This window comes from Dermacentor silvarum, chromosome 1 (assembly GCF_013339745.2).
Source record: "Dermacentor silvarum isolate Dsil-2018 chromosome 1, BIME_Dsil_1.4, whole genome shotgun sequence".
Classification (NCBI taxonomy): domain Eukaryota; kingdom Metazoa; phylum Arthropoda; class Arachnida; order Ixodida; family Ixodidae; genus Dermacentor; species Dermacentor silvarum.
In genome coordinates, this window is record NC_051154.1 from 194,914,210 (window position 1) to 194,986,298 (window position 72,089).

The window sequence follows — 72,089 nt, forward strand, 5'->3', positions numbered from 1 at the left end:
TAAATAAATAAATAAATAAATAAATAAATAAATAAATAATATCACATTCCTCATTGTATGATATGTGGACTGTAGAAAACCATCTTCTAGTGTTCAGAGACACTTCAGATATAATCACTTAAAACAAAAGAGTAAAGAAAAAAAAAAGAGTTTTCGTATAGGTTTGCGAAAAACATGACACATCAGCAAAGTCAAATCCATTCGTAAACACAAAACCACAGTTTAATAACCTGCAAAGGAAAGACAACTAGAATATGAGGAAATAAAAACAGACACGCACATTCATACACAAGATACAAAGAAGGCTAAAGTTCACTGTATATCAATAATTCGGACTATATGACTATCTCTTGGGAAAGCTACTGAAGCCCTTCAGAGTAGTTCGTTGCGCTGATGCATTATTCTAAGGTCCAAGAAACTTTTGCTGTTCTCAAAACTCGTCGATGTGACTCGAATCCAGGACGACAACTTATTAGGAGGTGTTCTACATTTTACCACGAGTGTCCACATTCGTGACAAAGCAAAGGTGCACGATCGATAAAAAAAAAAAGGAAAAACACTACTTGTGTATGCTATGTCTGACCCTGAGTGATGGATTTACAGAGTTCATGTCGCAGCTATCATAGAAATGCTCTGGGAAACGTAAGTGTGGATTATCTCTGTATAAAAGGGCCATGAAAACAGGACACTTGGCTCATAAGACTTGCAGAATTGCTTTGTCCTTGTCTTTGCGTCCACCTTGGTAAATAGCGTGAGATTAACAAGGACATACTCATAAATGATCATCAGTAGTTTGTCTGCCTCAGTGTTTCCAGGGACGCCAGCATCTTCGTATTTGTGTTATTCGTGGTGACGGACGGTTCGAACTCGTCCGGACTGCGAATACATAAATGTCGGTTTGATAAACTCGACGTGCGTTGGTCGAGTTATAGAAACCTGGCTGACGCTAACCGACCCACCGCGTTTAAGTGCATTTGTCGAGTGGGTCGAGCGAGGCAACCCACCGCTCGCAATCGGGCTGACACAACCCACCCCCGATGCTTCCTCGACCAGGCCCTCTAGCGTTCACGTGAACTCGACGACAAAGTTGCGGCCCGAGAAACCAATTGAAGTTGTTCGGTTCGCATAAATGTAGCTATATATACAATAGGTTCGCACACCTTGCCCGTGTAATGGAACGATTGTTTTCGCCTGACTCTCCACTCCTGTCCGCAAAACATTCTTACATTCGTTAGAATGCCCTCGTTTTAAAAAAACGAGTGCCCTCGTTTTAACCCGCAGAGAGCAGCTCTCTCAGCCACGATAGGTCAACTGGACAAACGCTTAATAACGCAAATCAACATCCTTGTAAACTGGCCTACACGAAAAACAGCGCGAGCCACCTTGAAGGCACTGCTGCGTTATTTAACAGACACCGAACTCAGTGACAAATTGTGACTGTACACTGTGTGACGTAGGATGGGACGTTGACACTATTCAACACTAGAACGCCTTCGCAGACTGACAATGCCCACAGAAACAGTTCAGTTGTGTGTGTGTGTGTGTGATTTTTTTTCTTTCCTTTTCTTTCCCCTTTTTTGTACATATTTTTTCTCTCTCTTTCCTGTCGAATCCCTTTACCCCTCCCCCGGTACAGGGTAGCCAACCGGAGATAATGTCTGGTTAACCTCCCTGTCTTTCCTTCACCTTTTTTTCTCTCTCTACATTCGTTAGAGGAGATGCTATAGCCATGGACATATGATGAGTTAAGACGACCGATCGATGAAGAAGAACGCTTACGAACGAGAAACGTTGTGAATTCGGCTCATATTTATCACTCATCGCTTCGGGGTAGCCGATTCGAACGAACGCTCGTGCGGTGGGCATCCAGCGATTCGCTCAGTGGGAAAAATAATATACTGAGTTCGAATGTAGTTGTGTTGTTCCGGTCACATGGAGTAGAAGGTTACTTAATGACCGCGCAAAAAGGGGGAAACTCGCAATTGCAGTGATCCCTAAAGAATTTGGCAAACTTGATGAAAGAAACGTTATGAAGAGAGTGATAAAAGGATCGAAGGCGTACAGCTATACTCAGTATGGTATTTATAGTATCCTTATGTTTTTTACTTCCTGAACCTTCCGTTCTATCTTTTGCCAGACAAACTCATGTCGCAGGCCGTCGCAGTGCGTTTTCAGTTGTGCGAGAAACGTAAACAGCCGCAACATCATGTTTCATGACACATATTCGGTAAGAAATGTTGGCGGACAGTCCAGGTTAAATGTATAAGTACTGTCAGCTGCTCGAAGCGACAGCTACTTAAAAAATTTCAGGCAGGTGGATCATATCGCATTCTGCGGTTTTGTACGCTACACGTAGAACCGTCTGGCAAATGATGCCGAGAGAAGAAGACGTAACAGACTACCAGCACGCTCATGGAATCACGCCACGCAGTCAACGTAAAATTTTTCTATAAGGTGCGGAGTGTCATTGTTTCTAGGTCGTTCCCGCTATGCACGTCTTCTATATCCACGACCTCTCTTCGATGCCTTGTTCTGCCTTCTTTTTTTTTTTTTATTAGGAACTGCTCCAGCTGGTTCAGTCATTCAGTATCCGCGTGCATACACGAGTAGATGCTTGTAGAGTAACATCTATTCGTGTATAAGGAAGCGAAGGAGTTAAAAAAAAGTTAAAGTACGCAGCGCCTTACGACTGACTTCCCTAAAATATGCGACGTCGAATAGCCGCGAAGCAAAGTGAGCAGGTGGTTCTCGGACCTTCTTTTGCAGCTACAAACTGTGACCACCACGAACGGCGCGGCTTGCTCTAGGTGCTTGGCGGGTGGATGCCGCTGCGGTATACGCAGTCTCGCCCTGGGAGTCACGTATGCGAACACGTAGCCCGTCCACCCATGTCTTCCGACTGTATGGCGCGCCGGAGCCGCCATCGCCCACGCAGCTTGTTTAATTCCTGGAGATCCGCGCCGCTTCGTTAACGCGGATGCGGCCGCCGCAACGAGGGCCAGAGGTGGGCCCCGGATATGGGCCATTCGCGTATAGCTCACCGGCACTGGCGAAGCGCCCGCGCACAAGTTTCGCCAGACACAATAAAAGCGGCGCCCGCCCTCCGGGGCCTTAGTTGTTTATTTTCTGAGGCGTTGCTCGGCTCTCTCTGCTATTCCTTTTTCTTCATAATAGGCGCCCTCGCTGGACCTGTTGTTCTCATTAAAAAACATGGCAATTATTGGGCGCACCACAGACGGCTAAATCTAGCAGAATGAGCTGTGGCAGATGCGAGAACGCCCTCCACGTTGTTGCTTTGATACGCTGTAATTATGCAGCGCTGCTGAACGAATGAGGTGAGCAGTGCTTAGCACGTGTGTTCCTCGGAGTCGGAAAGCGTCAGCTTGTTTGCTTGCTTGCTTGCTTAAATGTTCAGATTTCTCAGTGACGTGCAAGGGTTGTTATTTGTTTCTTTTTTACGTAGCGCGAGAGAAGAAAAAAAGAGACTGCAACTTGTTTTAATAAGCACTGCTGTACTTTCAAGGCAAAGAAAACGATCGGTAGATCTCATGTTCGAGGCTATGATAGGTATAGTATGCCTATTTTATCTATATATAAGCACAAGAGTGTCGCTCATTCCAATGAGGAACGAGTATGAGCCTTCGCTAATACCACACCAAGCCAGAGGCAGCAAAGCGATGTCGTATCAAAATATGAAGTTAGTGATGGGTGCCTGCAGCTTAAACCGTGGTACAGTGTACAAAGACGAAACTTCGAGAGTTGGAATGGCTGACACGCCCATGTGAAGCTCCTACGAGTGTGAGGAGACAGTTGAACACCTCATGTACCTTTGCTCCCGTTACGATGTCCCGCGCCATCATTTGCGGACAACTAATGAACCGAAGCCCGTTTTCAGAGTCCAATATCCTTGGACTATGGCTGTGTGCGTCGCTGGCGCAGAAAGCAATGAGAACATTATTGCAGCTCCTCATGTCGATAAGATGTTGCGACTGTCTATAAAGCTGCTGGGAACCTTCAAGTGTAACCGTAGCTAGTGTCGCTTATTTCTCTGTTTTGATCACTTTATCTCCTTGACCCAGCGCAGGGCAGCAAACCGGACGTGTTTCTGGCTACCCCTCTCTCTCTCTCTCTCTCTTTCTCTCAATATTATAGCGTTCTTCGAAGCACCGAGAGAGAAAGCAACTTTTCTGCTTATCTGTAAAAGGGCCTATGTGTTAGTAGTAAAAGTGCCTATAAGTGGCGTAAACTGGTACAAAACAGTTAGTATCCAGCGCATGCCACAGACATCCGCATGAAGCACGATGGTTACAGCATTTAGGATAAGTTACGCCGGCTTGTCTCCAGAAAACTGGTGACGGCCAAGGGCATGATGTCGATGAGCGCAGCGCATGGTGCGCTGGCCTTGCAGGGGGAGGGGTAACATTGGCGATGCCTAAATGCCTCGCCACATGGTTATGGCGATGGCAGATGGCAGCATGAAGTCGGGGTCGTCATCATCATCATTAAACTGACTATCCCGTGGAACAAAGGGCGCTCCCAAACATATCGAACTGCAAGCCTTGCGTCGCGTGCACACTCCTGTGCCCGCGGGTTTTCTAATCCCACGACACCACTTCTCCTTACTGCATCGATCCATCCACGTTTCACGTCAAATCAATTCCGAACAAAACTTTTTTTTTCTCTCTTAATATTGCACCTGTACTTTACCTCTTCATTGCTTACTGCATAGTCCCTAGCCTCCTTCAAAGGGGTACTAGAGGGATACTCACGGCTTTTTTGTGATTACAGGCCTAGAAGTGTAATTCATCCATCCAGCTTAACTCGATGCAGTTCAATATTATCCCTTTAATACTGCTTTGGTAGCAGCTGCAAGATCAGGAAACGAATGTTTAGTATATCAGCTCTATAGGAGCAGCCGCAAAAACAAATAGAGAGAAAAATGCGCATAGTGTAACCATGTCTGTGTTTCGATGCTCTCGCCTGAAAACACCTGGCTTCTTTGTCTGCTGAAATGAGGGTAAATACTCAATACGTGGAATAAACTAGAGGTATAGAATTGTGTATACTGGTGTGTTTTAATATGTTTAATACTGTGGCGAGGAATTGTTCTTGAGCAGCTCTGGCGCGTACGCAGAGGCCGTATAAATAATTTTGAGCAGTCTGATGTCATGCGGGCGTGTGAGCGCCGAACTCTTTTAAGATATTATGCCACTTTTGACGTTGTCGTAGATAGACTGCTCAGCATGAAACGAAAATAACGCTACTGGAACATCGAATTAATTCAGTCGGCATAACATTGTTATATGTGCTAAATTTTGACTTCTAGACAGTTATACATGCATGTGAATCAGCTCATTCGTGGACAGAAATCACCAGCTATAAAACGGTCATATTTTTTTAGTCATGTGGATGTTAACATTTATAATGACAAGACACTGCGGCGTTTGCGCTAAAAAAATATGTAATCTCTGGCGAACTCACATGATAGCAGATCCCCCCCCCCCCCCCCCCCCCCCCGTTACCCGCCACACCCCCCGCAATATATATATGAAGAAAAGGCCGAGAAAGAGTACAAGCTGCCATAAACTTTTCTGATCAGGCTTTGGCAGACCTTCGTGAAACCACATATTTGCTCGCTGCTCCGACCCTTTCGACCGGTACCTAACCGAGAACGTGAACCAGTACAAAGAGGGAAAAGAGTGGGAAGGACTATCTGCCGTACACAAAGTAAGCTCCATAGGCCAGGGAGTTTTAGCCAAGGAGTTGATTCCTTGCGGCAGTTAAAGCGTGTTCGCATATTGTAGCTGCGTAAATAGAAAACAACACACGGTGAACTGCAATGAACTCGCATCACCAGTCCTCATTTATATCACGGCAAGGCGATCGTGAATTGAAAATTCAAATGCAAGTAAAAGCATTCGCGCGAGACCTTGCTCATTCGCTGAAATAAGAGAATAAGAAACTGTGGTGTCGCATCGCCGCTTGTATCACTGCCAGCAGGGATGATTGGTAGTATAAATTTTCCAGGAAGAAGCAGCCTCATTGTCACCACTGCCGCGTACTCTGACTCCGGGAGACTGGACAGGCAGGCAAAGAAAGAAAGAAATAGAGAAAGTGTACGAGAGAAATAACGTTACCTAGAAAATGAGCGACGTATATTTGAGGACGTGCAGAGGTCGAGGTATGTGAGGGACACGTAACCTGATTCGCGCGCGAAATGGGTTCAGCTGGAATGAAGCGCCGGCCTTGGGGGCTGCGGAGAACATCGACGCCGCGCGCGCAGCGAGCTGCAGGGACGGTGGGCCGTGCACCGCGCGATGGACCACACGGCCGCCGCGCCGAGCCATTGCGACCACACCCGTCCCCTTGCCCATCTGTATGGAAGTTGGCAGAGAGCGAGCGAGAGGAGATCAAAACAGATGAGAAAGCAGCGAGGATGGCTATGAGGGATTAGGTGGCACGATGTCCCGAAAGCACGCCACGCGCGCCTATGGTACCTTGTTCTTCAGTGGCCACTCTTCCATCTTTTGCCTCTTTCTAGTCTCTCTTTTTTTTCTCTCTCTCTGTTTCGTTTGTTTCTGGGTTGCTGTGTAGCACGAGCATGTGCACCAGACCATAGTGAAGTACGTTGAACGTTTGGAGCATTTAACGCTATATTGTGAATCTAAAACTCGCCAGCAGCATTCTTCGTTCGTGACGATGTACTGAACCAAAACGAGCAGATGGATGGGGTAGCGGGAGAAAGCAAAAAAAGAGGAGCATGAGTAGTATGATGCACCGAAGCAACTGCGCACGGTCCGTGTGACGCGCACAGCTCTGCAAGCCTCGGGACGAATTTAGGTCACGAAACGTGCGCCTAAAGCTCAGCCTATACGCGCACTGTAAGTGAGTGCTAAAGGTATGTGTTATAGAGCTACATAAACACCCCTACGCCCCTTGAAAAAAGAAAAAGAAAAGAAGAAAAAAAGAAGGAAGAAAATGCGCGGACTCACAAAGAGGTGACCACTTCGCTGTCTTTGTGAGCTATGTTATCTTGTGTGCGCCTTTGTCGCGATGAAGCTGCTACAGTTGAGAATGGCGCTCCGTTTTTCACAGCGGCTACTGCTAGTGCTGGATGTAAATGTCCTATAAAGTATTGGTTTTTCCTGGTTGTAACACTGGCGGCATTTAAATTATTTTCACCGCGTGAATGACTGCGTCAGCAATTCATGCCAATGGAATGCAATGCCACGCTAATTAAACCACGTGAAAAATATTAAACTGTCATGTCAGCTGCAATAGCTGTCATTATGTCCCTTTTATAAAGCTGATCAAGCTAATCCTCACGCAACAAAATACACACGCACGCACGCACGCATCCCCCCCCCCCCCCCTTCTTTTCAGCAAATCCACACACGCACGCGCGCGCTCCCACTCGCGTCTGTAGGTAAATATCGCTTCGTACATGCGTGCTCTCACGTCCCGAGGTGGTCCAGATAGAAAGAGATACAAATATCAAACGGAAAACAGGACTTAGCGCGTGAAGTTGGCAAGGGTAACACGATATCAGGGTTCTGCTAAGTGCTAACACAGTCGCACTATAGTACTAGTTATTTCCAAAATAAGCGGATGCTATCAAATAAACGTGAGGATTACAGTATGCGCTATTTTGTCGCAGTACTGGGCAATGACGATAAATAGAATGTATATAGGAGGGGCTCCTTTTTTTAAGGGGTATGCAAGGGTCACTCCCAAATTAAATAGTTATCATGCCGCGGAAGAACGCAGTCGTTCGTGATCGAAGTCTTCAACGCGCCGAAAGGAGATATTCGGGGAACCCATAGACAAACACGTATCCCGAGAAGAATCGCCAGAAGTTTTCTCGAAGTCGTTATCCGAAGAGAGAGATAGACAGAAAAAAAAAGCATCGAGAAGAAAGCAATCACGAAGTGGGTGCTGAAACCGCAGCGGAATGAAGCCCTCCGTGTTTTGAAATCTCCGAGTCAGCCCTGCAGCTTTCGTGAGCGCTCAGCGCTTAGGAGCGGTTGTAGTGGAGAGGAGCGTGAGTCCAGCGACAAAGTGAACCCCTCCAAGAACAAACTGGCTCGCAGAGAAGATCTCGCCCGACCAAAACGGGAGTGTGGGCCCGACCACTTTGTGCGCCCAGGCTGTATAAGCTCAGCCGGACGCGCGATTTCCTTCCCTCATATTCTTTTTGTTTCCGCGGCCTTACTTGCACACGCTCTCTCTCTCCGCGTTCCCGCGACGAAAGGCATCTTTCCGATGCTGGTTTGAGTCTTAGCTCGGCCGCCACTCCTACCGAGCTGAGTCGGCATGGCCGGCACGCGCGAACAGACAAAGCGCACTCGGCCGGAGTGTACTGGAGCAACTGAGCGGCGGCTCTCGCGGATGGAAGAGTGGAGCGAGGCAGTCTTCTCTCCCGAAAGAGAAACCGCAGAAACGGAACCACCCGCCGCCTTCGTGCCCGAGCAGCTGCAAGCGAGGGAGAAGCCGCGCGGCGGCGGCGACGACGAAAGGAACTTCTTCCTCCGTCCGGGGCCGTAATCCAGTCTAATCCAGGAAGGGATTAGGAGCGCGGTATTGGGTCATGCCGAGCCGCCGCCTGGGCTCCCACGGCAATCTGTATCTGGGCGTAATCCAATTAGATGGAGACTTTCGCCCACAGGAAAACATCCAAGTATGCTATACCGCCTCGAAGGCATCCCTGTTTTCTTTTTTTGTTTTCTTCTTTACCTTTCTCTTCCATCTCGCTCTCCATGTGTTTCCCACGCGCGTCTCGGCCCCAAGAGCTCCGAGTGAGCCCGCAGAAGCCTGCCGGGATGCTCTTTGAGAGAACCGCTGCTGGACCAATTGACTAACAGCTGGGACGCAGCTGTAAGAAGAATTAAGGAGGGGAAAAAAGGGAGGGGAAGGTTGAAGAAGGAGCACTTGGAAATCGCGGACACATTCTGTTATCACGTGATTTCAGCGGGAACTGTCGTGTAATCTGTTTATGCTTGTTGGCTTCAGTGGTTACACTACAGATGCTTTATAAGAACTTTTACTTTGTCAAGCCAGGCAGGGGGGGGGGGGGGGGGAGTCAAAATTTTCTCTGCTGTCTTCTGTAAATAAATAAGGCGGGCTTATGGTAGGAGGATCCCATATTCAGGCTAAAACATTTTTACGAGGAGAACATTGACCACTTATCGTGCCGCTGTCCTCAATTTGAAGCAGAAAGACAACCTATGTTCAACGCATTCAGGAAACTAGGAGTAGATGATTGTCCTCTGAGTGAACAGACTATACTAGAACACCGTCCCCACCGATAATCGCCTCAGAAGGCAGTGAAGGCACTTTTGCGCTTTCTGAGAACGCCTGGTCTGTGCAAGTGCTGTTGACACTCTAGTACTGTCCGTGCACGTCTCTATACCCACCTCTCTCTCCATTCTTCATATTTCCCTTGTCCCTTCCCCTAGCGTAGGGTAGACAACTAGACTCTTCACTGGTTAACATCCCTGCCTTCCTTATATCCCTCTCTCTCACGATAGAACTGTGCGTATGAGCAGGTGTCAGCCAATCGTAATGTTGGACATATTAGCGAAGGCGACCCAGTGGCAAACAACTCTTACAAACGAATGGCTTCGTGAATTCGGCCCAGGGCCGATATTCACAAACAAGTTCTCACGTTAGAACTCTGCGTAAGAGCATATTCCAGCCAGTCGTCACGTTCAGAATCGAGTGAAACGAATCATTTCATTGTATCCTCCCAAGTGTATATAAGGAGACGAATTCAGAAAGGTATTTTCTTTTTTTTTTGTTTTGTAAGAACTCTTTCTCATTGGCCAACCTACTTCACTAATGTTATGTTAGCTGTCACAATAGGCCGGCGCCTGTTCTTACGAAGCGCTCTAGCGAATGACGAGCACTTTTGTGAATACAGGCCCATATGCGAACACAACAGTTTAGGAGGCGTACGAACGATAATCGGCCTTAAACGTAGCTTTCGCTTTAATTTACGCTCATTAAGATAACTATGCCGAACTAATTTCGTCATATTCTGCAACTGGAAAGAATATGTTATTCGCGCAAAATAAATGTGAATTCCGCTAATCAATTTTTTTTCTCCAGCTACTTTTTGCTTTGCTCGTAAGAAAACTGCTCGTTTGCAGGCAATGCTTTATTTTTTATACCGTTGCATTAGCATTAACACTTCTCTTGTTTGCCAAAGAAATAGAATTACGAGCGTATATTGTCTGTACGCTAAGTCAAACGAACTTACGTTCATTGTCATCAGTGGAGCGGAAAGAACTTGCACCAGATTGGCCAATGGAATTGGCCACGAGTGCTGCCGATATGATTTACTTACGTTGGCTGTCTTTTCAAAGAATTCTCTTAGTTGCCTTGATGAACAGGAATAAAAGGTAAAATGTTTAACGCATTCATGAAAATAGCGGGACTCATTTTCATTCAACAAATAAAAATGAGTAAAAAATAGAGACTCCGCAGCTCCGATTTCATGAACCGCTTCGCACGACCTGCCAACCCAAGTCGTATGCCTCGACGGACCCTTGGCTAACAGATTTCCCTGTAAACAGAGATCAGAAAGCACCCATTTTCCTTTTTATTTTTTGCTATCACACCTTTCTCAACCTAAAAAACGCCTACTACGAGGTCATTCATATTCTCGTAAAATGAAACGCAAGAACTTCATTATGCAGTTTTTAGTGTTTTTTTTTTTCGCTCACTCTCCTCTCACACGCGCAGGCAAAAGAAAGATAGAGGAAATTACTGAAAAGACGCTATAATGTTCAACAAGAGCGCGAACTTTAACAGCCGCTACATTTAAATTTCTAATGCGGGTTCATTTTAGGTTTGTCACGTCCCCGTAAGGACGCAGACGACAACTGTTAAAGACATATTTTTACGAAAGTTCTACATTTCTTATAATGAAAGCTTCCTGGGCAAGATAAGATCTTTACATGGTGCTGTACAAGGACATGTCGACCTCAGGCTTTCCTCCGCGTTATCCCGAAAATGAGCTAACCTCGAAGACTAATATAATTAGGCATAAATAAGCATCCTGGCATCCCTATAAAAACGTATACTGAATTAAAGATATGCAGGCTTGCTGATCGACTGAATGTGTGCTTCTCAGTAAACGTGTGTGTGTGTTAATTAGTGACATTTCTTAAAGGTATCACTATGTTCTACTTCGTAAAAAACAAACAGAAAAAAAACAGCACCGTTAGGCAATGGCCGGTGACCAGGTTTTTTCTTTTTTTTTTTTTTTTTTTGCAGCGCTGCTCGTGCGGAAACTTAAATTCTCGCACGCATGCAGTGCCCCTTAAAAGCATGACTTCAGCCCATATGTTTTTTCATGCGGTGGATTATGAATTAAGGATTTTGAACTAGCGATTAATTTGTACCTTAATTGCGAAACGAACCCGGAGAGCTATTGCACCGCGTCGTAAAGGAAACGAAACTATGATCGAACAAAGAAAGAAAAAAAATGCACCGATCTCACGCGACAATAAAGAGACGTGGCCTTGGCTAACTGTAGCAAGCAGGAAGACGGCAGCAGCCCTACAGAATTGATGGGGTCTCAAACCCTGGTCTAAAGGGCGCACGCGTCGAAGTTGCTTCGCTGGAGCGGCTGGCGCCAATGGCTGGGACCTCGGCGCGCGCTCTGGGCGTCCTCCCCGTGCTGGTTACGCACGTCGCCCCAAGTTGGACAGGCGGTGCTGCCCCGGAGGAATAAATCATGGCGCTAATGATCGGGGTGTGGTAATTGCAAATGGGCCATCCAATGCATGCATTTCGGCACGGATCCGAAAAAGACTGGCCCCGGGACCACCTTTACGGGCGAACGAAGCCGGCGGCGCTGGGCCGGATGCAAAGTTGGCGGCGCGCTATATGCGCTTCCCGAGGCGCCTGGCACGGCGTGGAGCAAGCGCACGCGCGAGGCCGAGCGGGCGGCCCAGGTGACGACATGATGAATGGCCTCGTCCCGGCCACCAAGAAGTTCCGACAGCACGCCTCTAGCGTCGTTCCTGATTCCTGGGAATTGTGAAGCGGGAACGAGATTTTCTTTTCTTTTCTTTTTTTCCTTCGCCAGAGAAGACAACAGCGGAAATGGCGTCGGCGAAGAAGGCAGGATAAGAAAAACACGCAAAAGGCAGTTGCGAGACAAAAGAAGCAGCTTCCGCAGGGACTTGAAGGGACGTCGACGCCGTTGTCGTCAATGATCGAACCTTTTCAACGAGTACAACATCGTCACCTTTCCTGCTCTTCTTTCCTTTTTCCCGGTAAACATTTACGCTTTATCTGCATGTCTTAGAAGACAAATATGCTTCTCACCTCATATTTCTTTCTTTCGTTTCGGTGTATTCGGTATTCTCAGCGGCCAATGAAAATTCACCAGGGAATTGAAATCAGTTGGCTGAAGACAATGCCTGCGTGGAATTTTAGACAAAAGTATACAGGAACGGAGAGAGCGAGCAGGGTGCGAATATGTGTACTTTTCGTCGTTTCTGGTGTTGTGAAGGAACGACCTACGATGCCACATAATTTGAAGGGAGTAAATCACAGTGACCCGATGTTGAGAAGATCAGCAAGGGGATAATGTGGGGTGGCATTCACAAAGCTGTCCATTCGTAAATGATCTTTGCCACTGGCCGACTGCCTTCGCTAATAACATGTCCAGCATCAGGATTGGCTGGAATTTTCTTTTACGAACAATTAAAGAGTAAGAATCTTATGTGAATACGGGCCCTGGTTTTCTGTGAGCGGATGCTGTTGGCTTCTCTCCCGTGACTGTTTGTTAATTTTCTTTACTTCTGTTTTCTTTTTCGTTATTCATTTGTCGGAGCCTCCGAAACCACAGTTGATGTGGAGGGGCCCAACTCTCTGCTACAAGGCCACACGGATTGAATTTTAGTATAAACCAGTGGTCGAATTCTCAAAGCTTTCTATACTGTCACCAGCCGGCCGCCTTTGTTCACAGTATGTTCGCTATCACAAACAACAGGAGCCTCCTCATAACACTATTTCAAGTGTATAGGACTGCCTTTTGTAGAGCAGGGCGAGGCCAAGATGGATTTTTTTCCCTTTCTTCAAGAATTACAAAGCATATATTCATGACGAGTTCAGCATCCAAAACAAGATCCATGAAATAAATGGACATAACACCTATTTCTTGCTTTTAAAGTAACTAAGCATAACTGATGGCTATATACTCGCTCACACCCATATTCATAATATGATATATATATATATATATATATATATATATATACCTTTGTTAAAACCCCACACGAACACTAATGATGAATCCTAGTAGACCGCGTGGAACTTTGGAATTATTGCACACCGTGTACACTATTTATTCTTAAATTGTGCACTTCAGCCGGTATTCACAAAAATTCCCTTTCGTGAGATTGTTTCGCCACTGGACAGCGCTCGGGTTCCTGCCACTCGTGATGGCGACTGGCGTGATAACGAGACGACGATCGCCTCGTCGCTGGCTAATCAAATACAATGTTTCTGAAAGAGAAGTATTGCGATTACGAGGCATTGTCACGGAATGTACTTAACGATGTGGAAGAAAGTGCGAAGAACTTGCTGTAATATGGGCGGCCACGTTCGTTCGAGTTCCCGAGCACCAGCGGAATAATAGCAAAAATAATGATATATATATATATATATATATATATATATATTCTCTGTACCGGTTCGCACAATATAGTAGAAATTCAGCATGGATTTTCGCCTGTTTCGTTCCCATAAGGACGTTTTTGCATAGTTTTAACTTCCTATAGCACTGTATCGTGACCTCTCGACACGCACCCACACACACGCGCACAGATAGATAGATAGATAGATAGATAGATAGATAGATAGATAGATAGATAGATAGATGATAGATAGATAGATAGATAGATAGATAGATAGATAGATAGATAGATAGATTTCGTTTTGTGGGATGTTAAGTTTGCGTCGTTAAACGTCTCAGTGCAAATTTCGTTTTATTGATCATAATAGACTATCATGCAGTGTTAGTTCGCCTGTTATTGATCAGGATACCATGGTTTAATTTACACTAGATGGCTTTGGACAAAGGTGCGAGGTTTTTACAATTCATAAGATTACATGCTCTTGTCTTATTTCTTAATTCCGCCGTACTTAGCTGCGAAACCCGGCACGCGGACACGCAATAGCATTCGTGTAAGGGAAAGCAAGCCCGTTTTCTTTTTTTTTCCCTCTCCACCGTGTCTTCTAGAAGCACTACAACCGGTTCTGAGTATAATCATGTTCTTACAGCTGTTTTTCTTCCTTTATCGGTTCATCGTTAGTGGTATACAACAGATGGCGGTTCATTTCGCGCGGCGTTTGATTTATAAATTTTTGCGTAAAACTTCTCCATTTCACTCTACAACTCGCGCATTGCAGTTGAGCTACAGACTGCGAGTGTATTACATTTGTCTATAAGTTCTTTCTTTAAAGCCTACTACACCCTGTGGGGACCAGTGCACGTTTGACAGCGAGGAAGAAAGATGAGTTGTCGCTGGCAGAAGTCTGCGGCCTCATTAATAATCCGTGTCGTCCGTTTGTCGCTGACCGCGAGCCTCACGTTTCTGTGCACCGACTCGTGGTCGCAGTTTCGCATCTTTTTCTTTTCTTGCCGTGTGTGCGCCGACTCTGCGTGCCCGGTGCACTGCATCGGCAGCGCCGCCCTCTCTCGCCTCGGCGGCGCTATCGCGAACGCGACGAATAATCAGCGTGATGAGGTCCGAGAGCGCTTTTGATGGCGCCGTTTTCTAATTAACCTGCTCGGCTCACCTCGGCCCGGAGTCACTCGTCCCCGCCCACGTGGTGAGGAACGGCTCCGCTGCCGCGCCGCGGCCCTCACCTCCACGAGTGCCCCTGGAGCGGAGGTGCACGTATACTTCACATCCGGCTGAAAGCGTACGCGTATAGGCCAATTCATTGCGCAGGCTTGATCCGAGTGCTGCGCTATAGAGCGGACTTCTTTGGTGCAGTCGTGGTGCTATTGGTTCGTAAGTGCCTCTTGCAACATCGGCACGGGCATAATATGAATGTTCACTGTCAATGGAAGAGGCGTGAACCATACAACGCAGACGACCGACTGTTGTCTTCAACCATCACGTGCTGCTCGCTCCCTTTTTTCTCGCAAAAAAAAAAAAAATCACTGTTCTGCCATTTCATGACAGACAGGACACGGGGCGAGCCCTGCGGCATGTCCCTTTCTCGTCGAGTGCCGTCTTTGAGCATTAATGACATCTAACGAATTACCGAGCTTCAAAGTGTTAGGGAGCATACGAAGCGAGAGCGAATGAGGTAGGCCGCTTTGAGGACGCAGATTATGCGGAGCGCGCAAGGCGACCACGCTGGCGTGTTGAAACAACCCACGTACGATGGAGTTTCTTCTTCTTTCTCTCTATCTAACTCAAAAGACGCCTTATTCAGGTGGTTGCCGTAAGACAAAATTCAAGTGCGAGAATAGTGGCACAACCAAATTAAATCTGCGCCCGGTCGAATTCCAGCGCCGGCTTGTCGTCTTCGACGAAATAGAGCGTGCCTTCCACTCCGGTATGGGGGCCAATCGTATAGCCGCGTTACCACTGGCCGAAAGTTGCCGGCTTAGCCGCGTGGCTCGGGCGGCGGGCAGCAAAAATAAACGCGAGAGGCTAATGACGACGGCGCGCGGGGCCTCCGTGAGCCGGACTGGGATGGATACGGCGGCGCTGACGTTTCTATTCCGCCCCGGTTCGAAATAACAGCGCCTCTACCATGCCTCGTGACCGGTACTTAGGTGCAGCGAACTGGAAGCGTTCACCATTCCTGGTCCAACAAGAGGAGCGGACGATGAGTGCGGCATCGTTTCCCAACCACGCCCTGAACCTTCGGTTTGTGGCATCGTATATATATTAGCTCTTACATAACGAAGAGCAGCAGCTGGAGCAGAACCACTAAGGCGTTCTCCATCGTACTATTGGGAAATCTGTGACGAGGCACAACACGTATAGAGTCGTTTGCTACTTCGTATTTAACACCAGACTGCCGTCCCATATACGTCGTTATATAGGACGGCCGAAAATTAGGTGGGGTCATGAAATTAGGAAATTTGCAGGCACAAGTTGGAATCAGCTAGCGCAAGACAGGGGTAATTGGAGATCGCAGGGAGAGGCCTTCGTCATAAAAATAAGCTGATGATGATATAGCACCAAAACGAGTTAATTTGAGAGACGTGCAGCAAGATACATAAAAAAAAAAAAAACAGGGCGTGTTACCTAGTTTTTCATTCCAGTTCAACCATCACTGTTCCACTCAGATCTATAATACACCGTTACACCAGCCTTTCTTAGACGAGAACTGTCATCAGAAACGGAAACGGCGAATACAGCCTTAGAAGATTCATTGGCACCGCTATATTACGGCGAAACACGGTATCGCTGCCACATGTGCCACCTGCGTTTCCCTACCTCACTGCGGCCGTGTTTGTCGTCTGTTGAAGCATTCACCGGAACGCATGAGAGGAAAGCGTAACGTTGACGCGGTATTGTTTGCTTATGTCTGTTCTGGTTATCTTCTCCATAAAGCATCCATTCCCGAACGAGCGCGGATGCGTGTTTTTTTGCTGAAACAGTTTGTTACATCGTAGTGCTCTGAGCGTTCAGATCGTAAATAACTGCATGCAAGTAACGAGTTGCACCTCCCACAAGTGGCCGCCTGCAGTGTCGAGTAGACATGTGGCACAGCGTCCGCGGCCTGGGTAGACAGCGTGATAGCGGCTCTCTGACGTATGCAAGGCCCGTCTATAGGTCAAGAGTGGTGCCGCATATTCATTTCTGGTATGCGAGCGGGCGCGCGATGCGCAGTGCATATGGTTTCTTAATTGGTGTCACGAGGCAGAGGAGCGGGTACTGCGGCCCTCGTAATGGAAGACCCAGCCACATTACCCCCTTTTATTTCATTTCACGCTTACAATATGGCGTTATCTGTTAGCGGGTAACCTTAATTGTTCGAGTCCGTTGTTTTCCAAATACATAAGCAACGTGTCTTCGGTCAAATCCTTTAACCCATGACGTGGTGCCTACTGTAAACTTGGGGAGAAAAATACCGAATTCGTTGGCACAAAAGGCCCTTACGACAGAATTCTTCCTAAGAGCAAATTTGAGCCAATCCTGATGTTGGAAATAATTATAGTGAAGGTGGCAGGCCAATGGCAAAGGGCACTTACGGGCGTCAAGCTTCGTGAATACGGACCCAGGGCCGGAATTCACAAACATTTTTGTTCCTAAGTGCTACTTGCCAATGACCAACCGCATTTGGCAATAATATGCCCAACGTCACGATCGGCTGATACGTTCTCTTACGAACAGTTTTAGCGAGAAGTTTTAGTGAATACGGGCCGTCTAGAGGTGGAAAATCGGCGAATAATCAAGTTCGTTCAGGAGCACCACCCGACCAATTGTAAACTGCTGATGGATCACACCAAGCAAATGAAGATGCAGTGGGAAGTGGACCCAGTATCATAGCCGGGACATTCGAGTTACTCCCTTGACGATGCCTCGAGTGGGGATGTGAATGACTCAAGTTATTCTAGGATGTGTGCTGGCCTAAGGAGGTGACATCGTTTGAGGACTGTATCTGACCAAGGGCCAACGTCAACGAGACACTCGACGGAGCTTCGCGAGCGAAGCTTCCATAGTGAGCCATACTCTCGCTATCAAAGCCGGGGACTGAGCCGGACTTATCTTTACGTAGCGTCGACCTATAGGCCGAATTTAGCCGAATTCGCAACACTTTTCTTTCGTTAGTTCGGCTTGCCATTTGCTGGTTACCTTCGCTATAATAATTTGCCCAACGTCACGATTGGTTGGCATTTGCTCTTACAAACGATTATAGCGGAATAACTTATTTTTGTGAACATGGGCCTATATCTTTTCGACATCTCTTAGTTTCCGGTTTAGTAACGAGACAAAGGCGCGCTTACAAATCAAGGGCCAAATACACAAATCTTGTCTTCCATAAGAGCTGTTCTGTCATTGCTATCACGGTAGGTTGGCATCTGCTCTTGCGAACAGTTCTAGCACGATAATCTTATTGTCAATACGGGCCCCAATGCCCTTGGGCCGAATTGACAAGGCTTTTCGTTCGAAAATGTTCTTTGCAATGGGCTGGCCTCCTTCGCTAATATTATGTCCAGCATCAGGACAACTGACTGGTATTTGCTATTACGAACAATTCCCGCCTAAGAACTTTCTGAGAATATGCGCCCTGAGGCGAATTCACAAAGCTTTTCTTTCGTACGTGCTGTCTGTGTTGCACCACCCAAATTTGCTACTAATATGTCCAACATCCCGAATGGCTGGCATCTAGAGTCGTATTGACGAGGCTATTTTTGTTTTTCGTAAGCGCAGTGTGCGTTTGGTCTTCCGCCTTCGGTAATGGTTGTCCAGCATCAGGACTGGCTAGAAGTTTTACTTACGAACAATTGTAGCGTAAGAGGTATTTGTGAATACGAGCCCTGGTCTTGCAAACAGTCCTAGTGTAAGAACTTTTCTACGAATGCGAGCTCGTATTGGCAAAATAATTCGTACGCTAGAGCGATTCTTAAGGCCAATAATAATATCGAGAATATTGTTAGAGGAACCAGTCGTCCGTACAGTTCTTAGGAACGGAAAGCTTTGTCGATTTCACCCAAATCCAAAAAGACGGAATGGCCAGCGCCGCTATTCCGGCATTGCCGAAGCAGAAAACAATAAACATGACGCAACGTTCGAGGTGGCAAAGCGAACTTAAAGACTGCGTTTTTTTATCACGTGACCGTAATATATATTCCTCTTTACAATCTTATATACATGCACATGTTATATAGTCGGCAACGAGTAACGTTATGTTTGTTTGACGCAGAATTTCGAGCGCTCTTCGCCGAATCCTTGCTTTCTTTATTTCCTGTTATTTTTTTAAAAATTATCTTCAGTCGACAAGCGCCTCCTTAGTTCGGGACGCAACAAGAACAAAAGCGTAAAAATTCCGCGTGGTGCGCTGCATGTTCTGCAAGTACTTATGCACACATCGCGGTTATCGTTTACGCCCGACACGTTCCCTGCGGAAGTACGCGGAGCTCGGCTTTCCCCGCGCGCACCACGACGAGCTCGAGTCTTCATTGTTCATGTGTCGGAGCACTTAATGCTCGCGCCCAGGTCACGCTTGGATGCTGACTTCCCCGAGTCGGGCGCCTGTATTATTCATCGCAGTCCTCGCTCCAGCTTTCGGAGGAGAAAGTCCTCAATTTTCGAAATGCCATAAAGAGCCCAGCGTCGGCCACCATTTCATTATTCCTACGGAACATTATTGCTGTTTCTGTTTCTTGAGTATTTGTGCGTTTCGCTTTCTTTATTCCCATCAAGCTCGAAAAATACCTTGAAAAGAATGGCGAAAAATGAAAAAAAAAAGAAATATGATGAAGCGTCCATGTTCATAAAATGACTGTAAAGCGTGTTGTCTTAACTATTCCCGCCGCCGCTTTTACGTTCTTCTGTTCATCTCCCCCGTGACTCTTGGCACGCTGCAGCGACGTTCTATTATTATCAATTTCTTTCTTTATTTCTTTTTTTTTTCGTTCGCTCGTCTTTTCCTGCAGAAGCACGGAGTACGCGGCTGAAACGCGCGGTATGGGGAGAGTGCGGTTTTTAGCGGCGCCCTCAAATTACGCGTCGGTCCTAATAAAGCTTTCAGGGGAAGGCCTGATTTTGCGATGGGACCAGACGTCTGTGCGCCGGTTCGGGTGCATTGGTAATATAACACAAGACAGTCCACGAAGGACGCGAAAGCAAGATTTAAAGAATAATAATAACAAAGGAAAAGAAAGTAAAGGACAGTAGCTCAACTTTCAGGATAACGAGTAAAATATAGAGGACTCATAACAATACCGCGACCATAGGCCTATACTTTTTTTTTTCGTCAAAAACCTTGTTTTGAATTGCGTTGCGATAGCGCAAGGAATTTTCCTTGCCATTTCTTACGGGTTTTCTTGGTTTCACGCGCGTGTTATTAAAGCGTGCAATTAAAAGAGACTGGGATTTTAGTCATCTTCTGAATATATGTCTAAGGCAAGCTCATAATTATAACGCGAAATTGTTGCGGAGAGAGCGCGGAGTTTCGAGGCTAGTTCAGTAGCCTTGCTGTATTCGTGGACGTTCGAGTTGTGTTTGTCGCGTTCCTCAATGTCGCCTTTAGCATTCGTTCTTTTGGGAAAAGGAAAGTATCTCTGCTAATCTACTGATAAAATAATGATGCCGAGATTACCCAGATTTGACAGAAATAATTTAAGGCCTTCCGTTGACACAACTAGTATAGTATTCGAAAACGTTAACATGCATTTCATCGGGCTTTTCTTCCTCTCCTTGTTTTACTTCTGGCCATTGAGCGCCGCAGACAAAGCTTTCTGCAGCGAATCTGTTAGCCTCTGCTTGGTCGGGATTTTTCGTGGCACGCTCACCCCCCCCCCCCCCCCCCCCCTTTAAGAAAAAAAAATGCAGCAGCTGGAAAAAGGGTTTGTGTTTGAGTTTCCGCTTAACACAATTATGTTTTCTCGGCCATTCGAATTACAATCCGATGCTATCATGTCTGCAGGTTGTGTGTACGTTGAACACTACGAATTTTCTGACGTCTTTTACCTCGAGAAATTAAATTACTTCATTACGCACTTGCGCTAGGCGGACGGCCTACAAGGATGAGGATGTATGCTGTAGGCCGCGTTCACGCCGCGTTCACTCTGACAGCTGGAAAAGGGCTTTTTCTTTAAATTTCCGCGAAACAGATTTATGTTTTCTCATATATTCGAATTACAATCCGATGCTATCATGTCTGCAGCTTGTGTGTAAGTCGTACTTTACGCATTTTCCGACGCAATTTTAAACATTAGTTCATTGAGGCGCTTGGGGTGGACGGCCTAGAAGAATAAGGATGTATGATGCAATTCCGCGTTGCGCGCATGACGTTAGTCGCTTGTGGAGGTGGGCTTGTGTGACGTCGTCCAACGTCAGTTGGGGTAGTGGTACTTGTCTAACGTCCGACCAAGCTTCGCTGTTCATCCACTTTCACAGGGTGGAATGGGGGCGGATATTTTTTTTTTGCTTTAGTGTTATCAGGACGGCTTCCGAAGAGGCTAGCTAGCATTATGTCGTGATTGATAACTCGAAAAGTATGACACTTGATTCGTCATTCATTCGTGATTCATCCTTCAATAGGATCTGGATGACGGTTGCAGTTGGGACGTCATTCCTCGTGGTTCCTCCATTACCATATATCAAAACGCACCTCTCGTGCATTAACTTACGCTTGGATTAGGATGGCGATGATTTCTATGGGTGCCTTTTCACGCTGCTTTATCTCCGGAGAACAAACGGCATCCCGCCAAAGCCGCGCGAACGAATTCAATGCGGGACTAGTCCAGAGCACACCCGTGCACGCGTATACGTCTTTCTGGCCGCATATGCCGCAGCTGAGATAAAAACGCACTCAGCGCGGCTATCTCTTCGCTCGATTTCAATCGCAGCCTCCACGAGGCTGCGTCAGCATGTGTGGTCTCTTTCCGTGGTATTATGATGATGGTTATTATTACAATTATTTGCCCCTTATCGCCACTCCTCCACGACTCTTTCCGGCGCCCGGTTTCTATCTATTTCCGGAATCCAGGGGAGCACATGTGCGTGTGCGCAGAAATGAGCGCACGACCAGGACTGGCGATTGGTAAGCGGGCCACGGGTCGGCCAGCAGGCCCCCAGCGCCAGGGCCGAGATTGGAGCTCCGGTATATCTACCTTCCCTTAATAACCCGCTCCAAATGGCAGGCGTGCCTTACTTCTAATCGCGCTCTGTTTAGCCCCAGCTTAGTAGAAATAAACAAATAAGCAACGGGAAGTCCGAGGGCAAAAAAAAGAAGGAGGAGGAGAAGAAAGACGAACAAGAAAAGCGGGGGTGGGAAACTATGGAGGAGAGTCAGAAACGCAGGAAAGGAAGCGGCCGGGCAAGCGGGTTTTTCTGCAAGACTTCTAGGTGTGCGGATGAAGCCAGCCACCTCGGAAGAAGGCGAAAAGATATGAGCGTCCATTGTTTCCAGGTTCCCGGAGCTCTTGCTCGTCCCGCACCTTTCTGCTTCTGCATGCAGCCGGTGTCGCTCCTTTCATTCATTTTTTGTTCCCCTTGCCTTCCTACCGCACCTATCTTTACATATTTGTTTGTCCCCACCGACCCCGTCGTTCAGGGGCTCATCCAGGTCCCCATTCAGAGGCCACTTGAGCGCTGGGGGACGCGGTCATAACCGCCACGGGCGCAAGTGCTGCTGGAAATGCGCGAACCCGAAGCCCTGGCTGCTGTCGGGAGGGGGAAATGGACAGCCTGGTCAGCGGTCGCGAGGCCGTGCCAGAGATGAGCAACCTGATTATTCCTCTGCCAATGATCGCCGCCAGGAAGAAGGAGCGACTATCGCGGTGCCCTGTTGAGCTTCACGGAGCCGAACTCGTAGGAAGACGGCTGACGCTGATATGCAATAACGGACGCTGACGGTGCGGGGCCTCCTTTTATCGGCCGATCGTCATCTCCTCAATTATTTCTCTTCTTACCTAGAGGGCGGGTGTTTTCACCCAAGCCCAAGAAGGGTCTGCAAACCAGGAAGTTCAGGATGATGGTGTCGCATATTAAGTAGCAAGATTACACTGCAATGGTTATGTATGCCTTCTGCTATGATTTGAAGACTATTAGACTCTTCTAGACGGAAAAGAGCATTCACATATCTTCTGCAGCAAAGCTGACTTTTTCTACCGTTGAAACTAATGTTCACTGCGATGAAAAGAGGAAAATAATCTGGTTTGGAGTTGAATCAGCAAAAGTCAAATTAAGCGTGCACAACGAAGGTGAAAACGAATTGAGTTTGGGGAAGAACATAAGAGACGAACGGCAAATTAAGCACCTTGTTTACTTGATTTTGAAATGTACTAATGTGGCGCACACTGGACAAAAATAACGGAAAAGACAACACTGCCGCCTTCACCTTTAACCCAGTTGTGCTGCACTATCACACCTTGATTTCCTGCAACACCAACGAGTTCGAAATGGTACAACTCTTAACAATTTAAATGCATTTTCCCTTCATCGTAAGATGAGCTCTTTGGGAAAGCTGTCCAGGTCATATTGCCTCCGAATTGGTCCAGACTGCAGCATGCATGATTCTATATAGGTAGATCTCTGCAACACCTCGCACCAATCTAGCTATTTGTTTGCTTTTCATCTGCTTTCCCTATTCTTCTTCCATTGCAAACACTGTCGTTCAGACTTCGTGCAGCTGACGAGACAGCCCCGATACATGTTAAGTAACGCTTAGCCTTGCTTCTCATATTTCATTTTCTACAATCAGCTTGTGAATGCACTGAGCCCAGTAGTTTAAACAAATCCGCAGCCCTTGGATTTTATATTCGACGAAGGCACTGTCCGCCTCATGATACCATACAAGGTACAATATATCCAGATGGGTTGAACCGAATTGAGCCTCTTTGATTTTAAACTTTCTCTTCTTGCCGCAGCCTCATTAAGAGCGTTAACAAAGCGAAATGTATCTTCATAAAATCAATACATGCAAGAAACTATAGCTTCTTATAGATGAGGACTCGTATCCGTATACTCCATCTCTGCATTCTTCTTCAATTTCCACTTTTTCCGCACCTTCTTACGCCACCTCATAACGTGCTCCCAATCCATCCTGTTCTGTTCGCACTAACTTCGACTTGGCTCTAGACGCAATGATGCCGGTGATGCGTTCCTATTTTGATCCCTTCTTCTTTTGATTTTTTATATTCACCTGAAACATTATTAAGTCTCATTACAAGGCGTGCAACACTCCTGACAGCACCGCCTGTGTCTACAAAAGAAAACTATTAAATTATTGACTATTTCTATCCAAACGCGAACTCAACGTTGAAGTTTTCCGAGTGCTTAGAACACTCCTTGCACCAAGCATACACTGTGGTGGTGTGCAATTGTGTGTTACCATAATGCTAATTTGGCACAGCTGCCAGCTTAACGTGTCCGTCGTGGTCTGGGCCCGAAGTACTGGGGCTGAATTCACAAAGCTTTTTGTCCGTAAGTGCTTTTTCTTTATTGGCTGACTGCCTTCGCTAATAATATGTCCCGCATCGTGATTGCCTGGTACGTTCAGTTTTATCGTAAGAGCTTTTCAAGCGAAACTTGTATACGCTACCCTGCGCCGGCGAGGCAAGGCAAAAAAAAAAAAAAAAAAAAAAAAAAAACTGCTGCTCTCAGAGCTGCACAAGTGCTCGGCACGCGTTCGTGCGCACGTGCCATTGCTCCCGCGTTCGTCGTCGTCGTCTTCTTCTACAGCTGGCTCCGTTGCCGCTCATCATTCCAGCGTAGAATTTCACTTCTCTTATGTCGTCGTAATGGGGAGGCCCCGTTTACGGGGGTATGAGCCATTGCTTAAGGGGGTATGAGCCATTCATGGTCTTACGTATCGGACAGATTTAATTTTGAAGAGATTTCATGGACATCCATCCAGAATGAACGCACTCGTGAAAGGGTTCGTCGTCGACGTGCCTATATTCTAGCGTGAGGGCTTCCGAAGCCCAGGCAAAACGTCAGCGAAGAGCCGCGGACCCCGAGTTGAGGGAGCGTGATGTTCAGGCCAAACGTCAGCGTCGTCTAGCCCTCCAGGAACCCGACAGGCTTCGGCAACGCTATAGCGCCAACTTTCCCGGTGCGACGGCCAGGTTTCAACGCAGTTTCTCAACCGGAACTTCGGAGCCAGCTGCAGTGCGTGTGACCGGTTGTAGTTCGAGCACAACGTGGTACTCGTCAGTGCAATTCGTTCAGAGGAACACCGAAGAAACACATGACAAGCTTCGCTTACCCCCATTTCCTCGACAGGGGAGGAGCTACTAACTTTTTTTTTTTTTTGAATATGGGCCTTGAAGGCAAAGTTTCTTTTTATGCTGCGGTTCAGTGCACGGATAACTTGTGTTGGGTTGCCACGGACATTGTGCGCGCTAAACAACGAATACGCTTTTTTAGTAAACCGATGAAAAGAAAAATAGTATAAATACATTCCCTTCCTCTTCGTTATTCGCCTGTTTGAGAAATAATCTTACGCAAGTACATATTGTAAGGGGTTCTCCGGAAGTAATAATAATACCTTTCCAGGAATGTCAAGCCGCGATAGAGTTTGACTTGTATATCTTTAGGTTGTACATAAACTGACGGCCTCGGGAGTCGCAGCATCGACCTGGAATCATGCTTAGGAGTTTGTCCATTGATTGTCCTTATATTTTAGTATTGCGTTGAATTGTAACCGACTTCCGTTGAATTTTGCATTACCCATCCGAAATCACTCACAGAGTGGCAAAGGGGCGTTGCGCAATAAACAGAATTTTACTCTTTTTAGCTGACGTTCGATTATGGTCGTGAACGACGACATCCTTCTTGATACTTCACAAACCCCAAACTGCAGAGCGCGCATCAGCACTCAGTACTTTATTTCTCATCATCAGATTTGCTTTATCTAAGCGAGCCAGAAACACATACGCACGCATTTCGTTTTCCTTCAAGATGCCTCGAAAACTTGAAAACCGCTTCAAAGTGCAAAGGTGAGCGAACTCCCGAGACTAGGCGAGATGAGGACACAAAATAAAGGAAGGAAGACAAAGAGGCGCAACGAAGAAAAAAAAAAAGAAAGAAGAAAGCGCCGGGAGACAGCCGTATATGAAACACAACAGGGGCGAGGCACAAAGCGATATTTCCGCATGAGCAGAGAAAACGCGCACACAGTTGCAACCGATTCGCCCTTCTCTGTACGTCGCCTAAATCGTGTTTCTGCCTGCGGTTTTCACTTTTATTCGTCCCTCACCGCGGCTGCAGCAGGAGGCGGCCATGCCTCCGCATTTCGTTCTCCACAGGGATGCCACGGTATAGAGCAACGCGCCACGAAAAAAAAATTCACGCGCTTGTGCTCTCGCTCGCTATTTTTTTTTTACCGTGCGCTCTTCGTGACTATACGACGAACGCCGCAGGCACTCGACGATGCTCGCTTTATACGCGCGTATATTCTTCTTCTTTTCCAACGTCATTTTCTCCTTCTCAGAGGCACTGTCGAACCACCCTATCTTTCCGCCCTCTCGGGCAGCGCGTACTCCGCGCTCCTTGCGCCATAGCGGCCGAGAGAGCAAGCTGCATTAAATTCGGCGAAACCGACGAACAGCCTGGCTCGCACAAAAGGAGGTCGTGATTCGACCGCGCACCTCAATTGCCGCCGGTCCATGGAAGTGGCCGGCGACGACGACGAGCAGGAAGAGTGGATGAACGGCGTATACGGAGTTGGAGAACAGAGGGACGAGGCGGCGACCGCCGCTGCCGCATCTGTAACGGCTTTGGAGCCGCAGCTGAACACAGAGGGGCGGGTATACGGCGTGTCGATGGCGCATGGGAAGGAGAGGCCCACGCATGTGGACCACGACAGGTCGTGGTACCACGAATGCGCGTGCTTATGAACGCTCGTGCAGGCTGGGTTGAAACGAGGACGCGCACAGAGGCAAAATGTGAAGTCGTTCATAGCTGTTCACTTTGTAGTGTTCTTCTTCTTTCTAGGGTTTTACGTGCCAAAACCAGTTCCGATTATGAGGCACGCCGTAGTGGAGGGCTCCGGATTAATTTTGACCACCTGGGGTTCTTTAACGTGCACTAGAACGCAAGCACGCGGGCGTTTTTGCATTTCGCCTCCATCGAAATGCGGCCGCCGCGGCCGGGATTCGATCCCGCGATCTCGTGCTCAGCAGCTCAACGCCTTAGCTGACTGAGCCACACCGGCGGGTAGATAGATAGATATAAGTTTAATGATGCGAAATGCAGAGAGGTCGGCCTGAGGTAAATTCCTCGAGCCAGCTACTCTGCGTTGGGGGAAGGGGAAGAGGGAAAAAAAGAGGGAAGAAAAAGGCGCATGATGGGTGACGATGATGAGAGAAGGAGGATATGAAACATATGGCAAGCACTTTGGCATGCTCAAAGCCTACTGAACTTTTTAAAAAGTACGGGTCACCGGCGGGTAACTTTGTAGTGTACTAGGTATATCGTATGAATAGTGGTTTTATAAATGAGGGCCCACGACGAGTGCACATTGATTGCGTATACGAGGCGGTATCAAAAAAGTGTCTCGACTGGCTCTGTCTTCAAGATAAGTAATTGTAAATAGTCCCGTTGAGCAGCAATACAGCGTTCGTGCCACCTTGCGAATATGTCCTGGACGTCTTCTTTCCGGAAGGAGTCGAGCACCCTTCTGCGATTTGAGCTTGATTAATGTAGTCGTGTCAAAATGGTGACTTTTGAGCTGGGTTTTTAATTTTTGGAATAGAGCGAAATAACCGGTAGCCAAACCTGGCGAGCAGGCTATAAACCATGTTGTTTCTGGCGAAAAACTCGCGTGTGCGGGGCGATCTCTGTCGACGTGCTTTGTCGTTTATGCATTGTTGTCGTGCATCAACCAGCTCCTCTTGCGCCCCAAATTGGTCCGTTTTCTTCAAACGGCCTCCCTCATATGCTCTAAAACTTGGCAGTAAAACTCGCTGTTGATAGCCTGCCCATTCAGGATGAATTTCCGATGCACAATACTGTGATTGCCGAAAAACACGATGAGCATGCACTTTGTAGTGCTGCGGACATGCCTTGTTTGAGAAAAACCCGACTTGTTTCAGTCTGTTTTTTATTTTTTTTTCTCGATTGGGCTTTTTCACTGCGACGACTGTTGCTTCGTCTCAAGGTCTTACCCGTGCACCTAAGTATCGTTTCCAGCGATGATCCTCGACGTGAAAGACCGGCCATTCGTAAGGATATTTTCAAAAATATCCTTACGCGGAAATGTCGCCATTGCACGATTGCTTAAATGAAACTTGAATCGCAGGGGGGGGGGGGGGGGGGGGGGGGGCTCAACTCTTTCCGGAAAGGAAGCATCCAGGACATGTTCGGAAAGTGACAGGAATGCTGGGAACGCTGCACTGCTGTGCAAGGTGACGATATCAATGTTGACAGTGTTTGAATGCACATAAATAGATTACTTTCTTCAATACGGAGCCAGTCTCGAAACATTTTGATAACACCTTACTTTGCGAAAACTGTTAGACTGTATGCACATGAGATCGCGAATTCGTTCGGAGTGATGTCTCGCGTATCCTCTGGTAACGCACTTATTTGCTAATGTAGCACATTAAAAATATTTTATTTTTCATGCAAGTACACCGTATAAACTATCGAGAAGCTGAGTGAAATTTACTGATATCTTTCTAGCGCTCCGCACTGAGAATGTATAGGTTTGGCCGGTTTCAGACTAAAAAGCATTTGTGTGACGTTCGCAATATGCAACGCTAAAATTCGAAGACACGATAAGAGATGACAGGCGCTGCTTCTTTTCTTGTGTCGATCACTTTCAGAGCTAAATATTCTGCTGGGTAATCAAGGGACAAGAAATCTACACATTGCTTGCATATCCTGGTTTTTGATATGTGGGGTAACATTCTTTTCTTCTTTCTGTCTTTTAAAGCCCCCCCCCCCCCAAATAAATAAATAAATAAATAAATAAATAAATAAATAAATAAATAAATAAATAAATAAATAAATAAATAAATAAATAAATAAATAAATAAATAAATAACACCAAGCAACTGAGGCAAGCCACCAAGAAGTTTGAAATACGTCAGCGATATATCTTCGACAACCTCGAGCCAATGCGGCGATATTTTGGCTTCATCTATCTTAGCTCTAAATGAGCGTATTAGTAAGGAGTTACGAATAACGCTATTTACACATAGGCGAGCTTTCCTGCTAGGGGCAGCTTCACGCTGGCACGATCGGGATGTGGCGAGGTGTGCCGGATGTGCGGTTGCGTGCCCAGTGACAGTGTAAAAGCGACATGTAATAAATTGGTTCAGCCAAAGTCTGAGTTCCGTGCAAGCATCCTGGAAATCGCTGTGGCACTTTGTAGTATGAAAAAAAAACCATGTAAACCGAATCTGATGTAATAGCCCTTTTGGACCAAAATTGTAGTGAATTTCAATGATATAGGTCACATAACTGGGACTGAGTGGTTTACGAAATTGACTGTGCGTATAAGGCGTTAGAAAAGGAAGGGCGAAAAGGAACATGGTTGACAAACAAGAAGTACAGAAATTGATAATATTGTCCATCTGCACCCTAACGTTTTCTTTCGTTTCCCAACTAGACGTGCGTCTCTCGGAATGCTACAGCACCTTACCTGTAGAATACCTAGAGGTAAGTGGTGAGCCTGGAGACTTGATCATGCATTACACATAGCCTGCTGTCGGCGAACGCCAATGAAGCTGTCAGCGTCTGTCGTTCGCTAATGCGGACTGACTGTAAAGGCAACCTACGTACTCCAGCGTCTCAGGAAGCATTCGCTTCGTTCGATCCACGTGGTCGATGTTGTACGGAAACGTAAGCAGATTTAGCGCACAGGCGTAATCTGCCGCACCCCCATTACGTAGTATGTTTGCCCGTTCGCTGCCTCGTATAGGCAGTGCGAGACTGCTTTTAGTCTCAATTGTTTGAGGCCTTAGTATCTTAGACTCTAATGCTTGACGCCGAACGGAGAAGGCTGACATCTTGCGCTTTCAGGAGCTCTTACAGCTAACAGCTTGTACACAGAAATCACATATACCCTCCTCCCCCCTTCGGTGTTGGGAGTAGATTGGGGTTTCAGGAAGCAGAATAGCTTGGGTTGATTGTCAGTCACTTAGTCTGTTTTGAACGTTTAGAGCCGCAGAAGTAAGCACGCGCTGAATGCGTAATTTTCCTGCTAAAAGGCTTACCGAGCACTTTTGCCTGCTTTGCTCCGAGTCGCTTTTCTCGGGTGTCAACAAGCAAGGACAGCTCGCGGCGGTGCTGCTCGGAAGCATTCATGATTTCCGCATATGGCCCAGCCGAGACAAATGATCGTCAAAGAAAGTCGCAAACTTCGGCCCACCATTTTTACCTCGCGGCAGAGATCCACGAGGTGCCATCTGCGGACCCATGGTCCGTTTCCTGGTGCTTGCGCGTTTCTTTTCCGCGCGCGCGTCTTGCCCGTCCGAGCCGCTATTATAATTACCACGGTTCGGAGCGCCTCACACAGATAAATGTGCCGAGCGGAATTCAAACCCGGAAGGCGCAATGCAGCCCGGCGAAAGGTATGGACGGCGTCTTTTTGCTCCGCCGTTCCAATTATTTATGGCTGCGCCTGAGAGCGTATTAATAACATGTAAATGAGCCTAGAATATTATGCGAACGCTTCCACCTAAAAGGTGGAAGCTGCCTTTCATTCGAGGCTCACTCATTACGCTCGAGCAAAACGAGAGAAGGAAAGGCAGCGTGGGAAGGAGGGAGAGTGAGCGCAAGAAAAAAATCAAGCTCTATTGGCGCAGCGCCTTGGCCATCATGAGAGGGGGATCGCAACGAACCATATCGCGCGGACCAGCAATTCAGATAAGAGCAAAAGTAATGGCACAATCATCAGTCTTGCGTGCTTCATTTAAAGTCGCTTGCCTGCGGCGGGTGTCCACGGCAAGTATGAAAAAGGGGTCTCACTTTATTACAAGATGCGCATCCTGCTGGCTTTGACCAAGGCAGTGGCTTTAAAGGAACAGAAGAATGGAGGCGAAGGATTCTCTCCGTCTTCTGTATATTTCTTTCTTTTTCGGTGACTTCAAGGCTGCGGGCTAACTTCAATTTTCTATGGTACAAAGTGAAATAAAAGGTATACCCAAAGAAATGAATGAGCAGCCCGAAAGATTGTTTGAGCAGGGATGGTTCAGGTTAGTTTTTTGCAGTATTAATGCCAGGCATGTGACTTCCATGCGTGTCACGTACGACTTTCTGCTATTCATGAATGACACAGAATCGGGTCGGCGACAGCGCCGCGAAGTTTTGAGTGCCGGTAATCAGTTTCGAGAAATACGGACACAAAATTACCGGTGAAATGCGTTGGTTGTCCAGTAAGCATTTTTTCCTACTGCACTTTTCTGCAGTACGTCTGCAGGGCCGACGTACGTGCTTTGGGTACTGCCAGACTTCAATCCTGATAACAATGTCCCACCAATAGCCACTAATTAAAATTTATTGCGCAGTATTTGTGAATTAATAATTATGTTGGGGATTATAACGCAAAGAATGCCATCCGCCAGTACTCTGAAACTTCGTTCGTAAAAAATCTTTTTCCCTCGAATACCTCGTTTTTAATAATCAGAGAGAGCGTCGCCTCTAAAACACGCGATATATTGGCACCTGAAGCCGTCTAAACGGTGTCAGAAAAGTCTTAAATGCCCTCACAAGATATCTCAAGTAAATATGTTGTACTGCGCGGCAGTATTTGAACACATCGTTGAATTCGAATATGTGGCATTTCGAAGTGACTTTTCACGTTCTGCTGAGGTCAAATCAATAGAGTCGACTGTGATTTGTCGCTATTGCTTAAGCGCAGTGCGAAGTAACACAACTCCACTCTGCTGTTCCAGAAGTAGTGCACGTGTACACACGCAGCTGGCAAGCATGTGTTGCATGCATGACAGCTTTCTATAAGGGGAAGAAGAAGCAACTGATAGACCACAGCAGAGTCCATTCCTTAAAAGGTGTCGAGAGAGAGAGAGAGAAGAAAGGAAGCAAATATCGAAAAGGCAGAGTGGTTTCGAAAGTTGAGAGAGTGAAGGCAGTGGTGTCTAAATGGCGATTCGCCTTTAATGTCGTCGGAATGATGAAAACGTAGCGCATAAGACAGCAGCCAGCAGAGAAGCCTTTATACTGTGGTGCACGAAGCGCCGCACCGCTACACTCAATGGCACTGCACTATCCCAAAATGCTATGTATTAAGCTTCCTTTGTTTATTGCGATAGCATTCTTTGCTTACTCCAGCCGGTTTTGAAGCATCCGTTGGTCAGGCGGCGGAGCGAGGCCCGATATGAGGCATGACGATGACGAAGCATGAAAGACTACGATGGCATCACGATGAGAGATGCCGTAGTGCGAGGAACGTCAGTTGACAACTGTGTACGAGGTGGAGTCCGCAAAACGATGCCTCTTTATGCGTTGCTAAATTGTAATTTATCTAGTTTGTCTTTTTCTTTCTTTCTTTCTTTCTTTCTTTCTTTCTTTCTTTCTTTCTTTCTTTCTTTCTTTCTTTCTTTCTTTCTTTCCTTTTTCTGTTTTTTTAGTTATTTGTTTCACACAGTAAAACTGAACAGTACTTATTGCGTGCGTGCGCGTGCGCGACCTGAGAGCAGGAGGACGCCTGAGGCGACGCGTACTCGTCCCACTCGGTGCCGGCGAGATCCGTGAAAGCGGCAGCGAACGGCAGAGGCGGCCCATTACGAGCTGAGCAAACTCGAGAACCACCGTGCTGCCAACTGTGCGGGAGGAGGGTTCCGAAGTAGGGCTACCAACGTTCGCGGAAATACCGGCTCCAGCCGCCAAGCTCGTTCCGGAGCTTCGGTCTACGCTCCATCAGCTGCACGGTCGGCAGCATCGAGACAAGGTCAAAGGTCGCGCTCTCAGACCCGGAGCAAACTCTGTGAGTGTGCGGGACCACCAACGCGGAGCCAGCCCTGTGCTCACAGAGGACGCGCGGGTTCCGCTTGTCGTAGTTATGTTCTGATGTTTTTTTTTTCTTTTCCTATTTTATCTCTCCCGCTCTTCTGACAGCGGTAAGCTACTGATAATACGCTTTTAGCCGAATGTTGGCGAAGTATATTTATTCAAAACACTTAGTGGGTGGAATGAAAGAACATTCGCACTTTATCATGAAGGAGAAGAAAGGGAAATGCGGACCTTGGCATTTTGTCTGCAACGTTTACTGACGTGCACGCCAAAATAAAGAAATACAATATGCATAGAAAGAAAGAAATGAAGAGAAACGCGTGCACGACGAACACTGACAGCATTTTTTTTTCTTGAATGTAAACAAGCGCTCCCCACAGGGAACAATAAGAGACAAAAAAAGGAGGGGAAAAACGAAAAAAAAAAACGAAGTTTATGACGTTTCGAGACGTATTCCCTGATAAATTGTTCACAAGAGCGATAGAAGGTGCGCCGTTGCCTTACATAAGTAATAGATGGCACAACTGTCTGGTGTGTATGTCGTATAGATTTCCACGTGTCTGATGTGCGTGATATGAATTGGATTAATGAAAATTACAAAAGAAGGGGCGAGATGATAGCAATTTTTTTGTAGCGATGACATTCGCAAAATGTCAGTCAATGCTGTAACCAGTGCTATAATAATGTTCAGCTAGCGCGTTGGAGGCCGCGTCTCCCTTGGCTATGCTGACAGCTTCCCCTCCTTTGATCGGCCTCATGTCTTCCTTTGCGAACTTCTACCTATTATTCAGTAGCACTGTCATTCCCTTCTAAACTCTACAGGAATGGCACAACTGTCTGGTACCTACGTATCCAACGTAGAGAAACCGACGAGAACTGGCGCTCAGAAAGATGGCAAGGGATCTAATGTTCAGCACCTATATTACACCGCACGCGAATTCACAGCCCGAAATATGCTTAACGTATGTATGTATGTATGTATGTATGTATGTATGTATGTATGTATGTATGTATGTATGTATGTATGTATGTATGTATGTATGTATGTATGTATGTATGTATGTATGTATGTATGTATGTATGTATGTATGTATGTATGTATGTATGTATGTATGTATGTATGTATGTATGTATGTATGTATGTATGTATGTATGTATGTATGTATGTATGTATGTAGCAATTACCTCGTAATACATGACACTTTCCAGCGTTTCCTGGAACTCAATATCAATTGCGCCTTAACAAAGTTAGCATTTTTTAATGCTAGTTGTTGAAACAGGGGGCTTTTAGAAGGTTTTTCAGTTTGAGTAACAAAAAGAAGTCGGAGAGAGCTGAGCATACCGACGTAGAGGTCAGGGAACAAGCTGAATGAATTTCTTTCCAGTTAGGCGATCTGATTAGGAGTAACCCATTGGTGAGCAGTTCGTATTGATAGAACCTTCAACACTGCCGTCTTCAAATGTGCTGCCTTTCCTTCCTCACTGCTATTCGAAGAAGTTTGGATAGATCCATTACGTATTCCCCATTCACTTCCTTAAAAAGAGCGTTTCTGTTTTGTTGTTTGTTTGTCGGTTTGTTTGTTTGGTTGTTTGTTTGTTTGTTGAAGGATTTTCTTATAAGACTTACGTGGGGCTGCAGTATCTTGCCCTGGAGATGATAAATTCCCAAGTATCGTTTTTAACATTCAATCCACTTTCGATTCTCATGACAGACTTTCTATGAGTTTTGCCCAGAACTTTACAAAAGAAATCCTGCTACTCAAATGGGCCCATTTGTGCTAGTCAAGGAAAACAAAAAAACGCAATAATCACGATCTTTCACAAATGAACGTATGTCAACAACAGATGGCGACAGATTTAATTAAATATTCTTCTGACAGTACACAAGACGCGCCGCTAGAGATGCTCAAGATGCACCCGTATTGAGTCTTTGTTTGTCGGGTAACTATAGAAGTTTTCAAACTTTCCTAGCAACCTTCGTGTACCTGCGCGTGCTACGAGGCACACCGGTGTGCCTGTGTGTGTTTTTATCATTACACCCGTTCCCGTATTTTGATTTGCCTCAGTATTTCGAGTACCGTACTGCGAAGGTAAGAGAAAAGCGGCAAGGAAAAGAAGGAAAAGCGGCGACATAAAAGTCAATCGTCATGTCAACGATTTTTTTTTATTGTTTATTGCAACAGTTAGGAACTGCAGAATAGAACGTGAAGAACCCTTAACTTCCTGGTTTGGGCGATAACCTCGAAAGAAAAAAAAAGGATAACGAATAAAGAAGGGCAACGTTTTTCTTCTTCTTCTTCTTATCGCTTTAGCACTCGCTTCATTTACAACCTGATACAATCGAGTGTTCCTGTTATTCTTACCCTCATTGTTGACGGACATATGAAGGCAAAGTGACTCCTGTTTTCACTTGCAAAGCCCAAGCCTCTTCTTCCGACCCCCTTCCGCGGGTGCAGTTTCTTCTGTGCAGAGCATTTTCGTCGCGGATGAGCGCCATCAAAACATGGCGGCTCCCGATCTCTGGTTGCTACAAGATAGATGGGCGCAAGGGAGAACGCAAACTTACTCTTTCTCAGACGAAGAAGTATGAACCTCTCGGTGCCTATAGATCGAGGCAGCCAGCGCAAATGGGCCGGCGAGATCAGGCGTGACGCGCAGCCGGCGTCGCCTGTCGGCATCACGCGCGCGCGGCTCCTCACAGGTCGCCGCTCACAGATGATGCGCGCGCAGCGAGCCAAACTTTCACGCTTCCTCGGACTTTGGAGCGAGTTAGAGAAAGCCGGCTTGTGCTCGTGCTCGCCAGCCTGTCGCCCGGGCGGCTTTGCAGTTGCGTCGTGTAATGCGCAGCTGTCAAACGCGGTTGTTGCACGCGTGGACGAGCTGCCGTGCAGAGCTGCGGCAGCGTACTATCTAATGTTTTGCGATTCCCGTGCTCGCTAGCAAGAGAAGTAACGATAAGTGGAATAAGAAAAGAAATCGATTTTATTTTTTTTTTTGCAGTGCTCACAAAAAAAAAAGCATCTTGTGTATAGGTTCGGCGTGTTAACACACGATGTGCGATCATTTATTTCTGTCGGCGTCTAAAAGGCTGGATGAAAAAAGCATTTTCTAGACCAAAGCGTATTCTGAATTTGATGGGTTTAGAGTTGGAATGCAGGGAGTTGGATGGAAGGAGCGTTTGGACGTAACACATAATGCTGGCACAGCCCGTGCTAGCATTACAGTAATTCACGCTAGAACTCATCTTCTGCTGCTACGAACAAAGTCTCCATATCTACAGTGATGGCTCTGTAACGACTGATTCATCCGCCATAGGAGTGTGGATTCCATCGACAAGCGTCACCAGGAAGAGATCAACTGCTTCGCTACGAGATCAACTACTTACATACCGAAGCCTGTGGTATGCAGCACAGCGTTGCTTAGCAGTGGCTGCCTTCTCACTGCGGTGTAGCGGGCATTGTACATGCAGATTGTAGCGTTGTGTACATGCACACAACGCTACAGAGATAACTGCCGATACCTTTCTCAGGAGTGATGGATCAGCTCTGGTTTCGTGTCTTGCGTTGCACGCGCAGCATGCGGTCTGAACTGATTCGGAAAAGCAGTACGGACGTGCTAGCCCACACGATCCTATGTGCGAATTTCCCATGCCATGTGGCCTTACCCGGCGCGATAGGGCATGTGTACACCGTATTCATCTAAGCGTGGGAAACGCAAAGTATTTCCTATTTAAAATCAAACGGAAAACGTCACCACTGTGCCCTGTGTGCAAAGTGCGCGCAGGTATAGCCCACCTAATCTGCGCTTGCAGGCTATGTACTCTACAAACAACGACCTTAATGTGCGCACTCAACATTCACCAACTGCCATACCTTGAACCGAGACACGTCCTTGACCCATGGACTAGCAGTGCCTTCGCATCTCATGCAACGAATGCACTTTTGTGTTTTCTTAGACTGATCTCAATGAGACACTGTTGAGTGATAGGTGCTGTGTTTTGTGTATGCTGCGTATATTTGTTGTGAACTGGGCATATCATTTCATTTTTCATCCTTTCTCTCTGTAGTAGCATGCTAGGAATGCCACCAGGCAAACTCCCTAGAATCCATTAAATCTCTCTCACTCTGTAACAAGAGTCAGCTCAGTTCATCTCGCAAAAATGATACCGTCAACGTTTTCCCGAATCGGATGCCGAGAGCTAACATTGCGGCTGCAAAACCGAAGATTTTCTCCGAGGGACACAATGAACGTGATGCTATGAACGCGTCCTGCATAACTTCTCTCAAGTAGGAGATGCAAATCTGGCCATCTTGTTTTCTGCGAAGCAACTTCAAGCAGCTTTGGCTGCACTCGGTTGTCGTCGCCAGGTCCCATGAATAACGTACGCTGCCTATTGCCATCTTGTCCAGGAAGTAGGGCGGTTACCCCTCACTCGTTATAACCACTTATGGTACGATGGTATACCGTTGCTTACGACCGGAAATGTAGCCACCTGATTCCTTTACTGAAACACGGGGCGACATTGTTGGACATCGTGCCTACATATTGCTCTCGCCAGCTTTTTCGCTAAGGTCATAGAAAGGATGGTGGAGGGAAAGAGATTGGTAAAAGTAAAGGAAAGACAGGGAGGCTAAACCAGAGGATATCTTTAGTTGGCAACCTTGTACTGGGGAAGGGGGAAAGGGGATACCAAAGATGGGGGAATAATAAACAACACAAACAACACAAGCCTATGTATATGGGTGCAGTCACAGGCTCCCTTAAGTGGCCACATAGTCACATACAGTGTCAGTGTCACATACACAGACATCTAACGTCACACAGTACGCTGTGTCACCTACTCACAATTTGTCACGCAGTTCGGCGTCTTTTATACAACGCAAGAGTGCCTTTATAGCCACTATCGCTAATTTCTGTGTATGCTCTAGTGTCCAAGAATTTTTGTTTCCGTGAGTGGGCGATTTCCCAGCTGTTCTCGTGAGGTTGAGAGCGTCACAGAACTCTACTATTGGTCATTTGTCTCACTATTGGTCATTCCAATGAGACAGAGTATGTGTTTGAAAATACTACTACAAACCATAGATGAGCTAAAAGGGTGCAGTCACGTCCTGAGAGACCTGATGGAAGGCGAAACATAAAATTACGTTCTAGGGAATGAAGGCGGACGTTTGTGAATTCGTTGTCAGTTTTCTCGATCGCTTTCGACAGGCGAAGCCACCTGAAAGCGTAATGGTCACGCGGAATAATGGTACCTCGTACACCACAACGTAGATCGGGATGACATAACCGGTCTTCGTTGGTGGTGTCATTCATATTGTGTCCTCCGTACGGATGAATCAATGAAATGTCGCGTTGCGGTGCTTTTCCTTGACGTAAAAGCTGCTTATCATTATGTCGCTTGTGAAGTTTTTCTTCCGTGATGTATGCCAGGAGATGGCGCCTCCGAGAGGCGCCAGCTGTCCATTGCCCCCCCCCCCCCCCCCTCCTTCGACGTACAATAAACAGGAATCCTCCAGGAAGAACAAAGCCATAGCGATACAAAAAGCCTGCAAGACTAAGTTCCCGCGAAAAGTCCACAATTCGTGACACACAAGTCACAAGTTCACAAGCCATGTTGACAAGCCGAAACACAAGCCCAATGCAGTTCTTGTGCAAAAAGAGAAGGGGTAAAAAATAAAATTGGAGGACGCTTAAGCTTCGCCTTTAAGAGTGGAATGCGATAGCGTTATCGGGCTCGATCCGTTCGGGCATCACATTTTTCTTTATAAGTAGGCTTCACTGCTACACACAAAGTAGGAAAGCCAGCTTACAGAGACTCAGCTTACACTGATCCCATTAAAGTCGGCTTCAGTTTTAAACACAAATGCATTGCCGGGAAGACATTTTTACTAGAGCAATTTAAGCCGTCTTATATCAAAATGTGAAGGCCCTAGGACCTTGTTTTATTATTTTATTAATTGTTTGCTGGTGGCCCGAGGCGCGCGCGTGTCCGAAATATAGAAAGGCTCCGTTTTCAACATTCCCCTCCATGTTGCCTAGAACCAAAGTACAGCCAAACACCATCAGAATTGGAGGACGCTTAAGGTTCGCCTTTAAGAGTGGAACGCGATAGCATTAAAAGATCACTGGCTGCATATCAGGCTTTGTTCTGGTATATTCAAATTGAAATCCGACGCTATCACGCCTGCAGGTTGTGGTTAAGTCGTACTTTACAATTTTTCTGATGGATTTAATTTGAGAAATTCAGTTTTTGTTCACTAACGCCTTGCGCCACGCGGAGGGCCTGTGTGGTCGGGGTCGTTCGGGATGATGTGGTTCGGCATGATTATATCCGCCAGACGCCGATGCTTAACGCCGACGCTGAAGCCGACATCGACGCCGACACCGACGACGCCGGATTTTCTGCGACACGGGGCTCTTAACGCTATCGCGTTAAAATAAGAAAAATTCATAGACCGCCACAACACACAGTATATCACAATGCAAGAACATACAATAAACTATAGTTACATACAAGGACACATCTCTGAAATCATGTGCTTGGTTGAGCCACAAGTGAAGCAAATATCAATGCACATTCCTCAATAAGTGCCTGAAACACAAATACCTACCAAAAGTGAAAAAAAATCACTAATAATTATTCAAGATTCTCGTTTCTTCAAGAAGGTCTACCAATGCACTCACTGCCAGTACGTGTGATCTTTTTGCCACGCATCCAAGACGACGCATCTTATTGGCCACGCATTCACCGGCAGCATTCTTCGATCAAGAATCTGAAGAAAACTTTTGGTGACAGGCTGAATATTTTCCACAGAGATAAGCCATTTTTAATGCGCTGTATACTCAAGAAATTAGTGATAGCGGTTTTCGATAGCCTCGAAGCTACCTATCAAGATCTTTATTCGTTCTCACTGAAGATGGTTCGACCACTGAGCATTACGGATGTCAAAATATCCCTTAGGTCGATCGAGGTTTTGATTACGCTTTTCGATGCTCTGACAGGTTTGAAAACCTAGAGATTCCCCGGAACGCAGCGTGCTAAATGAAGGCTGCTCTGGGAATCGGGCATACTGCGGCACCTTGATCCACCATTCGTATGCGTCTGTGAAGAGTGCGTGCGGATAACCTGCGTGGTTTTTTTCTGTGACTTGGGCAAAGGGGAGCTTCGTTTCGGACTTTCTACATTCGGTGATTCACACTTATAGCGGTTATTTTCCCTGTTGAATCCTGTTACGTTTTTCTTTTCTCATATATAAGGTTTCTGGTTTTATCGAGTTGCTGAGGTGGTAAAGATCATTGCACATTTTGCACATTTTTATTTACGTTCTTCAATGAAAAAACATAATCAACCGGGAACATGTCGTTGTCCCACTCATTCTTTTTGCAAGTTTTATTTATTTGTTGAGCACATGCTACAATTACTAATGAAGTCATACAGTTCAAGCGCCGCAGCACAATTATGAAGGAATAAAATTAAGGGTAGAGTGGTGCCCAATCAATCCATCGCCTTTTCTTAACGCCTGTCACTAATTGTAAATTACATTTCCTTATTTTGTAATATTTTACTAATTAATGGTGCTTGTATTTAGCAGTGTCTGTATTCGGCTGCCCTTTCCTTGCGGTGACTTAATCAAAAATCTACGGGGGAAGCAAATGAAGTGTTCAGAAAAGCAGGAAAATGCAGACTGCAGAGGAAACAAGTATGCGGTTACCCTAAGAATAAGCCCTCACCCAATGTTTGTGTTTTCCACCCTTCCCTTCCCGAACGGAACGATCAGTCGGTAAAGCTGTCTTTATGTCAGCAGCTTCGGCTGCTCCGTTTCCCAGCCTCCTCTGGTGCTCGTTCGACTATTCTTTACCACCGGAAGACAGAGATGGGGAGGGGGTGAGATCAGTGCGTATGCAATAGCCCTCTGCGCTAACGACACCCCTCGGGCCAGTATAGCACGCGCTCGAGGCTGGCCATAGGCGCACAGCGCGAGCTTACTTTGGCGCCATCGGCGTGTGGCCCGTAATGGGCGGCAGGCCGCTTCGCCGCCGGCTGAGTATCGACGCGAACGAGTCGACCTCTGGCTCGGACGGCATCTGTCAAGTGCGAGGCAAAGCAAGCAATTTGTTTTTTGCTTATTTTTGATATCGCGAACTCGGCGGGAAAGGTTTGTCGATTTTCCGATTAGCGAAGATAGATAGGGCCGCCCGCCTCATCGACGCCGCTCCGAGCAACTACCTTCGCTCTCCGCGCCTCCACATACGGCGAGCGCGGTTCCTTCTTGTTCCGCTCACTTCGCGATTCGGTGGTTACGCGAGGCTAGAACCGCCTGGTGGAACAGGAGGGCTGCTCCGTAGCGCACTTAAAAGCAGGATCCGGCAGCTGTTGCGGCAACTATTGTGTTCTTGCACGTAAAAGTACTTCATGTACCCATTCTAAGTACCCATTCGCTATAGGTGATACTAGGGTCTGGGCGTGCATGTAGCTTGCTTGTATTCCTTTGTTGTTGAGTTGTTGTTGTTGTTGCGATGCTTTCGAAAATAGCGCCTCGATATATTATATTGCACGTTAACCTTATTTAGAGGTGCGTTTGAGAGATGAAAATTATACAACCCTTTGCAAGCACGGGCTACCCCGTACTTCTCAAACAAATGCAGAAGCGTCATTAAGAAAGCTGAGAGAGAGACAGAGAGAAAGAAACGAAGACGGAAAGGTAGGGACGTTAACCAAGGACGTGCCCTGTTGGTTGCCCTACACTTGGGGAGAAGGAAAGGGGAATAATTGATAAGACGTATAGAAAATCAGAAAAACAATAAAAAGTCAGTTATTGTGAATACACTCGCCGAGGAATGTTCGCTAGCTGTCCCGAGCATTAGATCACTCCCGTCGCTTTCAAGGAGCGCAATAGGGCTTTCGTGGCCTTGTACATGCAAGAATACTTAGGTGAAGGTCCCAGGAGCCTTTCCTCCGAGAGCGGTCAGTCATCCAAGTGGCTGAGTCTAGCTTGCAGAGCACATCGTTGAGCGTCGAAGAATGCGTAGTGGCACAGAGGGTGCTCTATTGTCTCCAGCGTATCTCCCCGGTATTCCCAAAACATCGCAGCATTTGACGCTTCCCAGATGTATAGTCAGACTCGCCTCCTTTGACAATGCGGGTGCCACCTGATGAAAGGGAAGATGCTCTTTAAAGGCTGCTATTAAGAACATTACAGAATTACAAGCCCTGTAGAAGTGCCAAGATTGCTTCGTTATAATATATATACCACTCATTTATAACCAATTTAGCCAAAGTGAAATTTCATTGCAGTTGGCCTTTAACCAAGGTGGCTGAGTTCTCGCTAGTATAGCTCGGTTGAAAGCTGGCTGACGCGTTTCGAAAGTTTCAATGCTACTGGGACTTTAAGGTGGCAAGGTTGGTTGGTAGCATAAATCCGCACGCTAAGGCATTATGAGGTTTACCATCTTGACTAGGTCAGACGAGATGTGTCGATAATCGTACCTGGCCCCGATTGAGCATATCCTCCGTTAAATTACGCAAAAGAACCTATGCTGTGAATTCACGCGAAGTCACGGCCATTTAATCGACACGTTGCTATACTCCCATATCTTCGGGCAAAAATCACGTTTTCACCGATCGAGCTGCCTGCACAGGGAGCAGGATTCAAAGCCATCACCGACAGCGCGTAGAAAAAGTCTCAGCAGCCACCGCAACCTCGCACCGTGGCCGATGTGTGTGCTCCCTGCTCGAGAGCTGGTAACATCCGAATCGATTTCTTTCCTTATCTCGCTCCCAACCTCCCCTCCATTTAATTACCGGCACACCCAACGCTTCTTTAACTGAAGGGGCGCCCGCCTGTGGTCGGGAAACCGGAAAAAAAAAAAAGAGCTGGAACGGAGAAGAAAAGGTACACGAGTGGGAAGAAGAGACGGAGAAGGAGAAAAAAAAAACTAATTGCGGTCGAAAACTCGCTAATTTAATCCTCATTAGAAAATATATTTCCTCCTGTGTCCGATTATACATGCAAGCTTTCATTAGACGCGGTGCGTGTGCCACGGGATAGAAAAAGCCGCCACATCGCCACGCGTTCCTGGAAGCACCAGGAGAACGAGTCCAATCCCGCGCAAGGAAGAAGGATCATCCGCGCAAGGAAGTCTGGCGGTTGAATTAATCAGCCAGGCACCGGCCGGGGGTTCCCGAGGCGCCGAGAGCAGGAAGCGGCGGAAAGAAAAGAAGAAAAACGAGACAGCAGCACAGCATATAACGCGCGCGGGACAAGGGGATCGACGTGGCTGCACCGCCTGTTGGTCGCTTTCTTTTTTTTTTTTTTTTTTGCTTACACTCGTCTATATGCCGCCGCTGGCGGAGCTAGTATAGTATTTTGAGCAGAGTGAGGGAACAGAAGGCTCCACGGAGCCTAGTGTTTGCGCGGCCTCGAGATGTGCAAAGCCTAGCTGTCAGCAGTATATAAAGATTGACACACCGCGCGTTCAGCGCCGAGAAGCGAGAAGCACGCGGTAAAAGCGGCGTGTCAGCGCCGAGCGGTGAAGCCAGGTCACTAACAGCTCCCTCTCTCGCCTCTCCCGCGGTTAATTAACATGTGCTGAGGTATAGCTTCGTGGAAGCCGTATTTCTCCGCACTGCTCGAAGTCAGAGGGCAAAAGTGAGTCCGCTGCAACGGGAATGGATTATTGAGGCGAACTTCCTTGGTCCGCGCATATTTTTCGTAAACCATTAGCGCACTTCCATTCCCCGACAAACCACAGACTCAACGCAATTTCGTGGTGTATCCACTGCCGTATGTGCGGGGTTTTATTTAAAGGGGGGGGGGGGGGGTATAAAGAAGCGTAAGAAGCCTTTGGAAATGGCCATAATAATCGAATTGTAGAAAAAAAAATTAGGGGCAGCTCCAGACTAGTGGTGCGAAGACTGGGCAAACAGCGAAGCTGGCGACCCCACCTAGCTTTATCTCCGTTCGGCCAAGTTTTTGCGAGGTTATGCTTCGAGGCTCAGCCACGTTTTGCGCAAGATCACCCCGGAATCATCGACAGCCCAAGGAGCAACGAACACTCGTTCATTAAAGTATCTGGACGCTTCTGGACGCTCAAACGCTTTTGCTCGGTTTAGCGGGCTCGTAACTCCGGATCTTCGAATCACCGATGTTTCGCCGCCGCTTCGGTGGTGTGATACTCAGGATCGGACCGAAGGCGTCTCACTCGCTCTCGAGCAGCAGCGCTTCCTGTTCTTCCGGAGTGATGGTCTTCTTCGGCCACCCCATCTTCGCGGCGATGTGCTCTGCGCGGAGACGGCGGAGCTTTGGTGTCGCCGAGGCGGCGACGTGGAGCTATATATTCCATGGGTCGGCGCAGTGACGTTACGGCTTAGCTCCGTGTTTGCGCAGCCGCGGCAATCACTCCGCATGGCGCGGTGGCGTCATGGCTCGGCAAAGCTAAGGCGAAGCGATGCGGCGCGTGCGATGACGTCACGGCTCATGCAGCTGTGGCGAGGCTCGACGCGGTCGGCCCCGCTGCGGCGAAGCGCTGCTAGACGACGGATGGTGACGACATCGCCAGGCGGAGGTTTTGCGGCGTACACTCGACGGACCATCCTCGAGCTTAAACAGCTTCGCTAGTTCACAGGAGTACGTGCCATTGCTGCTTGACCCTTTCTGCACTACCTCCAGGATCGGCCCACAATTTTTGTTCGCACTACGCGGCCTAACCAAGAGCTTTAAGAGCTCCGTTGTTAAAATTGCAGGATCGGCACCTATTTTGCTATGATGCCCCTACCCGTGTTTGTATCGCGTGCTTGTTCTTTGTTGCTGGCCGGCTGGCTGTCTCGCTTCTGTGGCTGTAATCTACTCGCACTCTTTTCATCGTGTCATTCGATTTTCTGTGCCACAAGTGATTCAGTTAGAAGGTTCGGACTGCCAATTAAAGTACACCGTTCAAATGGCTGGAGAACGCGACACGCCCGGAGTCTCGATATGTTCGTACTTCACGTGCTGAACAAACACACTGTGCTGCCCGAGTTTCTGCGTGATTTATAGTTTCTTCGTTTTCATTAACGTATGGAGCACCGCGTGCCCGCTTATAAGATCGATGCAAAATAACTAACGCCATCGGTAAAGAGCTGTGGCGTGTCATTCGCTTTTGTAACGTCGAATAAAACTGAGTGAATGAGTGAGTGAGTGAGTGTATACATCGAAGTCATCCTCTTCCCATGAAGCACTGCGCCGGCATAACCGAAATAAGATGCAAACGTATTCGAGCACGCATATGGCAGCAATGCGGGGCATACTCTCGTGTCCGCAGTCCACGAGAGAAGCTGCTGGGCAAGGGCCACTTGATCCGGGCCACTGTGTGGAAGCCGTTTCGGGACTCGAGTAATGCCTCCAAAAAGACGCCTGTAAAAGGTCCGTGTTACACCAATTTTCACGCCCGTAACTCTTCGGGCAGAAATGGGGAAGACACGAGCGTGGGCGCGACCCGCGGGTGGTGCGGCGTATAGTACATACACACGGGGACGCATGCGGGGCGGCGCCTATGCGACGAGCTCGCGAGTCTGAAAAATGGTATACCCCCACGAAATTTCACACAGACAAAAAGAAAGGAAAAATCTGCGTAGCGCAGGGGGGAGTTGGAAGGACGACGGGACTCGACACGGCACGCATGGGACGCTGAGGAGGAAGCCGGATAGGTGTACCGCGGCCTCGGTCGCAATATGCTCTTCCCTACACACTCATATATCTTTCGTCTGTGGCCATTAGCATAAGCCAACGACAAATCCCTTCCCTCCCTGTCTCTGTCCCGCCGCCTCCTTTTCCGCTCCCACAGGACCCGAGCTCTTGGGAGCTTGAAAGTGTAGCAAGGGGAGAGATGGGGGGGGGGGGGGGGGGGGATGCCAGGAAAGGACGGGCAGTCGCTGCATCGCGCTTCCCCAAGGCGCGCCCCCACAGGGGCCGTGGAAACTTTGAAACCGGACTCCGCAGATGATCCTGGGCGAATTAGAGACGCCGGATTTGGCCCGGGACGAACGGCGGCGCTCGAACGCTGACCCTGTCCATATATGCGCCGCCGAGGGGAACGAGCCGCGCTCGCCTAATCCCGAGCACGCGCCCGTGACGCGCGCTGACGTAAGTGCCGAGCGGAAAACACAATAGAATCAATTACTGTGACGGGATTAGCTGATTTCTGTTGATCATTTACTTCGCCCCGGGGACATCCCCCGCCCCCAGCTAAGCTATACACCGTGTGCAACAAGGCTGATTTCTATTAGGAGCGCTCCGGTCGTTCTGTGCTCGGCAGCATAAAAATGTAGCGGGCTATCTATAAAAAAAAAGCCTTTCCCTCGCCGCGAGAACGCCAGCGGCTTTTTCCCATGTGTGAACACAGCACAACAACAGGCGCGCCGCTTAGCTTCTTTCTGCAAAAAAAATATTGCCGATTCAGGGCTTGTCATTAGTTTCATCTGGTTAGTGGACCCCCACTCGGAAGGTCTTCGGGTGTTTACCAGACACCAGCTGACAGCTAGCACATATGGCGCACTGCGAATGAAATTGTTCTCGCTGTTCTGTTTTGCAGCTGTTTGTCAAGCGAAGTTACTATTCGTATGTATTAGTCAGACACAGTGCAAAACATGCGCGCTGCAGAGAGAAAGTGTGCGGTTGTGGGGTGGTATGTTCGGGGAAGGGCGAAGCATACCACGATGGTATTGCTTCGGACCTCGCGCTATATCCGTTTGAGCGTTGACTGAACCGATGCAGCGGCGTTTTTCAACCTTCGGCACAAAGCACGCCCATCTGTACTTCTGCATACAGTCAATAACGACTGCAGCAATGTAGGCAATGGTAGTTGCTTCGCAATGCTCCCAAGTGTTAAACTAAACATAAATGAAAGGGATGTGCGAATGATTTCATGCGTTTCCGAGTTTAATTTTTTGCACGGACCAATATGTAACCTGCAGGCGACTAAGCTCCGACAGCCATTTTTCTCCCCACAACAGCTAACAAACTGGTCGCGCCGCAATGTAGCGCATCACCACTGTATATCAAATGGTCGCGCGCAAGGTGCGCTTTGACTAATTATTTTGCCATCCGTTATTCACTTTGCGCGATGTTATGCATGCGGCTACTTTTCGGAGGCCATTACTGGCGAAGGCGCCTCATTGTGGTCCTGACAAAAAACAAAGCGATCCAGCTTGAAAACAGTAGGAGATATAGTCACGTTATTTCTACTGCGGCAACAAATAACTAAGAACAAGGAAGGCTGTCGAGAAGTACCCACAGCAACATAAAAAGAAATGACAGGCAGGAGATACCCCGTTTTCAACAAGACTTCGCAGTCATGCAAGAATCGTTTGAAGCCAGCGTATATATTTACTTTCGGCAGTCACGTTTTCTCCGTCTTCCACTCTCGCTTTGTCTACTTGCGGGGCTGCAATTTTCAAGGTTTTCGTGAAGTTGCTTAACAAACAAACAACCAACCAAACAAACAAAAAACCAACCAACAAACAAAGGAGTGAAAAGGGGAAGAAATTCTAGAAAACACCGGTAAATGTGGCCGATTGCGCTAGCACGTTCTGTCTCGTATAGAAGAGTGTGCCTACATGGACATGTCAATACAAAGGAGCTTATCGGCATCGAGCAGGCCCTGGTGAGAATGTATCCGCCCAAACGCGACGTCTATTATCGACTGCGGAGTCTGTAGGAGAGAAGAAAAAAAAGCGTGAAAGGACAGTAGAAAGACGAACGCTGCGGAGGAGAAGGAGGGGTATGAGACACCTTCTCAGCATGTACTTCTGTACGTGTGAATATATATATTTCTGTTCGCAAAGACGTGACAGAGACCGGGGGACGGGGGTGGCGGAAGAGGAGGGGAGCTGATGCCGACGACATACAAGCGCGGAGACAAATGCCTGTCCCGAGTCCTGCGCGCCTCTGAAGGACCCGCCACGGCCGCCGCCACTTGGAAAGGCATATTTACAGTGGGGAGATAAGGAGACGAGTCCGCAAGAGAAACGGGGCGCGGGATGCCGCTGCACCGTGGGCGCCTGCGTCTCGGCCTGCTTTGGTGGAGCGCCGTGCGCTCCGATAGCATCCACGTCTATTAAAGCAGATCACGGAACCGAAGCGCGGGCTGGCTTCTGGCGGGACGCGCGAGCGGATCGGGTCCGAAGCCGCCTTCAGTAGATCCACACGCGCCCCTCCGCCTATCAGCGAGACAGATTCGCCCCCCCCCCCCCCCCCCTCTTGCCCAGTGTGTAGACGAGGTGCTTTTCGTCGCTGGGATCGTCTTTTCGGGTCTGCCCGGCCGTATACGAGGTGAGGGATATCGATACAAGATTTGTCCACCGCTGAGTACACGTTGTTGAAAGGCCGCTCTGCCGATGAGCCTCGCAATATTGAGTCGGCCTTCTTTTTATTGCGATGTTTATTTGGTTCTACAGGAGAGGGTGCTGTAGAAATCGGGGAATGGTGCAGGGTGGCGAAATGGAGTGCTTATAGGCGCTCGCAGAGAAGGCGTTCGCTTCGTTGTGTTTTTCGTCTGCTCTTCTCTTCTTTAAGTCCGCAACGCCAAATGACACGTAGTGCTCTGTGTCTGAGCGCTATAATGACACCTAAACGAACCGGGCTTCAAACGAACCCTTCTTAGCCTACCCAACGCCCTCCCGTTTATTTATCGCTGGAAACCAAATAAAACAACTGTCTCAGGTACTTTGCAGATTGACTTCGCGTCCGCAGAAACCCAACCCAACCTCTGTTTTGTAAAGGTGCGCAGTGGCAAGTCTAGACATGTTGCGAAAATCTCATTAAAAGTATTGCGCAGAACTCTGAAAATGACGTAGATTTCGCAACAGTTCAGCGTCATTTGAGCTCCGTTGAATTCAAGGTAGTAGCAGAGGTTACGCTAGCCTACGAAAGAAATGTCGGGGCGTTACCTCCTTTCCCGCCCTTTGCGCAGTCATGCCGCATGAACTTAGAAAGACTGCTTGCTTTATATTCATGTAGGGTTACATTTCACTTCTTTTATATAACTTTTGAGAAAGAGCAGAAGCTGATTTGGTTTGTTTGTATACATATACACTAGGGGGGATGTTAGAACAGGCGCACTTCTTTCTTTTTTTCTTTCTTTCTTTCTTTCTTTCTTTCTAATTCTGGGGAGAAGCGAAGAAAGTTTCCTTGTGAGCGCGTCGCGTATAATGTGCGATCTAGCTAAAAATTGGGACCCGTATTCAGAAAAGAGTTCTTACGCTATAAATGTTCATAAGAACGGAGACCAGCCAATCGTGGTGTTGGACATAATATTAGCGAAGGCAGCCGGCCAATGGCAAACCGCATTTACAAACGAAAGCTTTGTGAATTGGTCGCTCGCTTTCTCTGTGCTTCTGCGTCATGTGGCAGCTGACTGAGTTACAAGAAGCGACACCAAATTAATTGCAAAAGACAAGAAGAATAACGTTATTCTTAAGAAGCGGGTAGAGCAAACCATGGCTCTGCAGTCGCCATTTTTCCCCCACCACCAACGAACTAGCCGAGGAAAAATCATCGGGGCGCAGGCCATTGGACGTTCGTCCTTGGACAACACGCAAAAGAGAACGAGAGAGCGCATTTCACCCCGGACTCTTATTGTTTTGTTTCTTTTTTTCGAGGCTACTATTCGGCACTGCCGCGGGCGAAGACCGCGGCGCATCCATCAGAGGGCCGGCTCGAGACAGGAGCTGCCGTGCGGAGCGCCGTCGAGCCGCTAACCGGAACTCGGAGAAGAGGCACCGTGTCACGCAATAGCTGTCTAATTTGCGCTGAGAAAGATTGCCACGGCACACGTGCGAGCCATTGCGCGAGGCGCACGTGCGGCCCGCTGCGGACGGAGGACAGCGCTGCCTCGGCTTCGTGCTCGTGTAACGAACCGCAGGCCCAAAACTCGTCTCGACGCGCCCGTCTCTCGAGTCGACTGCGCACGGCCGGCTGAGCGGCTGGCACGAAAGGCTTCGCCCGTGCAGAATCGATCACGCCACGAGGCACGGTCACGCTTGTGGCACACGCGGACGCCCGGTTTTACGACCACTCAGGGTTATTTTCACGTTTGCTAGTGGCCTTTGGAGACCCGACTTTCACCCCCGCCAAAACTCGCGGTTCGCGTTCGCGTGCCACCCCCCCCCCTCCCCCCCACCCCCCGTCTCCCGTGAACGCGCCTACAGAGGCACGGGGCCCGCTCCAGCCGTTGCTGGTTTATACGAGGCTGACAATCGCGTGGTTTAAGGTTGCGGTGACAGCTCGCGTCTTCTTCCGAGCCATGAAAATGACAAAAACACACTTGGTTTGTTTATTATAGTTTGGCTGGCCCCACTCCCTTTTTCTTTTTCCCACCTACTCAGATCTTTCTCCTTGGGGCGCCTATTGTGCTGCTAACAACTTCGTGCCGCGTCTGTGAAGTTGAGTGGTCGACGATGGCTCACCAACAGAAATGAGACTATTTGGAAAGCTCACAGAAAGCGCATGAACTGGAAATATCTGCGAACATCCTAAAAAAAAAAGTGCCAACTCACGTACATATTGGTATAATCATTAATGATTGCGGGTGTTCTCGCTGTGTGATCTTATTACTGCGATATCAGTTATATGGACACTCTAGGCGCATTTTGCGTCGTCGTCGTCGTCGCCGGGATGTTCCGTATAAAGTCCAAGTGCGATAACATCGTGTTCGTGGGCCGTATGCTGTGGATGCGAGTGAAAGGGGGCGAGGGTGTTGGGCCTATCTCGCGCGTGCCGAGAGGAAGGTGCGGAGGATACGCGCTGTTTTCCATCGCGCGCAAGGCACCGATGGGAGGGGGTTGTCGTTTTAGTGAGGTGGCGGCTGCGTATGGCATGGGCCCTATCTTGAAAGTGGTCTGCGATGGGTACAATGTCTAGGCGCTGTGTTCTCGCCGCTTAGTACACGTTGAAACGAGAAGCAGCACGAAGGTGAATTCGCTCGCTGCTGCTGTCGCTCTTCCTCACGTAAGCGTTTTGACAGAGAGTGTCCGCGGTCATCTAGTGAGATGTGTTCATGTTTGCCTTTGCGCGCATGACACCATGCTTCTTAATTTAGTGAGTAAGCCAACGTTTACAAGTTTATACGGCCGTTAAAACTGCTATCCTTACTTTGTATTGTTGACTAACAGTTTGCTGCTATCACAATCGATGCTTCGCGTTTCAGTCGAAACTGCGACTTTTGTTGCTTCATACGCGCATTGTACTGAAACAGCTTACGGTTTCCGCTCAGAAAGCTTTTTTTTACGAAATAATGGTTTCTTAAGAATATGCCTGGCTAACCGCGACCACTGGAGAGATGATACTGAGGACGTCGACCAGTGACAAATACCTAATCGCCACAAATTGAAAGCTTGTGGCCTTGGGTCCAGCTTACTCGTATTTCACAGAACGTTTGCATATTTATTTCAGTACATTGGAACGCAGCTGTTAAAGAGGAGGAAGAAAAGCGTGGTAAAGACAGAGAGGTTAGCCAGCGTAAAACCGACTGGCTATCTTGTGCTGGGTTAAGGTGGTTGATTAATGTGAAATGCTTATATATGGGTGTGCATGCGTGTGTTCTACATGATATGCTGAGGGACGCTTACAAAGCTATCGCTCAAAAGATATTAACCCTAGGTTGGTAAGATCTACGGAGATTTTCTTCCCTGCCTCTTCAATTTTCTTTTGTAATTTATTTTTAAAAAATGTTGTTACGCTAGAACTGTTCGTAAGGGCAGATTACAGCCAATCGTGATGTCGGACACACTATTAACGAAAACGGCTGGCCAATGAAAAACAGCTCTTACGAAACTTCGTCATTGGCAGGCCACCCTCGCTTACGAGCAGCTTTTTTAATACGGGGCCTGCACTGCAAAGGATTCTGCTTTCCTTCTCACGTCGGTCGTGGCATTTGCGGCTCCGTGAGAACGATGGCATTTATAACATTCCCCGCATCCTTCGTCAGGGTCGATGCATCCGCTGGCGACACCAATGACGGTAACTGGTTACGGGTTTCTATAAATGGCATCTGAAGCAGCCACGCAAGAGAGGCAAGGAAGACTAGCGGAGAAGCTCGCGTTGTGTACAGGCACCACCGGGCTGAACCCGAACAACCGAGGTTGCCGGGGTTCGGGGGGTGGTAGTGTAGAGGGGGCGGGGGTTGGCGAGGAAGAGGGTACCGGCTGCTATATAGTCTCGGGTGGGCACTCTAGTGCTGAGCCGCTGGAGCGAGCGAGAGACCGAGCCAGTCGCTAGGAGTTGTTCTCGGCCCTGTTTGCTTGTGCACTTACAAGTGTTGACTCACCGTCGCCGATGGTTCCGAGCGAGCGGCGCGCACGGCTCTGAAAGCTGCGTCGGCTATTTCGGCCGCCCGCGCCTTCCCCTCTTCTTTCCGCTCACGCCACCGCCGCCTTGCTGAGCGAAGGTGGACAGCGCGGTGATGCCGAACGCGTAGCCTCGGCGCTGACCTCCCGCGCACCCGCCTCCTGACACGCGCGAGGTGCTGCTCGCACGTGCGCGCGCTTATTAGCTCCCTCGGTGAGCGCTTACGGGTGAATAAAGTTGGCAGTCAGCGTAATTCGATGAACCTGCTCTGAAGCTCTCGCACAAAGCGCGTGACACTACGAGGGCCGGTCCGGAGCATCGCTAATTTGTTCTGCAAATTTCTTGAGCTGTAGGTGTTGAAAAAGTAAAAAAAAAAAAAAAAAAAAAGAATGTGCCAGTTAACATAGTCCGTAAGATTGTTTGTCCATTTGTTCGTACTTCTTTCTTTTTCTTTAGTAAAGAGTGAGTCCTCAATCGTGCGAAACCCGCTTCTCGGTTTCCTAAGCGACGGCCCTCGTGGTGCGCCTTTATACTTGTGCTGGAATACGGTGCGCCGAGATTTGTCTATGATAAGACGATGCTTGGCAGCATGACGGTGTCCTTGATGCCATAGGCTGCCACCATTTACTCTTTCCGACGTTTCACGCGTGCTATCTCACGCGCACCCGCAAATCAATGTGTCCCCCTGCCATCCGCAGTAAGAAAGAAAGTAATACAGAAGGTGTACTACCTGGCCTCATTGTCAGGGGGTCCGCGGCTGAAAGCGTTCGGCGATCGAGCGTAGCTCTTATTATTTATCGTCTTCCTCACCCAATGCTTGCGATATTTCGATTGTAATTTGTGTTTTCCCGTTTATTCTTGTTTACTCGTTTGCTTGGTTGGCTGTTTGTTTTTCATAAACGTGGAGCTCCGGATTTCTTCAGTGAGGCGCCCCTCCGCTTGCTATCCGATATGTCTGGCATCCCACGTCGAAAGCGTAGTTTTCTCAAGCGGCCCGCCTGCCCTCGAGCGTTTCGTGTTCTTTACGGCTTAAACCGCGCAGATCTCGACGTGTATAGCGCAGTCGTCTCACAATTGTACAACCGCTCAGCGATGTCACCGCTCCACTAGCGAGATACATTTTGGATCGCGGCAGAGGCAGGGATGAGAAACGAAGAGAGATAGAGAGAAGCATAAAGTCTGACAGCCAGAAATTCCAGGGAACGAAGCGCGGCCCAACAGCGGGTTCCTTGTGCGAGATTATTTATGTTTACAGGCGCACAAAGAAAGCGCTTGTCCGCGAGGCATTTCACGGCGAGACGAGCGGCTCCGGGACGATAAAAGTTCGCCATCCCCAGCTGCATCGTCGGCGACGGCAGCCGCGAGGCGCCGGTGTTTTCGGCATGTTTATGGTCCATAAAAGCGAACAGTTCCGCACCAATTTTACGACTACCGGCAAAATATACGGGAAAATAATGGCTGCATGTGTGGACTGATCGCCTTACGATAGCAATTATGTTCCTCAAACATTTAGTGCTTCCTTTTTGCCTTTTCCTCGAACTTGTCCTCCGTTTGTTCCCTCATGCGGCGTCCTTGCCCCTGCGCCACACGTGGCCACCCACCGGTCGCTGTTTCTCAGAATACACGCTGGCTCCTATGCACGACTGCATGGCGCACTATACCCCTATCGACCCGGCGTAGAGGCAGCTCGGTAGGCAAGTCCGTGGGGAGCGACAAATGCCAATTACCTACCACATCATAACGAACACCGCACATTTCGATATTGTACTATAGAGTACTGGCTGTTATTTAAGCCTTAGCTGTCTAATTAGATCTTCTGGTTGAGAGATAACGCGGGGACTTATAGATTCATAATATTGTAATGTGGCAAAGAGGAGATAGAAGAGGAGGAGAACGAAGAACTCAGCAGCAGCCACGGCTACAATCCGACCTCTCATCCACCCTGGTCTTCACCTGTGAATGAACATCGATCATCCGTAATAGTTTTTGGGGGAGGGTGCTGGGTACCCCCGACCACTACGCAACACGGACAACACGGTTCTCCAACCTCCTGATCTGCGTCAAAGCCGCCGAATCGCTGGATTGCCCGCATTACTTCCGGTGTTTCTGTCCCACACCGAAGCCAACACTCGCACGGAACTAGCGGCATCTTCGACCCAAGCGATGGCTAGTCCGTGGCAGCGCCAACATCTGGTAGAGCCTCGCACATTCGGAGGGAAGCCCGGCGAGGACGTCCAAGAATGGCTTAACCACTACGAATGGGTGAGCAAGCACTATAGTTGGGACAGCGTAACGCGACTCTCCAACGTAGTCTTCTTTCTGATGGACACGGCGCTCGTGTAGTTCGATAACCACGAGGAAACTCTGACAACGTGGAATCGTTTCACGTCCGAAATCAAGGAGCGTTTCGGCGATTCAATCGCAAAGAAGAAGCAGGCCGAGCAAACGCTCCTTGAATGAGCTCAAGTTCCGGGCGAGATGTGCACGACCTACATCGAAAACGTGCTCAAGCTATGCAGGACGGCCAATCCTCGTATGTCAGAGGAGGACAAAGGCGGCCATTTGTTGAAGGGAATTGCGGAGGACGTTTACAACTTCCTCATTGGTAAAGAGAATCTTGGCTCAGTCGCCGACGTAATACGTCATTGTCGTACCTTTGAGGCTCTCAAACTGCGCCGCATAATCCCGAAGTTTGGCCGGCTAGCAAACGTAACTGTTGCAAGCATTGAAGACGACATCCCATCAGTCGATCTCGCGACGACCATTAGACAGATTGTCAGTGAGGAGCTACGTCGTTGCACGGAATTGAACAATGAGGTCCGTGATAGTCAACATCCGTACAATCCTTCACCAGCTCCCGTTTCCATCGCTGCAACGACTGTCGAGGAGTACCGCTCGAGAAGGCCAATGAGAACGCAACAGAACTACCTCCGGGAAACCGGCAACGAGCCACTGAGGGATATGCCCGTTGTTCAGCAACGGCCTACTCGGAGCCACGGACATACCTATCCTACCCGAACGTTAGCCGCGAGTCTCCCGTGTGTTATACCTGCGGTGTCACAGTACACATCTCTCGATTCTGTCGTCAGCGTCGTTGGGCGCCGAGGTGGTACGAGTCACAGCCAACGTCCTATGGCACTGAACGTCCCAACTTCGACAATTCCTGGCCTCCACGCTCCTTTACTTCGTCGACGACCTTCCCCATCGACAGTCCTCGGCGGAATCACCGCAGCGACTCGCCCGTTTAAGACCGCAGTCTCACTCCACCTTCTTCACGCCAACGTCGCTCTCCTTCACCGAGGCGACGTTCATTCTCACCACCGCCGTCGGGAAACTAGACTGCGCGGCCGATGGAGGTGAGGTCGCCAGACTCAACACGACACTGATACCTCCACCGGTTACAATGCTGAGAAACAAAGTGGAAGTGACAATTGATGGTATATGTACAATGGCATTGGTGGACACCGGGGCTATGAGATCTGTTAGGAGCCTTTCTTTCAAGAACCGGCTTCGACGCAAAGTAATGTTTTCCCTCGACACGCATGCTAAATTCCGCAGAGTACGCGGTGAAATATTGCGTCCCCTTGGTGTTTGTGCTGTGAATGTGTTATTGGCGGACAAGTGTTATTTAACCGAGTTTGTGTGTTTGGAACGCTGCACGCACGACGTTATATTAGGGATAGACTTTATGCAAACCTGCGGGGCTCCAGTCAATTGTGGGGCCGGCGAGCTTTCGATAAATAGCGGAAAACCTGGGGTCGAAGCTTGTCAGGATCCGTCATTATCAGACGTCGTGAATCAACAACCCGCTGGACAAAAAACGTTTGAAGTTGCTGAGGGAGTGACGCTATCTCCGTGGTCTTTAGCACCGGTATCCGTCATCGCATCTTGTACGGACGCTTCATTTGACGCCGTGGTACAACCCTTTGGCGACTCTTGTGGGAAGAAAAACCTACTGGTACCCAATAGTATTGTATCTGTGAACAATGGTAGCACGTTTTTGTGGACGTTAAATTGTTCTGCCGTCCCTGTGCGTGTTCCCGAACACATGACGATTGCTGTCTTCGACGACGTCACGTGCTGTTCATCGATGGGCGTCAGCGATGAGGATTCCACTGAAGGACGAGCCACTTGCCCTTACGAGCAGAAAATTCTACGCACGGTCAGCAAGTCTTTGTCTTCACGTGAACGGGACACCTTAGTACAACTGATAGCCCAGTATGCTTCCGTGTTCGACTCTCAAGATGAGCACCGTACAACTATCCCTTTGTTGCTATCCAGTTACTATCCATGTTGTCTATGTAACTATCCAGTCGTTGCTTAAGCAATGCTGAGCGAAACTACAGTCACTGAGCAGGAATGCCTTGCAGCTGTTTTTGCTGTTCAGAAATTTCGCTGTTACATCTATGGTCGCCCATTCAGCATAGTCACGGATCACCATTCATTATGCTGGCTGGTCAGCCTTCGGGATCCGTCTGGTCGTCTAGCATTGTGGGCCTTGCGACTAGAAGAGTACGACTTTGTAGTGAAATACAGAAGCGGCCGCCGGCATGCTGACGCCGACTGTCTTTCCCGCTTACCACTGCCAACGGCAAATCCTGAAGAAGACACCTTCGATGACTGTCTGGCCGCTATTGCACCTGAATTTCCGGACGCGACCATATTCCAGGAGGATCAACGCAACGACGTCAATCTGGAACCTCTTTTCGTGATGGCCCTGAATCCGAAAGCCAGTGGTGGTTTTTCGATACGTGACAGCTTGTTATATAAAACCAACCACTCTGCAAGTGGCGCCCGCTTTCTTCTTGTAGTCCCGGAGAGACTCCGTAGTGCTGTGCTACATGCCATGCATGATGATCCAACATCAGGCCATCTTGGATTCGCCCTTACGCTACAGCGTGTGCAAGGGCGATTTTACTGGCCTCACATGCGTCAAACAACAAAGCAATATGTGGCTAGTTGTGACCAATGCCAACGGCGGAAACGACCTTCAACCGCCCCACCAGGTCTTCTGCAGCGGTTTATTCCCCCACAGTGGCCCTCACGCACCTTTTGAGCAAGTTGGCGTGAACCTCCTGGGCCCATTCCCACGGTCATCGAATAACAATCGATGGATCATCGTTTGTGTAGACCACCTTACACGCTACACAGAGACCGCAGCAGTGCCGTCATCTACCGCTGTTTGCGTCGCTGCTTTTTTGTTGCCTTATGTCGTCCTACGCCATGGCCCACCTCGCGTGATCATAAGTGATCGCGGTCGTCAATTCGTGGCCGACGCTGTTGAAGAGCTGCTTCGGCTATGTGGAACACAATTTCGTCATTCAACGCCGTACCGTCCGCAAACCAACGGTCTTGTCGAATGCACGAATCGAACTTTGACGAACATGCTATCCATGTATGTGTCCTCTAACCACAAGAACTGGGATGATGTGTTGCCATTTATAACATACGCCTACAACACTGCGAAGCATGAGACAACGAATTACAGCCCTTTCTATCTACTTTATGCTCAATCGCCGCGGAGCTTCCTCGACACGATTCCGCCGTTTTCTCTGGACGCTGAGGATTCCGTCGCCAAAACACTTTGCCTCGCCGAGGAAGCCCGCCGAATAGCCGGCGTCCGCACAATGGCATCGCAAAACCGCTCTAAGGATCGGTACGATAGATCCCATCAAGCCATTTATTTTGAAAAAGGTGACCTAGTGCTGCTATGGACCCCACAACGCAAGCGTGGCTTGTGCAGCAAGCTCTTGGCACATTATGTGGGCCCGTTCGTTGTTTTAGATCGCCTGAGCGACCTTACTTACATGGTTGCACAGGTTTTGTCTACAGATAGGCGTTCCAAGAAAACCCAGCTTGCTCATGTTGCACGCCTTAAGCGCTACTACCCAGCCGAATAACAATGACTCTCCCAGTGGGCTTCGTCTGCGAAAGGGGGATTGTAACGTGGCAAAGAGGAGATAGAAGAGGAGGAGAACGAAGAACTCAGCAGAAGCCACGGCTACAATCCGACCTCTCATCCATCCTGGTCTTCACCTGTGAATAAACATCGATCATCCGCAACAATATATAGATCTGCTGGATAAGCCTGAGGTCTCCCCGTCCTTAGTGAAGCAGCAAAGGATCACCATGCTCACTCGCGAACAGGGCACACATTCAATGCAGGCACAATCGCCAGGCAAGACGAAGGTTGTGCGCAGCTATATTGCAATTTGCCAAGATTTAGCGTCCATACCTACTATAAGATGCACATATCTTGCACAATAAAACAAAATTAAGGCGAGCGGTTGGTGATTTCAACACACCGTGAAATATGGTACAGCGGTGAATGAATCCGCCCTCCTCGTGTCGCAAGAAGAGGCGCGAGCGTTACGCGTGGCCCATGTACAATTAAAGTGTAAGTACAAGCCTAGCGCACAAGCATGTGGACAAGAAACAATACACTTAATCATTACACTTAAACCCGGGAGCACATCAGTTAAAAAGGCGAAAAAAAGAAATAGGGAAGGATAGGTACGTGCGTTCACGAGGTGTTTTGCAGCCTGAGATACACGCATTTGGTTCAATGCAAGTTAGCCCAAAGTGCAAGCAGCCTGAACGCCGTTCGCAGTGCTCTGTTCTTGTCCAGTCCGGCTTTATAAGCTCGATAAATGGGAACAAGAAAAGTAAGAGCGAACAGACCGGTAGAAGACGATCTCGTGAACGACGGAAGGGGGTGATTGAAGTCTTTAGATTGCATGGTGCACGCCATGGTTTGATCATCTTCGTTCTTGTCGCGTCGCAGCGGTGCGCAGAAGAAGAAGAAGAAAAAAAAAGATGCAGAAGAAATCCTTACGGCGTCGTGGCTGAAAGGAGGCCGTGCGGCGTAGGCCACGTGACAGCCGGACCCACTGATTAGAGGAGGACGCCTCCTGAGCGGGCCGACTGGTGCGCGCCGACTTGGAGACAAGGAGGGGATGGTCGCCGCCAAGCGAGGCGCGAAGAAGCGCGGTCTGCGTCACGGGTCGATGCAGGGAGGTCGGCCGAAGAAGTGGGAGCACTCAATAGAAGGGTTGCCTCGTGCGGTTCGCGCCCGTAATGACACCGCGAGGCGAAAGGAAGGAGTGATGATAAACGACGCATGTTCGCCCTTTGGCTCCGTGCAGACGCCCTGCCGGGGTCTTCTCTGTCTTCTGGTTGTTCCCGGGGTCCCAGACGCACCGCGTGCCGGCGCCCGACTCAGGTGAATAACGGTGCCAATGACGCCAGGAGCATTCACTCATCCCGGTGGAACGCACGGCGAGGCGAAGAGGAAGAAGTTGGCGGGCTTCCCCTCGCGAATCCTGCCGTCGCGAGAAAGCAGAGAATGGCGAAGCCCGCAAAGGCTATTACCAGCACTATAGAGCCGCCGGACTGCAGTTGTCACTCGCTCCTCCGGAGGCTGAAAGGCGCGTCGGCGGGAGTGCTGCAAGCACCAGCGACGTTCAGCGCAGACACGGTCTGGAGAGACACGGACTGACAGTCATTTGTTTTAATACAGAAAATATGGGCGTGTCCTTTAATCGCGGCATATAACCTGTTGCAATCAGCAGCGTAATGTTACGGTCGTCAATGAGCGTAAAATTACCGCTGTGCCCTTTTTAAGCCTCTCTACCTTTGCGTTATAATAACATTTTTTTTTTACGTATACCCATTCTCACCGTGCTGTTCATAGACGTGACTTTATTGTCCTTCAACAGTGCAATTACTAGTCTACGTGGGCTCACATACAGTAATGAAGAGCGCAAAATAAAGGTAAAACATAATCAGTGCCAAAGCAGTCGCCAAGAGCGCTCGTACAGGACAGTCCTTGCTGCTGAAAGGGGAAGTTTCAATGAATGAATGAATCATCATTTATTTGGCTTCAAATACATGCTCAACTCACATGACCACTTTATCTCCACGAAAGTAGCATTTAGATATGTGACAGGGTAACTTAGGTGCCAACTTTTAAAGAGAAGCCTTCTTTGGGCCTTAACCTGGGTTTGGCATTGGTATATGGACAACTTGGGTGAGTGGTTATGTGCTGGCTGCTGTCTTGCCGAGTAGACAACTTGGGATATGTGCGACTAGATTATGCGCCACTATAGCTACGTGCCGCTGAGTAAGTGCCCATTCTTGGCCAATCGCCCAGAATGAATTGGCCACTGTGACGCAAGGGGTGTGAATACTTAGACGCATTAAAGCGAAGCTTTCTTTCCCAACGTTTGGCATTCGTCGTCGTTTCCTCGCCTGGTGCGTCACGTGATCACTGAGAACAGCTGTGTCTGCGCGTGCATTGTCAGGGATGGTTGGCTAATGGGTGTGTGTCATGGCACCGAAGCACATGCTAGCTGCCGAGGAAGTGGACGCCAAGAAGAGGCGCCTCGCTGAACAGGAACGTAAACGTTATGCCGCGAAACGCAGACGTGTACTTGCGCGAAAAAGAGGGCGGTGAGCCAGCTTTGGAAGTGAACAGCACGACGCACGTCTCGCCGAGAAACGGGAAGCGTTCCGTGCCAGCGTTGGAAGCGAACATCACGAAGAGCGCCTCGCCGAGAGACAAGTGTTCTCCTTCAGCGCGAAGATGTAAAATAAACATCTCCACAACGAGAAACAAACGAATTACTCAGACAACTCGCACACTCCTTTCATAAGTATGTACACTGACGTAAGCGCGAACACCGATAAACTCATGCACAAACATTGTACAACCTTGCGGATTCACGCGCAACTAATTTAATGAAATAGTGTTCTATATAGTTGTTGGTTAAATCACCCTGGACCTACCGTCTGTTAGCCTTCTTGTTAACTCAATTTCTGCAGCGGCTGGTGGTGCCGGGCTCTACCTTAGGACCAGAAATAGTCTTTATTCAACTGCGAAGTTTTTTTTTTTCTCGACAAATCCTCATGATCATCCTTAGTAGCTCTTTTTCTTTTTTAGTTCACACGATGTAATATGAGAGGGTGGTGCCTTTAGGTGGCCCCGGCTACTCATTGTCGCTTAGCAATGAAAAATGTTATCACAAAATTTGTCACATGGTGTGTCACAGATGTATCATAAAATACAGTCAGTCAGCATGAGTCCAACGTTTGTGCACGCGTCCAGAAATCCAGTGAAGGTAAACATATATACAGATGCATATGTAAACACTAGTACATCGTACTGCCCGAGAACACTTGCAATGGCATAGTTTTGGGGGACGAGTGCACAAAACGTAACTGCAGATAGATAAGACATAAATACTTGACAACACAACATGCTTAGACTGACATCACAAACGTGTATTTCAGAGGGCACTAAAATGGCATAAACCTAAGATATCGGTACCTTCTAAGAACACATTTAGAGCGGCAATCGCTTTCGGCAACCATGGCCAACGGCGGCAGTCCCGCCGTTGGCCATGGTTCAAGTATATTTTTCAGGGTAAGTGGTCGTCGATCTAATAGCATTGAATCTGCTCTCAATGTTCACCTTGCAGTTTGGTTTCATGAGCACTCGAGAAACACGACATCGTCGTCTTGGTGACTACAAGAACACTGCGGACTATAGGGGCACGTTTTGCCCTGCAGAGAAGGCGCCGCTTATGTGCCGTACCAAGAGGCAGGGGGAGGGAGCTGTACACTGCTTCAAATTTTCTTTTATCACTACGATTTGACAGAAATTGCAGTTTCATGCATGAGTCCAGAAAGAATAAGAACTACTGATCACACTAGGTATTTTTGCTAAGACGACATATCTGTTTCAGGAGCAGGCGGACTACACACTACGTGAATGAGCACATAGCTGCAAAAGAAACAATAAACATTACTCTTTCCTTCGCAGTATGTGCCACATTCAGTTAGAAACCCGCAACGTTCCAATTTATAAATATTCCCCCACTCTGCTTATTTCCGAGGAACTAATTTCGTTGGGCATTATTCCTGTCGAGAATCGCTATGAAATAGTTCATTGAGAAGCATACATGAAAGCATGGCCAGGGCATGAACAGGGCGAATGGCCATGGATGTGCTGCGAAAAGATAAACTCCCATCACCGTCGCAATACTGAGCAACGGCCAATTGCACGCTGCTACACTTGCAGTTAATTACAATTGGAAATTCACTGCGAAATCCTCAACATCTTTTTACATTGAAATGAAAGTAACGCATTTGTAGCCATCAGAATAGCATAGTTGCTGTGCCGCTGCTCACAATTTTTTCTCTGTTTACGGTGCCTGTGGGCCAGGATCTTTTTTAATGTGCACGGTACAGCAACGTTAAGCCCTGGTGACCGTAATTCAAATCGGGTCGAATGCGAGGGTACTATTTGGTGCCAGCAGGGTTGGGTGACGGACGAAAAACTCTGGCAGTGATTGAAATATGTGCACACGCGCTGAGTTCCTTAGCATATCCTGTGTTGTTCTTAGGAGTATAACTCTACCAGTAATTTGTGAACATGATGAATTTTCTATCTATCTATCTATCTATCTATCTATCTATCTATCTATCTATCTATCTATCTATCTATCTATCTATCTATCTATCTATCTATCTATCTATCTATCTATCTATCTATCTATCTATCTATCTATCTATCTATCTATCTATCTATCTATCTATCTATCTATCTATCTATCTATCTTGCAATCAAAGCACACGACTGATGTGTTTACTACAAATGGCCGCTGTTGATTAGCGTATCACGAAGGCCCCTAAAGCAATCAGCATCGTAATTACACAAAAAAACAAGAGTGTGAAGGGCCTCGGATGAGACAGAAATCTAAACCCGCAGCAGGGAACGTGGTATATGGTTCTGTCTTGGTCAACCGCATTATCAAATGAACGCATAAGAAAAGCGCTCGGCAACGGCATACTACACTTTTGTGTGCTCTTCGTGTATCGTTTACTCTCGCTTCGCACAAGAAGACGCCAATGGCCACAAGAGCGTCAACGACAACAAGAGAGAGACACGAAACGACGAAATCGTCATCCGCGACTTGTGCGCGAAGTAACAGTAGATGAGCGTCTCGAAACTCTTTTTTTTCCCCTCTCGGTCGAAACAATCAGAAAACGCATGAAGCTGTGTAATCTTGAGAAAAGCTCGACCAACCGAACGGAAGGCCATTGTTTGTCTTCCCCTGTTTGGATTGTTCGCACCGACTTTTGCTTTCCGCGCAGGAAAATTGAACTCAAAGTAACGCGAGTGAAAACAGGCAAAATGAAAGTGCGGGGAGACCGGAGTAAGGCGACAAAGACAAGAAGACCGCCTATTAGAGGCAAAGAAGGTTTAAAGAAAAGTGCAGCGACGGAGGAGGGGACCGGGGCGATGCTGAGGAAGTGGGGGATGAGAAGAAGATTGCGTTGGCGGCAAAAATAGATCGAAGCAAACTGAATAAGACGTCGAGGGTGCTCGCCGCGACGACGCCACTCGGATCAGAGCAAAGTCAAGAAAGGGTACGCGCGTACCGCCAAGAAAAGAAAGAAAAGAGAGAGAAATAAAAAAAAGAAGGGAAGCAGGGACCACAGAGAGCGGGGGAGGGGTCGGCTGGAAGAAATAAAGTAAACACATGCTGGTCCGTATCGCGCGTCACCGGCGCAACAAGAAACAAAGATTGCAGAGCGCGGGTCTGTACTCTGCAGCGGAAAGCGAAGGAGTCCAGGGGACAGGAAAGAGCAGCGGGGAACAATGGCGAGGCGCGCCGGCGGAAGGGGTTTCTTCTGGCGAAAAACGCCCAGCCAAGTGAAAAGTAAGCGTAGTATAAACGCAACAAAGCAATCGGCCGCTGCGCGATATATACGCTTGTGCGTGTGTCCGCCCACACCCTCTTCTTTTTTACCCTCTTTCGCGCTGGCCGGCCCGAGTCGTGATGTGGCCGCTGAGGCGAATAGAAGGGCGCTCCGGAGGGCTGCTCGTCGTCGGTTTGACGAAGCCCCGTGGTCGATGCGGTTAACGGGAACAAGAGCGAAGCGCCTTCCTCTTCTCTGCGGCCTCGGTGAAGAGGAGACGACCGCGGGCGGACGGACCGTAGTCATCACGAGTCATTAGTTCGGAAAGCGCACTAGGGGAGACTCCGCCGCTGTTATTCCTCGGCCGGGCTCGTCGCTGCGTACTCGGCGAAAATCGAGCGCCGTCTCTCTTGACAGGCCGGTGAAGCCAAACGCCTCCGTTCTAAGCGCTGACGTGGCGCTATCAAATGCGCTCGAAACCGACAGCGCCTTGCAACCGTCACGCGACAGCCTTGTGGCATGTGCCGTCTGCCCCACACAGCAGGGCAATGAGACGCTTAAAAATACGCCTAATGCCTACCAACTTTGGAAGCCCGCGACTTTTGATGACACACAGCTTCGGGACACGGCTGCAGCACACCCCCTACGTATTTTCACGCAGGGGCTCCGCTTCGCCAAGCCTTGCCCCTTAATACCTTAGCTATTGAGGCAGGGGAAACATGGTGGAGTAGCCTTCAAGGTACCTCCTCATCAAAAACGCGGAGGAGCTCGTAGCTTCTTCTTGTTATGTTTATTCCTAAAGTTTCACTACCAAGAAAAGTCCCCACTTACAGGTCACTCCCCATCTCCCCTAACCTCTTACCCCTCCCACACCTTGGTTATAATGTGGTACTCACACGACAATGATACGCTGATATAACGATTCGGCAGCGTCTCACATAAGCATTCTACCTCATTGTTCGTTTTCGGCGTTTACGGTTGCCTGTCACAGAAGCTTTTCACCGGAGTAAAAGCTCACCGAATTACGAACCTTCAGGGGAATGCTGGTACTATCCTGCTGAACCAGCGTGCGAAATAGAGTAGCATGAAAATGCAGGGTCGATGCGCGAGTGACATCAAGTCGCAAAAAAGGGCACGATGCTAGCACGTAACCCTAAAACACTCGTGTATGCACACAAAAAATAAATAATCGCGTAAAATGTTTTCCTTCGTATGGTCATAAATTACGAAGCATTTTACACAAGGGAAGGAGTTTGTGGAGTGTTTTATGTCTGTTTACTGACGAATTCCTTTTGGACAAGCGCTCCTTTCACACTTGGGGTGATTTATTAATGGTTAGGCGAGCTTATTTATGTTCAGTGGTGTGACGTCACTTCTTACACAGTGCTGATATTATCAGTGAAGTAAGGGAAAAGCCTCGATATTTTTGGCGTCGACTGAGGGTCGTTGCTATTCTGCAGGGCATTCAGTTCCAGTAAAATTGAAGAAAACGTACTTGTCTTCCATATTGATTCGTTTTTTTTTTATTGTAGCTATATAGCAACAGCTTTACACCAGTGACGGGGACTGATCCCTTGACTTCGGCATGCGTTCTGTTCCTGCAACTTCAAACAATGTTTGATGCACCGTAATAATATGAAGCAATTTGCACTCATTAACAAATGTTCAGCAATACTTGGGCAGAGTCTCGAATTAAACTGTCCTGTTGCATTGTGCAAAAGTTGAGCAATTGAATGCTTCTCCTCTGGCAGCGACGCAGGCATGACCGTCTGTCCATGGTAGCCCTGGCCACAGTGGCCAGGCATATATTATTGACATGGAAAAGTAAAACGCTGTTAATTACTTTTTTCGGCGTAGAGAGCGACTCCTTGAGGTGGTAGCAGTGGCGGACGCCGAAGGTGGCAAAGGAATCACGTCCTTGCTTATAATTTTTCTACTGACATCGGAAGGAAGTGCTTCGCAGCTGTGTTGGTACGTTACCGATGACTCATGGCACCACTCTGTACACGGGCTCTTTTAATGCCTGCTCGCTGCTCTGGGCAAAAAGCGTTGTGCAAGCAATTTCGCCTCGCGCGATACACAGACCAGGCACGCACTCCGTGATGCTAGGGCGGCTCGCCTTTTGCCCGAGCGCAGATAATGCCTCCGCCCCTGGCCCACGTCGCGACGTTCTTCGCTATCTGAGCAGCGGCACATGCGCGCAGCGCCTGTTCCGATACGGCACGCCTCTGAAAGGCTGCATTTGCAGCATACGCAAATACACTACACAGGGTAGTGGCTCCGCAAACAAAGACCCGAAGTGACAAGTTCCATAGCCGGTGCGCGTAGGCCTGTATGGCTCACTGCACACGTAATAAAAACGGTGTAAGCTTAGGCAAAGATTAGGCAAGTCTTCTTCCGTGACTATTAACTAGAAGTAATGGGACACGTTAGCTAACCGAGTAACGCGAGATATCTTGCCGCGATTCTACTTATTTAGGTGGATAAGGTTAGCGGACATAACTATAATAGAGAAAGCCTGCTGGTTCCTCTTTATAAAGGATGTTTGTTAGGCGCGTTTAGATGGAGATAATAATACGCAGAAGATATTCGAGCTTGCACATGAACGTACTTACACGGAAATTATGCTATGAAAACAGCCGCTGGATAGTGTGAAACGTGGCCGATGTTAACGCTGCACGCTTGACTGGTGCACGCATGATATGTAGTGTAATGACACGCCAAAAGCGAAGCGTTACCATAATGATTGCTATACATCGTGTGGATGAAATGGAAGCCTCACGATCAACTAGCGGTTTTGCGGCTTTCCTTATAGCGCGTCTGCCACGCACGCAAGCACAGACTGTTTACACAAAGAAAAAAAAAAGAAAGAAATGAAATGCCCCTGCATGTTAACTGAGACGATAAAATTCACATTTTCTCCATTTTTAAGATCAAACTCAGAGTGAGAGAGAGAGACAGAGAGAGCGCGAGAGAGACATACAGGGAGGTTAACCAGAGGCGAGTTTCTGGTTTGCTACCCTGCACTGGGGTGGAGGGTACAGGGGTTGGTTTATGAAAAGCGTATGTACTATAACTATATTTGGCACTCGGATATTCAAACGACACTGAACGTGTTCACTCTTCCAAAAATTTCCATCTCTCTCGCTCTTTCCTTAGTAGAATGCCTAGCCGCTATAATATCATGACAAATAATCAATCAATCAAACAAATGTTTATTATAGGGCCCAGGAGCAACTACGGAGCCTTCGTACTTGTGCACCTAAAAAGTAATACGCAAGGTAAAACGTACAGAGGAGGCAAATCGGCTAGACAAAACAATGTCAGGTAGAGGAACAAATAGGTAAAAAAGAAAACGAGGAGGTGGGTGTAAGGGTTAATTAATAATAATAATAATAATAATAATAATAATAATAATAATAATAATAATAATCTTTTCGGTATTCTACAAGAAAAAAAGTCGCAGTTTCACCCGAAAGGCGAAGCATCAATTGCGATAGCAACTTAGTAGAGAGCTATACGGAGTAAGGATAGTAGTTTTATCAGCTGTATAAACTTGGACATGCAGCAGCACCAGCAACGCGCAGAACGGTTGTCGACGCCGTCGCCGTTTTGCCCGCGTGCGCACCACCGAACGCGCGCGGCGTTGGTGACTGTTGCCAGGGCCTCTGGGGGCGGCTCGGAGGTTTTCGACGAGATCAGAAAGGGAAACTCGTCGAGCAGCATCGGAAGTCTTTACCACCTTCGCGCCTCGCAACGTTTTTATAGAAATACGCATTTGGTGCCACAGCTAAACGTCGCCTCCCCTCCCTCCCCACGGCCTTTCGCGCGACGGAAGAAGTCGCGTTTGCTCTCTCTCTCTCTCTCTCTCTCTCTCTCTCTCTCTATATATATATATATATATATATATATATATATATATATATATATATATATATATGGTGATTGTAAAGGAGGAAAGAGACGCTTAATTCTGCAGTCCTCCAAGGAGCACGATGCATAACGCGGGTTTGTTCTCCGCCGTGCGTTCGCTTCCCGTGAAAGCGCGCGTCCCTCGCGTCCTTCACTCGCACATAGTCGTCCCTCACTCGCACATAGAGCGTCCGGCGCGCGGCGACGATTTCATCGCCGTTGACGTTATACGGAACCTCACGGCGACGACGACGACAACGCCGACGGCAGAAATCCTCTTTGAGTGTTTATATAATTGCTATCGCAATAAAAGTGAGACGCTTATATATATAGCTCACTCCCTTAGTATGCAGTCTTCGATAGGCGCTGTTGACGTTGATATCTCGCACAGCACTTAAATATATCGCACGGGTTTGTGCAGTGGAATCCTGTAAAGATAATTGCGTTTCACTGGCACCGTTAACGCAATGTTTAGCACTCTTTCTTGAAATTAACAAACGTTATATATATATATATATATATATATATATATAATGTGCACCGCCTATCAAGTTCGCGGGCTTGAGGACGCCTCGTGCGAATCTCATTATACGAGACGCATGTATGTAGAACCTCATGTGGCGTGGAAACGCGGCACAGTTGAATGCACCCATTCGAATAGGTGTGCAGCAAACACGTGGTTGAAACAGCGTGGTGCCTCGGAACTTTTACGTTCTCTTGTTTGCACGTACCAACCATGAATGTCAAGAGAGAGAGGAAAGGCAAAGAGGTTAACCAAATGCGAGTTTCCCGTTTGCTACTCTCTTCTGGGGTGAGGGAAATAGAAGTCGGAAAGAGAGAGAGAGAGAAACAAAAATAAAAAAAGAAAATTAACAGGAAGGGCATTTCAATTAGAGGCGTTCATACAGGCCTCTGCATTTCAAGAAGCGCAGTAACGCTTGCATGGCCTTCTGATGCGATGTTGAGTACTGTCGATGTTGTAAAATATTTTCTTCCGGCAGAGGCCGGTCACCAATGGGTTGAGCACGATGAAAGCGATTGTCTCGACACACTGTACTACGGGCACTGGCACAGAACATGACGCATTGTTTCCTCTTAGCCGCAATGGCTGCGGCTTCGGCCATCCCTATGCGGAATGCGTAGGCATTCGTGAGTGCGACAGCCAACCATACCCTACATGAAAGGGTCGCGTCTTTTCCGGAAAGCATTGGTGGAAGTCGAAGGCTTAAGGTTGGTTTCAGGGTGCATAAACGGGCATGCATGAAATCTGGTTCATTCCACTCCAATGTGGTGCATTGGCGCATCTGTCCTAGACAGCGGAATCGATAGGCGGTGGTCTAGCAGCTTGATCGGCACGTGTATTTCCAATAATACCACAGTGATTCCGTAGCTACTGAAAAATTACTTCTTGTCCTTTCTCAGTCAGATTGTGTACGGCCCTTGTAATTTCGAACACGAACTGTTCATGCGGACCGCGCCGTATGGCTGACAGTAAACATTGCAGCACCGCATCGGAGTCGCAAAAGATGGACCAGGTCTTTGTTGGTGCACCATTAATAAAAAATTATCGCATATCCACGAAGTGACTAATGATGAGTGGGCGAAGCACCGGGGGATCATTCGGGTAAAACCGTGAATCCCCCCCCGTATATATATATATATATATATATATATATATATATATATATACATGTGTACAGTACACATGTACACATGTACATGCTCTGCTATACACAGTACACATGCAACCAGAGCTACGGACAACGGACGACGACGAGGGACAAGGCTCGGCCCTAAGGTGCTTCGCCCCTAAAAGTAAAGCGACGTGAAGCGCTGCGAGTTCTGCGGCTGCCGACGTTGTCGAGTGAGACGTTTTGCGGCAATGACGACAGCTGCGGTAGAGCTGTTCGGCAGGACGGAGCCGTCGGTGTATACGTGGGTGTAACTCCGGTAGTTCTCATATAATAGGAGTAAGGTAAGGTGTTTAAGCACCGGTGATGACATATATATGCTTTTATCGCGATAGCAATTATATGGACACTCCAAACCAGATTTCTGCCGTCGGCGTCGCCGTCGCCGTGAGGTTCCGTATGACGTCAACGGCGATGAAATCGTCGCCGTGCTCCGGACGCTGTATGTGCGAGTGAAAGGGCGCGAGGGACGCGTGCTTTCACGGGGAGCGAACGGACGTCGGAGAGCAAACGCGCGTTCTGCGCCGGGCTCCCTGAAGGCCCGCAGAATTAAGCGTCTCTTTCCTCCTTTCCATATATAGAGAGCAAACGCAACTTTCTCCGTCGCGCGAATGGCTGTGGGGGGACGGGAGGGAGGGAGGGAGGGAAGGCGATGTTTAGCTGCGGCACCAAATACGTATTTATATAAAAACTCCGCGCGCGTTCGGTGCGAACGTGGGCAAAACGCCGACGGCGTCGACAACAGTTCTGCGCGTTACTGGCGCTGGTGCATGTCCAAGTTGCACGAGAGCAGGACAGAACACAGCCCGTGTTTTTTCTTTGTGCATTCTGCATTCGTTGCCTATGCGCGCCGTGACGTGTTGCCGATATTTGTTCTCTCTCTCCTTGTGTTAAAGGGCAATTCTTCTGCCAGTGGAAAAATATTTCTTCGGCTTTTCTAGTGTGAAGCGAAGGTACCTCCGTCTTCTCTTATTTCCTCTTTTTCACCGCCAGCAGATTCAACACAGCACATGCTTTTAGCCCTGTTACTATATATAAGAGCTCGTCAAACTCGGCGAAGGATGATTCCAAGCACTTCCTGACGAAGCAGGAGTGAAAAAGCATGCAGGCACCGAAACGGTACAAGCACCCGTAGAAAAGACAAGATAAAAGGCCGAAAAGGATCACAGACTCCGAAAGAAGAGGCACCCGTCTTCGTTACGGCGTACGCGGCGGGCTTCAAAACTCTAATCCTCACGTTATACCACACCTCAGCGAATTCTGGAAAGCCTCCCGCTGGTCAAAACCTCTCGTTCCTTCATCCACCTCTTAATTCAGTGACGACGGGACAGAAAGAAGATATAAAGAAAACAAAACCAAGATCGAGCGCTGCCTTCGATTCGTCGGGAGCATTAGGAGCTTTGTGAAAAGGGAGCAGGGCAGCGAGGATAGCCGCGGAAGAGTTATTGGGATCGAGTGGACCGAAAGAGAGAAATCAGAGTGCACACACACACACACACACACACACACACACGCAGACTCACACACTTACAGAGCCGCGCGCGAGCGTGGTTTCTTGCCAACATATAGCGAAAAGACGTCGCCGGCGTCTCCCGGGCTGAGTGCTGGTGCGGCACAGACTCGCGCTCGTGCCGAAGGAGACGTGCGGGAGAAGTGCGGGCAGGAGGAAGAGTGTGGAGCCGATCGCGGCTCGCTTATTGCCGAGGAGGATCCCAGTAAAAAGGTGTGTTTGCGGAGGAGCTTTGGCTGCTCTAATGAAGGGGCTAATTAAGGAGACAAACGAGGCAGCTGGCACGCCCCTAGTAGCGTCGCTTTGCCGCTCGGCTGCTTCGACCGAGCAACCCCCCCCCCCTCTCTCTCTCGGGTAAGGATTTCTTTCTCGCCGCCTCTCCCGCGTTACGGCTTATTTTGCTTCTTGGAGATATTTGCCCGTTTCGCGTAGTATCTACTGCGCTCGCCACTATAGCCAGCGACAGTGTGATCCCGTCCTCTGCGTTGTGGAACGGTCATGTGTTTCTCTAGTTTCAAGGCTCCTCCACGGCTTGTGCATGGCCTCACTTGCATGCGGTTTTCGCGCGTAAAGAAGCTGAAGAAAAACAGAGTGAGGCTGTCTTATTCTCATATAAAAGAAGGAAGACCCTCGCGAACACAAGTACTGCAACGCTCAAGAGACTCAGTGACCCAGATTTAGTCAATTTGCGTGTGTGCGGCTGCATCGTAAACAGAGACGTTCCTGCCGCTCAGTGTAGTTTGTCTGCTTCGTTTGTGCTTCATCGTGGGGGGGGGGGGGGGGGGGGGGGAATAGGGCGGCGGCCTTTTCATTTGGGCCGAAGCGAGAAAATCTGAGCGCGCAATGAAATATTGATGTGCGTCAGTAGATCGTGCTCGAATTCAATTCATGGCCGGCAGTCATCACTGCGCTTTGGTAGCATACAGCGAATGGCGGGAGCAAAGAAACGGCAGCACGACGTCTGCTGGATTCGGAATAATATAGGAGGCTGACGCGTGGGCAACGCATTGTCATTGTTCGCACGAAGGGCTATTTGCTCGCATGTGGTGCCCGCCATTATAGAGTCAGCTGTTTGCGTGCTTAACCTACATGGATGGGGTCGCTCGCGAAAGAAAAGAAAGAGAGAGAGAAAACGCGAGAATTTGCAGAATCCACATAACAAACGCTCGGTCGAGCGGCATTGCATATACAGTGTGTCACGCTCCGTTGGAGCCAAGTTGGCTATCGGCGAGCGCTCCGCTATCCGCCCACGTGTACCTGAGCGAAGACAAATAGCGGCGCTCGAGGTGAAAGACGAACGCGCGACGGC